Below are 72,089 nucleotides of genomic sequence, written 5' to 3' on the forward strand. Positions count from 1 at the left end.
CTTCCTGATGGAATGGTACCATGAATAGCAAGCATGTGTGCTTTATGTGTGAATGTATAAAATACCGTATGAAAATCCTCTTGGACTACATGTCACTCTGAGCTCATCACTGGCTGTCCCTTTCATTCACTAGATCAAATGAATTTCTGGATGATTTTTGGTCACTTTCCTGACAAAACTGAGCATCTTGTATTTGGATATTAAGCATATAACATTTTCCTGATGTTCAGAGACAAGCAGAAAACTCTTAGCTTCAGGGAGTGAAAAGTTATGTATTCAAAGAAACAGAAAAGTATTTACAATGAATCGGAAAGATGCAAAAACCAAGTTAAAACACTTAACAGAGACTTGACATTTATTGTGCAATTTTATCCCCAACAGAACACGTGGCATTCTAGAGGTATATGAGGTAATAAAATCAACACTCCAATTAGAACACCTGAAATAATTGGCTCTAGTAACAAATGTCTCTTATAATTAAAAATATTGAATGTTTAAAAAACTTTTATAACATTTTAAGTTCCTAAAAGAAATGAGCCTAACACTTAAAAAACAACTTACTCTTCTATATAAATTGTTCACAAAAAAATCTTGCTATTCTATATTACACTATGCATTTGTAGTTTTATTAACATATCCCTAGTGGGTATTAACTCTACACAGTACAATCAAATAAAAATTATTCATAGAGAATCAACAAGACTCCAACAATAAAAATATCAGGATCAATGGATTTGTCACAGTTTCTCCACAAGTATTCATCATAGAAAATAGAGTAAAGGCAACTTGGCCCCGGTGTTAGGCTGCTACATGAAGTTCCAGAAAGGAGAGACATAAAGGCAATGCTTAAATTGGGCAGGGTTGGGCTGGACCAGTGACCTTGAAAGCTTCATGACCCACCTCTAGCATGCCCTGTTCCCAAGAAGCACAAGCCAGGACCCTCATGGCCTTGGCATGCTCTTGAACTTAAACACAGCCAAAGGGATGTGAAAGCCAAAACTACAGGAAAGAATCAACAGATTACTGTATTTTCTTACAAAATTTTCACAGCAGTTCTCACAGTGACATCATAAATTAAAACTCTCTCTTCCAAACCAATCAGACTCATCAGCTCTAAAGCTACAAAGACACAAACGTGAAAAGTGAATTGAACGTTGGCTACCTGATGCCCCGGTGCTATTTCTAACATCTAGGAGTTCCCAAAGACTCTCACTTCACTGAGTTCAAATGTTTGCTTTTATCTCCCTGCATTTTTGCACTAGGAACCTATGAGATAAATGTGAACAAACTCGTGATTTTAATTTTAATTTACCTACTTTTTAAAAAAGTTTTCTGGTCTTCATCATAGGATCTTATGTAGGTCAAGCCTTATACAGAAACCTGGGCAGATCCCAGAGGATATATGGTTTGTATGTTCCTACTTAAGTATCGACATACTTTAGAAGTAGTTTTTAGCAATACACAAATATCAACTCTCCCTTGATGGCATAAATAAAACAACAAATCCGTTCCAAAGTGTTGATGGGCTTTGAGAACTGTGCTCCAACTACTGAGGAAGACTGAACTCTTCATTCTGCTTCCTATGCCCAAAGTGATCCTCTTCTTAGCTGAGTACCTTGGGCAGTTTCCTTATCAATACAATGGGGGATAAGAACACTAACAGCCTCATAGGGTAGCTGTGAGGATTAAAATGAGAATGCATTAAAGTACTTATCCAAGTAACTGTCACACAATAACTCAATAGATAGATATTAACTATAGTTACTACTGTTGTTGCAATTAAGTGGTTCTGAATGGGCCCAAATAGTTTTCCAATGTGGCCAGGATACATCTGGCCACTTGTACTGGCCCAATTATTCCAAGAATAAACAGGTTTTCAAATGAGTCTTACTAGCAGACATGCTTTCACTGTAATTTGCGGATCTGTGATTCAATAAAAACACAGCCCTTATATCAGACACCTATAGACAGTTATGAGGAAAATTAATCTGGTCACCATTACTGCAAAGACTTGGTAATTTAGTGCCTTCAGAAGTCAAATTAACCAAGCTGGTCATTAGATGAGGGAAGTCTCAACCTCTCAGTGTTAACCTGCAACTGAACATATTGTGGAGTGTGAAAGTGGTCTCTAATGTATACACAGATCAGTTCAACTTTTACATTTTACATTTAGAAGGCAAATATTGATGGGTTATTATTTTTGCACTCCATGTTGTCTGATGTCAATTCTTCACTCTCCTCTTAAAAAAAAAAAAAAAAAAAAAAAAAACCCAACATAAATAAAAGAACCAGTGCCACTGGCTGACAATGTAACTTTGCAGAGGACTATCCATCCGCTGGGTGACATTTTCCTACATTACTCCAACTGAAGTGGTTATTTTTATCCAGTACTTACATGACTGAAAGAAGCCATCACTATGTTTACAAAAATACATCATAATGATACATACTGCTGTTTAGACACATTTACATTAGAGTTCTGACTCAAGCACTCCATTTGACATGTTTTGCCAAACAGTTTTGGCACGTGTTGCCACATTAAACATACACCAGCAAGACTTGCACCATATGTGCAAAATCATTTTCTATTACATTTCTACAAATCTGTATATATGAGCTGTCAAAAATTAACGCAGATCTGTACTGTGAAATGACATAGCACTGAATGAGGAAAGTTAAACATTTAAATCTTTTCTAAAATTGAAGCTATTATCCATGGATGAGATTTTTAAAAATAATTGAAACCTAAGAAACTCAGGAGGTAGTCAATGGGTATTAGGTTTAGGTTCTAGAGCATAAATTGAAGGATGGAATCTAAATGGGGACCATGGATGTTTGCTTTTCTGAACATATAGTGCACGTTTCATCTTTACCTGATCTGCATCTGTTTTCTGAGAGCAACAGAAGGGAGGCAACAAGCCAGTGAGAGCGGCAGGGGAATGCAGGAATCACAAACTTGTAGATTCCAAGTCTGGGTTATTGCCTAATTGGGGTAAACATCTGATACTGCAAGAATAGTTACTGGACTTAAAAAGAATCCTATCAACATCAGTTACTACTAGTTGATGGGACATGGAGTAGTTGGATCAAATAAAAAATGGTTAATAATTTATCTCTCTTTATAATCCCGAAGGAATCTCTTATGTCAATGTGTCTGTCACTGACAAACGGGATAAGGAACAATGCAGAATACACAATCACCCACTAACTCTACAGCTGTGAAGTAGCTACATATATGTCTCGAATCCCCTCCAAAAGGAGATAACAATTTTCTGCAAATGCTCTAACATTATCCCTACATTCCTAGTGAAGCTTAATGAAACATAAATGGTAACGGTCACCTAAATGCTGTGGTGGAATGAGGAAAACCAAAAAAGTGATGCCTGGGTTCAAGGGCTAGAGGAAATATTTTCAAGTAAATAAGGAAAGTACTTGTAAAATGTTCAAGTGAAACGAGAAAGTAATTGTAAAAGTGAAACGGTTACAGTTTTTCTTGAAAGCGTTTAACAGTAACGTTAAGCCGTGAGATTTTGAACAATACACCGTCAAGAGTCCGTGAGAAATGTGACTTTAGTAACTGCTTGCAAAATACTGGTCCCCTCCACAGGCTCCTGGCCTACACTATCCAATACACATCATTGAGGGTCATCCTGAGCCTAGCTGGAACTGAGCTTGGGGCTTCAGCTCACTGTGAAAAGCCAGCATGATCTTTGTAACAAGATTTTAATTTGGAAAACACAGGACACTTGTCACTTTTTGTACGTATGGCTCTTCTGCTTATGGACCACACCCAGTCACTGACAAAAAAGCCACATTTAGTCTTTGTTGTCAAGCCAGCCCCGTGACCTCCTCCTCTCACCAATTAAGTGGGGGCATAGCTGCATCCTGAGCTGTTTTAACTCAATCTATTTTACACCACCAATGCTAACATGACTCAAGAAGGACTCTAAAAGCTGACATGACTAAGTTTCTTGTGAGAGCAATCTGTCCATTTGCCAGATAAAGACGCAGAAAATCAAATCAAAATAATAAGCAACACCTTCAAGTCTCCAAGGATTTCAACTGAAAGGCTCACAGAGCAATGACAGCATCTGATCTTAGTGAGTGAGCTTTTAATCTGGCTACATAGAGGCCCAATGGGCCTTGCCAAAAAACAAATGAACATCCTTTGTAGGTCCTGATTTAAAGAAGAGGAGACCATGCAAACAACCACTGTGAACTTACGTACATACTAGCTAGCCTTAAAGGTGAAGCTCAAGTAGCAGTGTGGATATGTCCCAAGGAGAGGAGCCAGCAGTGTCCACAATGATGCTGTATCATAGCCTCAGTGGCTGCTAGTGCCTGCGTCAGACGCTAGGCTTGGCTAAAGGAACCCAGCAGTTACACAAACAGTAGAAGTACAGTGGAATATCTCACTCAGGGGCAAAAGTCGCAGGAACATCTCATTCAGGTAGAAGTCGTAGGTCCTAGACCCAGGAGAGGAGTTAGAACTGGCTGTGTGATGCTGAGTATGGAGTCTGTCAGCCTTGTGCAAAAGAGATGCCCAACAATTAGTCTCAACATTCAGAATTTGTTGATGGAGAAACAGCTGATAGAGAAATGATTAACCTGGAATGGGTGCGAGGGAGGAAGAGACCATGTGTAACTTTGGAACAAAGGTGGTGTGCAAACCTGGGACAGCAGCCTTCTCAGGAGATAACAGTGACAGCCAAAACACAGGCTGCTGTCCCCTGCCCTTGCAGCAGTGGTGCAGGTGCGTTGTCATGTACGGCCATGGAGCACGGGTGCAGAAAGTGCTCTCATCAGCCTCAGCGAAGACCAGCACGATAGGGCTCCAAGATGATATCTGGATATGAAGAAATATTCAGGACCCCCAAACTTCCAGAAAAACAAGAAGGGCTAGTCTGTTTTTCTTAAAAGCAGTGATCAAATATTGTTGCTTTAGAAAAACAGAACAATGTATTCAGCAGTAAGGACAACTTAAGGCCAATGAAAAATTAAGTTAAGATGGAGAAACAGATGAGGCTATGGTGGTGTTTTTCTTCTAGCAAAGATGTCATGTTTCAAAGAATCTTATAAGACAGACACTGACTTCTCGGACCTCTAAAAATGCTTTAAGAGGTATCTTTCTTCCTTGGATAGCTGAAGATACTGGTCTCATGGTTGCCGTAAGAACATGGCATTTGCCCATATCATTTCTTTTACTTCCAAATTTTAGCTAATTTGCCCCAAATAGGATTGAATATTAGTTATCCCTATACCATTGAATAGATCTGACAAATTTTAGTTAATTTTCTCAAAACAGGATTGAAATATTAGTTCCCACTACATCACTGAGCAGATCTGACAGATGACCATCTCCATAAACATTAAACTTTTCAATGGATGAATTCTAGTAATACAAAAAAGCTAATAAACAAAAGCTACAGAAAGACCTGTTTCTAGGACTATGTATATAGTGAATGCAAACTAAATATTAAATCTAAAGGACAATTTATGAGTTTATGTTGACAAAAATAGCCCAAAAACCCTTTATCAATGGATGCTCATTAACCTGAATCTCCAACCAATTTTCAAAACCCTTGGTCATGTCTGTAGATGACATTAGTAGCCTTCAATAAACGCTGTCCATTTAGCCCTTTACTCTATACAAAGAATGTAGTAATCTGGACTAGTTTGGTAAAGAAAGCCTCTACTGAGTCCAAACAGGAAGCCCTCAGAAATAATGACTCTAGCACCTCTATAGCATTTGCCAATATGGAAAGGTTCCAAAGATACCACTAATTTCACATATGGAACTCAACAAATTAACCAGGGGATAGTGGGTGGGAGCGGCACAGTGCTGACTTAGCCATAGCTAAGGGGAACATTGGGGAAAAGGAGGCACGGAGGGGATGAAACGTTTTCATCAAGGACAATGGGAAACAAGTTTCACACAAATTCTAAAGATCAGCTCAGCAGAGAAAGACCCTCAAATTTCAGAGCAATTACTGACAAGCCCATTGCATAGTTGTCAGAATGGCCTTGAAGCTGTGTGTATACAATGCCAGAACATCTAGTCAATTGAGCGAATACCATCAGTCACACCACTTGTTTGGTCTTCAGTGCACCAAACAACTAATTGCTTTAAATTTTCATTGTTCTACCCATCACTTTGGCATTGTGTCAACAAAGCCTGATTTAAGGCTATGGAAACTACGGATTTATTAACCTACAAAACTGAGCATTTGAAAATGGTTTTGGATCTTTGGATGTTTCTTGACTAACAATGAAAAACGACTACTGTTTGTAAACTCCAGAGATCAAATAGTGCCTTCTTGATCAACACAGTGGTTTTTAAACAACAGAAAAACAGCTGACCTGTAATTAATCACTGTCTGTAGAAGTTGCCTCTGTTCTCTGGTTTCCTTTTAGTAACAGACATTATTAATGTCAAAATGGTATATGATGTCATCTATCCTATGTCTTTGCCGAGAAATATGAAGTCAAGTCTTTGGAAAACATAAAGACAAACTTATTTGAATTAAGAGAATGTTTGCTTCTTGTCCCTTAACACAACTCTATGTCTCCACCTTCTCCCATGGGCAGAAACACTACCCCAGCCTACCTTGAGGACTATCTCTGCCCAGGTAGCAGAGTTTGAAGATTTCAGAAAGGTAACTAGGAGCTCACCTATTTTTTCACCCTCACCACCTAGCTAGTAATCATTTAAAAATCAGATGTAGTTTTTTCTTTTTATAATATAATATTCCAAAAGTCTGTTGTAGGTGCCATAGACTTCCCAAACAACCCTAAAATGGATTTCTATTTGGGTACTGTGGCAGCTGAGAATGTGTAGAGTATGGCAGAATGACAGGCTTTGGACTCTCAGGTGACAGGAACAGGACATTCACAATTGGAACTCTTGAGAGGACCAGCTGCTACAACAGGAAGATTCTGTCCACTAATCCCCAGATCCATCCTGGGAACTTTTATTGAAGACTTCATCCTGAGAAGCCTGGTGATCGATCCCTTCATAAAATGAGCCACCGTTGTGCAGGAAAGTCCCCACCGCCCGCCCCTGTCGGGCGTGACCGACAGCGTCGCTGAACACTTTGTTTATCTGCTCCTCCGAGGGCATCCACCAATCGGGGTTGGAGGTACAATGCATCCTAATGAATTCTGCAGGAATATACACAACATCAAAAAGAGAGAGAGAGAAAAAAACAGCTGGTTTTTGCAGAAGATGATAGGTCAGGCTGCTCAAACTTTAACAGAAGCTCTATAAGAAAAGCTTTATGGGAAATCCAATGCAATGCCATGATGATGTCACTCATTAGACCCAATTTATTCCATACAAATTTTCTTCTCATGTGCAAAAGTAAAAAAAAAAAATTGCATAAGTAAGAGGGTAATCCCTCTAAGGAACATTTGCTGTTGAAATAAAAGGTAAATTTGATTTGTAAGGCATGGGATGCACCATGTCTGGTGTAAGTCAAGGAGATAGATTTCAAAACCCAAGTTGTTACCTGCTCACATTTTGAGAATGTTACTATCTCCAGAAGCACAGCAAATACCATTAGCATGGTATTCTTTAACCAGCTACTAATCTGAAGATGGAGTACAATAAAATTACAGTCTTAATGACTGAGGAGGTGCCTAAGTGTTAGTTCGGAAAAGGTACCCATGTTCTGAGAATGTTGTGCGATTAGCTATACTTATTTCTGAAAATGTCATTTCTATACATGGGCTGACAAATATTTTTTACATGCTATCTCCTCTAAATATTTAATTTTACCAAAAAGCAATTAACATGCCCGGAAGAGTGAACTGTCGCAGCTGCCTCCAACACAATCACCATATCTTGACTACGTATTTCCCAACCAAAAGCTGGATGGAGGTCCACGCATTGTGGCCCTAAGTGAAAAATGAGCTGGAGACAGCAGTCTCTGGTTAGGCAGCCCGGACTGCATCAGGCGTCAGTGTGACAGTGGCTCCTGCAGTGTTTCCAGAGCAGCAGCACTAGTTCTCTGGGATGTATTTTAATCCATCAGTTCTAATGACTTGCTATAGAAATGTAAAATGTTGAGTAAGAATTTCTGGAAAATGATACAGCAATGAGACCCCTTATTTGGCTCCTTTATAAGCCCAAAGGCAACTCCCTTGAGTACACACAGACAGGACATCGGTCAAGCCCCCAAGCTCAACACTGCCTCTTGGTGAGTAACTCCATCATCTCTGATGATGTCAGGGAATACAGAAAACTATGGCTAGTTTGGCAGGACAGACCCTGGAAATTTCTACCACCTAGTCACTCTGATTAAGTGGAATATTCAGACCAACTACTAGGAGGTGTGCTGGAGCACTTGTGCCTAGTAAATACAGGCATTTTCATCTCAGATGGCTTCCTGAATCGTGGGCCATGTGTGAATAAGCACCTAAGGTTGTCTTGATCTAGGAACCACACATGCCTGCCCCATCCCTTCTGAATCAGAATGTCTGGCGGTAGGTCTAGGCAATCTCAGCTGCTAACAAAAACTACATATGCATCCTAGGCACATAATGTCCAGAATCACCGTGGGAATCTCAGGAGGGAGTGCAGAAGTAGAGTATTCTTTCCAATAACCAGGGCCTTAGCAGTGATAATCCGGCTTTTTTTTTTTACTGTGATTTCCTCACCAGGAATAATTTTTATCCCTATTTGAGTAAATCAATATTAAGTCTTTCCAGCCAATAAAACTGCCACTGAACTGTAGGTTAATATTGAGCTTTTTGATATGGATTTTTCAGGTATGAACAATGTTTTGTTGGCACTATAACACTTCTATTTGTCTAGGTCTGTATTTGCACTTGCTGAATCAACTGGATACCTCCTGATTCCTCCTTCCCACCCCTCTGCCTGGCCTACAATAGTGCAGATCAACTGCAAAGTAATCAGCTATTAATACTGCTGAAGTCGTATTATCTCCGCAGTACATTTAATAGAAGCTTTTTTAACCAAAAGAAAAATGTTTTACTGGGCAAGGTGTATTTTAGCATTAAGGAGAATTAATCCTAAACAAATTGAAGGAGTTGGGCCAAGTATTCTTGAGAAGGTATTAGAAGGGGACACAAACTAGAACTGGAAAGGAGGTCACATTTTACCCATTAAAAAAAATTTCCATGCCTTCCCTTCTTCTGTGTGTTCCCCTATGCTCCAGTTTTGCTGGAGGTGGCCTTCTCTGGCAGCAAAGAAAATCTGAATTTGAAGCGTGAAACATGAGGTGCTATGCGATGCTTATGTACCACTAAGTGAGAACAACAACGCTAAGGCAAACGGAGGTTTTTAAAAGAGCTTCTCAAGACTGAGTAGATGGGCCACATGAAGCCTAGACGTTCTCAGCAGAAAGAAATCAAAATACAGAAGGCTGAACACTTGTACGGGGAGAGCCACAGCCAATGCGGTGAAATGAGATCACAGATGGTGACACTGAGCGGAAGGATGCAGTACCTCGGAGGCATGTTACTTTAACTGGATCCAGAGGGCGTCTTTCGGGACCTGTCTCTCCTGACTGCACTGACCTTTTCCTTTTCCCAAGGCCGCATGAGTACTTAAGCTCATCGGTTGTGAAAACAAATCTGATGAGGTATCGAAGGAGCCGTCTCCCATCTTTCTTTGAAGAATTTACAGCCTCATCCCACTGTTTGCTCGTTATGTAGACAGGATAGTTGTTCAACAGCTGCTTGCTTCCCTGGAAAAGCGAAATATTTTCTCATTACCCACCAAGCCAGCCAGCCAGAAGCAGAAGTGATCTCCATTTCAAAGGCAAACATGCTTTTTAACCAAGTGGCTATGCTGACAATGAACCAGGTATTGAAGTGCGCAAGTAATTGCTCAGACTCAGAAGGGGCACTTTTCAAGTTACATTTGCATTTTCTATAACAAGAGCCAATGAGGTATAATGAACACCTTTGAAAGGGGAGCTATTTATAACTTACATTTTAACAGGTAGGTTAAAATGTGTCAAGATCCAATGACAGGGAACACTATTTAAATCTAACCTGTAACTTTCCTTTTCAGTCTGTTAAAATATGCAAAACTTTGAAGAGTGTGATCAAACAGGTCTCTTCATTCTTTGGTTACTCTGAAGTACTTTTAGAAATGATGCTGGTGATCTATTTTAATAAGGTTTTACTTGTGTTTAATGCACCCAATACTCGGTAGTCACTGCATTACAACAGAAACATTAAAAAGCAAATTTTAAGAAGGGAGAATTGTGGAAACTGAAAAAAAAAAATCACTAATAGTCATGCAAAACAGGTTTCCTCAAATTATAGCTTCTGCAAATGCCACTATGTCAACTCAAAATTTTTCTTACTTTTCACCTTCATAATTTATGTCTGCTATAAAATTCCCGGACTAAATAGCTGCAGTGGGACTAATTACGGGAATTTCCGTAACATTCATAAGCCATGTTTAATCAACTGCACCTACACAACCATTACTTTAGTTCTGGTTGTCCATAAAATTCTACAGTCCAGGACAAATTAATTAACCCATGATCTTAGTTTTAATGTACTCCTTCCCCAGTAATTAAGGTGTACAAAACAAAGAAGGGAAAACTCATTCATTTTACAACTCAGCAAATTTACTACAGGTTATAAATTTGGCACCATTTGGATCTGATAGAGTTTTATTTCAAAAAGTGCTCTGTTGAGTTGAACACTGAGAAGGGGAAACGGCACAGGAACCAACAAGAGGGAGGCAGCCCGATGCGGCTAGGAAACTGGCACTGAGTTCTGCGCGTGGAGACTCATCACGGCAGCATTCACACTCTCCTCAATGAGCAACAGCAAGATGTGGTTTCCTTTCCTAAGGAAGGCAACTGAGGCACCTAGTTTGTGCTCTGAATTTAGTCAGGCTGGGTTTGAATTGAATCTTGGTTCTGTGTCTTATTAGACTAACTTGAGCAAGTTACTTCAAGTTGTTGGACCAAAGTTTCCCTATCTGTACAACTGAAAGGAACTGAATTATCATGAGTACAAGATGTGACCATTTGGGAGCATGAGCCAAGCCTTGGCTGGGTACAGTGGTGGACCCTGTGTATAAGAGACAATCAAAAGATGGGCAGGGGCCCAGAGCTCCCAAAAAGTCCTTCAGCCCCGGTTGCTGTTTCATTGCAGGAGGTGAGAGACGGAGGTCTGAATCAAGTCTGTGCAGGGCAGAGAGAGGTGGGAGTGAAAGCTGTCAAATCGAGGGGGCCAGGCAACCAATTCCATGGGCCAGGGTATGTACAGGAGACTGAGGAAGCAAGATAATCCCCAGGTCAACCAGTGGTGTCTTTCACAAAAATGAGGAACAGAGACTACAGCTGGGAGGAAAGCAGCAGCAGGGAAAATAAATCCATTGCTTCCCAAGCACTGAGAGGAATGGGCTCCTAAGGGCTCTGAAGGGTTGACCCCCGGCCCTCAGGGAGGCTGGGTGGGCCGGAAGGGGGGTGAAATTCGGGGGCTGCCTGACTCAAAACCACTCACTGTGTCACCAGTACTTTTGTGGAGGAAGCTTAAAGCTTAGTAACTGTCACAGTTTATTGAGCAACTGATGACCAGCCCGAAGCACCTGCCCCAAGCACTTTGCACACTTCCCTCCTTTCTCCTCACAGGTGGAGGTACTAGGTCTATTCCACAGCTGGGCTCTGGGTTCAGCCTTGGGCAGGTGACTTTTCTAAACTTTGCTCCTTTCTGTTAAAATACAGATGATAATCCCAGCTTGGTGGTTGTGGTGAGGAGACCAGCTGTCTCCCACTAGAAGAAAAGCTTATGAGGGCTGGGACTGTTACCTGTTTGTTCAATGCCAGACTCTCAGGGTGGCATTGCAGGTGCAATAAACATTTGCTGAATGGCTTGATGCAGTAGAGCACCGGCCTCTGTGGCTGGCACACAGCAGGCACCCTGTAATGGTGGCTACAATGAAGAATTCTTACTTTTTTTTAACCACTGAATATAAATTCGCAAAGTTAAAGAACTTTAAGGAGAGCAACATAGATGAGGAGCCACTAAAAAGGAGACTTCTACCATCCTTAATTTAAAAAATGAGACTTCCACCATCCTCTTAGTTATGGTCCCTGTAAATATTCGTCAGCCTTAGAAAAGACTGTCTAGCTGCTTTTTAAGCTGTTTATTTGACACCATATAAGCTGTTTATTTGACACCATATAATTTTTAAAAGCTGTTTTGCTCAAGAGAGTGAGCTTACCTGGTAAGTCAGGATTACAGCTCTATCTTACCAAGGAGGTCAAATCCATTTCCAAGGCCTCACAACTCAAAGGGATGGGGCTGGGGATGCCATCCTCAAGTTCAGAGTTCACCCTGTAAGTGATGCTTTACTGTGACCCTGAAAATGGTCTATTTCAAGATGGGATGGACTAGTGATCTGGCAGCTGACAATCCAGGAAAGGAGCTTTCTCAAAACCTTTGAAAAAATCCACTGAATGCAGCAGCTCTACATAAAATGTTGGTCTCATAAAATGTAGGAATACCATTTGGAGGTAATTTTCATCAAGAAAAAGGGAAAGAAAGAGAAAGTAATTTATAGCCCAAAGCACAATTCAGAATGCTCTCCGGGTTATGGATGAGATTTATAAACCTGTTTTAGCATAGTTAACAGAAGTAAAATATGATAAATAATAAAAACGAGAAAATGCTCGTGTGCCTGAAATGACAATATAAAGAGTCATAATGATGATGAGTCATAAAGTTTAAGTAGTCCTATGTAGATATTTCCCCTATCTTTTCATTTTTGTAGAATTCTGGTTGTATATTTTCTTCAGTTAGCTACCCAAAGGTTATTAAACATTGACCTATTGTTGAGTCACTGAAAAAAAAAACAAAACAAATCACCCTTAATTAATGGGTTACTTAAGAGTCATCGTCAAATGGAAGATATAGGTGTACATTTACTGTTAAGCAAGGTAACTAGTTCTGAATTAGACTTATGAACAGTGTGCCACACAGGCACAAAGCAGGGGTGTGGCAGTAAGGGAGAGCTTCCTGGAGGAAGTGGGCTTTTCAGCTATGCTTTTTGTATGACAGTAATGTCAAGTTAGGAAATATGGACTTAGTTCTAGGGAGCAAAGGATTTTAAGCATACATTTACTTTGGATCTGTAATTCGGAAAAAACAAACCAACAAACAAACAAAAAAACAACTTTCCAGTGTGGAGAATAGAGAAGAAAGAAGCTGCTGCAATAGTCAGGTGAGAGTCAACCTAGGAAAAGAGAGACAGTTCAACATGGCTGTAGAATTCTTAGACGTAGAAAATGAGGGGGTCAGTGATGTGTCAGAAACTTCTACCTGGGGTTGGTGGGGACTTTACTGAAAACAGGAGGAATTGCAGATAGGTATTCAGAACAGGTGTGGTGAGATCAAGCAGTGTATGGGCAAACCACTGTGGGCCAGGCAGTTGGCACAGTGGTCTACAATGAAGCCACAGGGACTGGTGCTCTAGGTATGCATGTGGGACTTGTTAACACACATGTAGTGAATGTTATAAGAAAGATAACTGGGCACAGGCTCATGCCTGTAATCCCAACACTTTGGGAGGCTGAGGCAGGAGAATCACTTGAGCTCAGGAGTTCGAGACCAGCCTGGGCAACATAGTGACACCCTATCTCTATAAAAACTAAAAGTTAGCTGGGCGTGGTGGTGCACACCAGTAGTCTGCGCTATTTGCAAGGCTGAGGTGGGAGGATCACCTGAGCCTGGGAGGTCGAAGATGCAGTGAGCCATGATCACGCCACTATACTCAAGCCTGGGCAAGAAAGCGAGATCCTGTCTCAAAAATAAATAAACAAATAAATAGGAAACTTAACTGATGAGAAAACGCAATAGAAAGAGAGAAAAAGACGAAGCGTGAACTCTGGAGAACAGTGGATGGAAAAACTCATGAAGGCGTCATAGGAAGACGGGTAAGGAACCAGAAGAAAGTACTGACACTAAGGCTAAGGACAAGAGAGAGCACGGAGGAGGAGAGGTGAGGGTCTGGGGTGACCAGAGTGGAAAAAGGGTCACTGGACCAGACAACTGGAGAGTCACCAGGGGCCTCTTGCAGAAAACTCTGGTAGCGGTGGAAGTGAAGCCAGATTACAGCGTGGAAGAGCAAATGGAAATTAAAAGAGAGAAGATAATGAATACAGACCAGCTTTTCAAATGTTTAATCATTAAAAAAATGAGATCCCCATTCAGCAATCATGAATTGAGTGTCTTCTATGACACTAGAGATGAGACCTGGGCCCAACTTTCTAGAAGCAAGATGTGCTGTAGTGTAGAATGAAGGTGCTGACCCAGGATACTTTGGGAGCCTGGAAGGAGATGGAAGTAGAAAGGAAGGCAATGATGGCAGAAGAGAAGGAGAATCCAAGGAAGGCTTATTTTTAGGCTGGGGGAAACCTGAGAGCTTCCCCAGGGGATTCTCATGGGGACTGTCCATGGTTCTCACGTCTTGTATCAAAGTCATATATTCAAAACTGAGCCTTGAACATCTTGTAAGTATGTACCATCTTTATTACTATTAAAACACATCATTTCTTCTACAGATTGGGAGAGACTGTGGTTTCTTCCATTTAAGTCCAGGTGAAAAAAATAACCCATGTCCAAGGGCCCGGACACCTGGAAAATGCCTATCTACACACCGGAGAACCGTGCCCAGTGTGTGAGGTGCCCAGAGTGAGGGGCATGTGGAACACAGACTTTGTCTGAGGGAATGACAAGTTGGCATCTCTCATTTCAGGCAACTCTGTGCAAACAGAATGGTGGAAAAATTACCCATGCTATTTAAATTGTCATTATCTGTCTTTCCCCACTCAGTACACGAAGCTGAATCTCTGTAGTTAAATATATGCGTGATCTTTCTCCACAAATTACGTACTTACAGGTAACAGACCCACAAACCTCAGTGAAAAACTATTTTGCTAGCCAGTCTGTTCTGGTATACACCGATAAGTTAATCAAGAGACTTCATCTTAAGAGAATTCCAAATGGAACATTCACCTTTTTACTAGAGACCTACCTCTGTCGGCTGGTCAGCTGGCTGTGGTATCAGGAGTTGGTTGTGGTGCTGCAGAACCGTCTTCAAGTAATCTAAAACGGTCTGGCAGGGCACTGGGTGGAAGAAATGGCAACAATTACACATTGGCTATCCCGTAACATATTTATTTAGCATGTTTATTAAACATTTATTTTATTATGTTTATTAAACATAAAATAAATAACATATTTATTAAACATATTTATTTAAAAAATAAATTTTTTAAAGTTTTTTCTTCTTCTTTTTTTTTAACAGAGGTCTTACTGGCACCCATACTGGAATGCAGTACGGTGATCTCGGCTCACTGCAACCTTGAACTCCTGGGCTCAAGTGATTCTCCCACTTCAGCTTCCCCAGTAGCTGGGACTATAGGTGCGCACCACTGCACGCAGCTAATTATGTTCATTTTTTTGCAGAGACAGGGTCTTGCTATGTTGTCCAGGATGGTCTTGAGCTCCTGGCCTCAAGTGATCCTTCTGCTTTGGCCTCCCAAAGTGCTGGGTTCACAGGCGCGAGCCACCGCACCCGGCCTCTAAAAAGATTTTTGATGCAAACTTCCAAAAAAAAAAACATTTTCTAAAGGAAATAGAATCTTCTTTCATTTGACATCCGTAGTTATTTCAGTTTGTAAATACAGAACAGATGCTATAGTTTGGAAAGAATTTTTAGGCTCAGCACAATTCACTGAGAACTTTCAAGTCAAACTTACTCCAAGATGAATTTGGGTCAACAATCATGATCACAAAGAACTCACAGAAGAGACGTGTCTTGACTTATTTGACTCAGGTTGCAGCAGTAGCACCCAATGATGCTTTTAAAAATTAAGGTACTGAAAACTAAGGTTTTGCTAATTATTAATCAATAATGTAAGTGTTTCTAAAGATGGATTCATTCCTAGTTCTTCAGTAAGCAGAATTCCATACCATTAGACTTGCTTCTCAATGCATACACACTTGGCCACACAGTTCTTCCCTAAGTGTCCCAAAAAGAAGCTCAATTGATTTGATCCCTTTGGTTATACATTTCACTATTACACTATTTTTTGAGGCTTTGTCTTATAGACTCATTGAATAATCATAATAAAAGTGAATAGATATTAACCCAACATAGAGCATGAGATTTTTTTGTACCACTACATAAATAATGCCTACATCTTAAGATTTACATTACAGTCCTTTCAGGAGTAGTAACTAACTGCCTTTAAAGGTCTTGGTAAACTTAGTTAATAACCTAATTTATATGAATTGTTGCCACTGTATTTCTTAGCTGTGTGTTTTCTTAAGATGTTCTTGTCACGTTCAAGAAAATAATAAATATTTAACCTAAGCCCTAATTTTAAAGTATCACCACCAAGTTGTCTAAATTTCATTTTTCTCACCCATTTTTTTAAGATAGCAAACAGGAATTATCATTTTATGCAGTGCTAATATAACAGCTTTGGATTTTTTAGGCGATTATCACAATGTAACATAATAAATCAAAAACTACTTCAACATCCTTTTGAAGACTTTGAATAACAGGAAGTAGGAGTAGGTTAGAAAATTTTTCCTCTTCCCAGAAAAGTATTTTCTTAAATAGTCATCATCCTTACAGACCTGGGCTGTGGCCATTTGTGAACAGTTATATGGATATATTCTCCAAATTGAAGAAGCACTTGCTGAACAATGAGGTCAACCAAAATAAGTCACATGTGTATCAGAAGTAGGCCTGTTATTAAACCAAAGTTCAATAAAACCTGTCAAATGGCCCTAATTTCACCAGCTTCTTAAAAGTCCAACCCTTTTTACTGATGCCACAGTGAAGAAGAATGTGTCTCCTGACACTAAGTATTAATTGCTGGAAAAAAACCCTAAGTCTCGAGAAACAAATGGAGACAGGAAACAGGTATGCATTTTAGTTCCGGGTTTTTCACTGACTGTGTGACCTTGGGGACTTCATTTACTTTCTATGTATGAATCCCTTCTACACAGGGCTGAGTATGAAGCTCCAAAGCAGCATTCTGTTCTTCACAGTTTATGGTTAAAATAAAATGCAAGGGTACATATGTCACTGCTTTGTCAAGTGGCATGTGCAAGATACTACCTTGGATTTTGCTTGGAAGTTTTAGAGAAATTGTAAAGACTCACTGACCAGGATTTGGATAAACTTTTTTTTTGATCCCTCACCCGTATTTTAGAGTCATTAAGATGTTGCCAGGCACGGTGGCTCATGCCTGTAATCCCAAAATTTGAGAGGCAAAGGTTGGAGGATCGCTTGAGCCCAGGAGATTGAGACTAGCCTCGGAAACATAGCAAGAACATATCTTTACAAAAAAATCAAACCATTAGCTGGGTGTGGTGACCTGTGCCTGTAATCCCAGCTACCCAGAGTAAGCTGGGAGGATCACTTGAGTCCAGCATTTCAGGGCTGCAACAAGCCATGACTGTGCCACTGCACTCCAGCCTGGGCAACAAAGCAACACTCACTCTCTAAAACAAACAAAAAGATGTATATGGAAAAATTTTTATAACAAAGAGTAATTCACGACAAATCCACAGCCAATATCATACTGAATGTGCAAAAGCTGGAAGCGTTCCCCTTGAAAACTGGCACAAAACAAGGATGTCCTCTCTCACCACTCCTATTCAACACAGTATTGAAAGTTCTGGGCCAGGCGCAGTGGCTCATGCCTGTAATCCCAGCACTCTGGGAGGTCAACGCAGGCCGATCACGAGGTCAGGAGATCAAGACCATCCTGGCTAACACGGTGAAACCCCGTCTCTACTAAAAAACACAAAAAATTAGCCGGGCGTGGTGGCGGGCGCCTGTAGTCCCAGCTACTCAGGAGGCTGAGGCAGGAGAATGGCGTGAACCCGGGAGGCGGAGCTGGCAGTGAGCCAAGATCGCGCCACTGCACTCCAGCCTGGGCGACAGAGCAAGACTCCGTCTCAAAAAAAAAAAAAAAAAAAAGAAAAGAAAGAAAGTTCTGGCCAGGGCCATCAAGCAAGAGAAAGAAATAAGGGGTATTCAAGGCCGGGTGCGGTGGCTTATGCCTGTAATGCCAGCACTTTGGGATGAAACCCCGTCTCTACTAAAAATACAAAAAAAAAAAAATCAGCCGGGCGTGGTGGTGGGCGCCTGTAGTCCCAGCTACTCGGGAGGCTGAGACAGCAGAATGGCGTGAACCCGGGAGGCAGAGCTTGCAGTGAGCCGAGATTGTGCCACTGCATTCCAGCTTGGGCGACAGAGTGAGACTCCATCTCCCAAAAAAAAGAAAAAAAAAAAAACTTATTCAAATAGGAAGAGAGGAAGCCAAACTGTCTCTGTTTGCAGATAACATGATCCTGTATATAGAAAATCCCATTGTCTCAGCCCAAAAGCTTCTTAAGCTGATAAGAAACTTCAGCAAAGTCTCAGGACACAAAATCAATGTACAAAAATCAAACAAGCATTCCTATGCACCAATAATAGACAAATAGAGAGCCAAATCATGAGTGAACTCCCATTCACAACTGCCACAAAGAGAATAAAATACCGAGGAAAACAACTAACAAGGGAAGTGAAGAACCTCTTCAAGGAGAACTACAAACCATTCCTTAAGAAAATCAGAGAGAACACAAACAAATGGAAAAACTATTCCATGCTCATGGATAGGAAGAATCAATATCATGAAAATGGCCATACTGCCCAAAGTAATTTATAGATTCAATACTATTCTCATTAACCTACCATTGACATTCTTCGCAGAATTAGAAAAAACTACTTTCAAATTCTTATGGAACAAAAAAAAAAGCGCCCATATAGCCAAGACAATCTAAGCAAAAAGAACACAACTGGAGGCTACCGTAGGCAAAACAGCATGCTACTGGTACAAAAACAGACACACAGACCAATGGAACAGAACAGAGAACTCAAATAAGACTGCACATCTACAACCATCTGATCTTCAACAAACCTGACAAGAACAAGCAATGGGGAAAGGATAGAGAATCCTGGGAGAACTGGCTAGCCATATGCAGAAAATTGAAACTATACCCCTTCCTTATACCTTATACAAAAATTAACTCAAGGTGGATTAAAGACTTAAATTAACTCAGGATGGATGAAAGACTTAAATGTAAAACCCAAAACTATAAAAATCCTAGAAGAAAATCTAGGCAATACCATTCAGGACATAGGCACGAGCAAAGATTTCATGATGAAAATGTCAAAAGCAATTGCAACAAAAGCAAAAATTGACAAATAGGATCCAAGTAAAAGCTTCTGCACAGCAAAAGAAACTATCATCAGAGTCAACAATCTACAGAATGGGGGAAAATTTCTGCAATCTATCCATCTGACAAAGGTCTAATATCCAGAATCTACAAGGAACTTAAACAAATTCATAAGAGAAAAACAAACAACCCCATTAAAAAGTGGGCAAAGGACATGAACAGACACTTCTCAAAAGAAGACATTTATGTGGCCAACAAACATATGAAAAAAGTTCAACAACACTGATCATTAGAGAAATGCAAATCAAAACCACAATGAGGCCAGGCGCAGTGGTTCACTCCTGTAATCTCAGCACTTTGGGAGGCCAAGGTGGGCAGATCACGAGGTCAGGAGATCGAAACCATCCCGGCTAACACGGTGAAACCCCATCTCTACTAAAAATACAAAAAATTAGCCAGGCGTGGTGGCGGATGCCTATGGTCCCAGCTACTCGGGAGGCTGAGGCAAGAGAATGGCGTGAACCCGGGAGGCGGAGCTTGCAGTGAGCCAAGATTGTGCCACTGCACTCCAGTCTGGGCGACAGAGCAAGACTCCGTCTCAGAAAAAAAAAACCACAATGAGATACCATCTCATGACAGTCAGAATGGCAATTATTAAAAAGTCAAGAAACAACAGATGCTGGAGAGGCTGTGGAGAAACAGAAACGTTTTTACACTGTTGATGGGAATGTAAATTAGTTCAACCATTATGGAAGACAATCTGGCAATTCTTCAAAGACCTAGAACGAGAAATACTGTTTGACCCAGCAATCCCATTACTGGGTATATATCCAAAGGAATATAAATCATTCTATTACAAAGATACATGTACACGTATGTTCACTGCAGCACTATTCACAATAGCAAAGACATGGGATCAACCCAAATGCCCATCAATGATAGGATAAAGAAAATGTGGTACACAAACACCATAGAATACTATGCAGCCATAAAAAGGAAATGAGATCATGGCCTCTGCAGGGACGTGGATGGAGCTGGAAGCCATTATCCTCAGCAAACTAATGCAGGAACAGAAAACCAAACACTGCATGTTCTCCCTCGTAAGTGTAAGCTAAACAATGAGAATACGTGGACACACGGAGGAAAACAATACACACTGGGGCCTATTGGGGAGGGGAGGGCAGTGGGGGAGAGCATCAGGGAAAACAGCTAATGCAGGCTGGGCTTATTGCTTAGGTGATGGGTTGACAGGCGCAGCAAACCACAATGGCACACGTTTACCTATGTAACAAACCTGCACATCCTGCACATGTATCCCGGAACTGAAAATACATAAAATAAAATAAAATAAATTTACATGAAGTCCCAAAATGTTTACCAGGCAGCATATAAAACTGTTCACCATGACCTCAACCATGTTAAATATAATTATGTGCATAGAAAAGAGATAGGAAAGAATATAAGCCAAAGTGTTAATGATAATAGTTAACAATGATTACATTTTAGTTGTGGGATTAGGGTAGTTAAGACCTTTTAAAAACCCAATTGTAAAAAGTGTTTACAGTGGGTATAATAGTTTTATACCAATTTAAAAGTTGTTTGAAAAATGTCTACATCACCATTGTCTCCCCTTCCTTGCTATTACTTCAGTGTGGAGGGGACAGTCCTGGAAGGGCTTACAGGCTGGCTCTCTTTCTTTCCACGCACAACATTTAGGCAGCAGTGTTAAGCTATGACCCAAGCCGGTGGATGCACACAGGTTGGAAGGAAATGCAGTGTTATGCGTCTTTACCGGCCACAGGTGGCTCTATTTAAGGCAAATGGGTCCTGTACATTGATACCTGGGCACAGGCTAAGGAACAGGAAGACTGAAGACAAGGCTCATATTTGGTCAATTGTTTAAAAAAAAAAAAATAGCCAGAACTGCCCCAGGTGTTCTGAGTGCCTCCCTTCACCAAATGTCCTCCCATCCTCCCAATCCTGGTCCTACAAGGCAGGGACCTTGAAGCACCCCCAGCCAAGGCCTGCTGCAAAGGATTTGGAACATCACTCTTGACTGGGGGCTCTCTGGATAGATGCCTAGATTTACATAGGGAAGCTGTGGAATCAAGTGAAATATTTTCTGTGGGAAAAAAAAAAAGTCAAACTGGAAAATGGAGATAGGTGCGTCTAAAAAAGTGGGAGTGAAATTTATGATCCTGACCCACAGCTACACCACACTGCCCGCCTGGAGGTGCATGGGCACTGAAAAGGAAATTGTGGAAAACCTCCTGTCCTCGTGTCCCTCTGTTCTGTTAACCTAAGGTTCTGTGGGGGACTGTGGAGTTTCTGAGTGAGGACTGGCCTTCACAGGTGGAGTGAGTGGCCAGTGCTGCAGGTGTAGCTGTGTGTAGTCCAGGCCACCACACCACTCCCTTGGCCCCCAAGGGAAGGGAGAGTGAGTCTTGGCTTTCAGCAGCAAGAGGTCAGGGGATCGTCGAGGAGCTGCTGATGCCCCCAGAGGCCTTCACAGCCAACTGCCTCCTCGTGCAAATTAGAATTTTTTTTATTTTATTATTTATTGATTGATTGATTGAGATGGAGTTTCAGTGCTGCTGCCAAAGCTGGAGTGCAATGGTGTGACCTCGGCTCACTGCAACCTCCGCCTCCCGGGTTCAAGAGATTCTCTTGCCTCAGCCTCCCAAGTAGCTGGGATTACAGGCGTCTGCCACCATGCCCCGCTAATTTTTTGTATTTTTAGTAGAGAGGGAGTTTTACCATGCTGACCAGCGGGGTCTGGAACTCCTTACCTCAGGTGATCCACCCGCCTCAGCCTCCCAAAGTGCTGGGATTACAGATGTGAGCCACCGCGCCCAGCCTAAATTAGGAATTTTAAACAAGTCACTCTCACGGTGAAACTACTACTTCAGACCCATTGGGCGTGTTTTACTCATTCATTTGTCCATTCTGCAGAACAAAGTCTGACGAATCTAGTAGGTGTAATGAGAAAATAAACGAGGAACCAAAAATGAAACTTCTATTACAAGGAAGAATGGCTATAAAGGCAGCTAAAACGTACCTACTACCTATCATGATATTGATATTTATAATTTTTTTCTCCTCTATGTAACAGAATTTCAAAATGCATCTTGGATAATCCTGGAAACAGTAAAATACTTAAGAGGAAGAAAGGAAATAAGGAAGGTCTTTTGTGTAAATAATACATGTAAAGCCAAAGGCACCCAATAAATACTGCCTAGTGTAAACTATTGTCATTTTAAGATTGGTTGTCTATGAATCATCCACAGAGGCCACTAACATGATTCTGTTGACTGTGCTGTCTTCGCAGCTGTACTGTCTAAGCAGCAACAGACAATATTGTCTAAGCAAAGTAAACATGGAGAGGGATGGGTTACAAATGTTCCACTGGGTATGTAGGATATCTAGATGGATGTCCTGCTCAAGAAAAGGAAAGCCCCCAGGAATGTTATTTAAAGCCACACACATAGGGTCTTCAAGACATTCTACGGTAACACTAGTAGACACCAATTAACTGACAAAAAGCCTTGGATATTAGTCCTAAAGTAACTCTTGGATACTATTACTTTTCAGTGTACTGACTCTGACACTTATTAACCACGTGATCCTGGGCAGGTTACTTAACCTCTCCCAGCCTCTATGATCTCACCTGTAAAACTGGGAAAATGGGCTGGGTGCGGTGGCTCATGCCCGTAATCCCAGCACTTTGGGAGGCCGAGGCAGGTGGATCATGAGGTCAGGAGATCGAGACCATCCTGGCTAACATGGTGAAACCCCATCTCTACTAAACATACAAAAAATTAGCCAGGCGTGGTGGCGGGCGCCTGTAGTACCAGCTACTTGGGAGGCTGAGGCAGGAGAATGGCATGACCCGGGAGGCGGAGCTTACAGTGAGCCAAGATTGCGCCACTGCACTCCAGCCTGGGCGACAGAGCGAGCCTCTGTCTCAAAAACAAACAAACAAACCTAGAAAATGACCTACTGTATACAGTTATTGTGAGGATTACTTAAAACAATACATGTAAAGCAAAAGGCATCCAATAAATATTGCCTATTGTAAGCTACTGTCATTTTAAGATTGGGAGTCTAGTGAATTCGTCATTGAGGCCACTTAATTGACTCTGTTGACTGTGCTGTCTTGTATGAGAAGCTGGTAAGTAAGACTACTGAAATGGTCTTCCTAAATAGTTTTCCTTGGGGAAAACTGCTCGGATTCTGGTTTTGCCCATCTTAAGGGTGCTTGGTCTCTAGTTCCTAATTTTCATTGCATTAAAATCTTGATCAGAGTTTCTCTCTTCACCCTTCAAGCACTACTTAATCTATCTTGCTATATAGTTGTTTTCAAGGACTTAAAACATCTCAAAATACTCCACATACACTTTCACAGGGCAACTGAATTATTTACTGTCCTCTGACAACCATGGCCATCTGTGTCTTTAATCATCTTTACGTGCCCTATTCACATCATCTCTGCAAAGTATAAGCTCCTGAATTGTAAATATCTAGAAATAAACAATGAGCTTTATTAGTCAGCCTACAGATGCATAGTTATATTTTTGTTCATGTCAATATCCTCATTTCATTAATTCAATTCAATTGACATGCAGATGTTACAACATGCCTAACAGTGGGCTAGGAAAGAAGGGACACAAAGATGACTTTGAGCCTCTGTCCTCAAGGACCTCCATGGCCTGTCTCTCTTCATATCAGGACATCAGGAGACACAGACGCATATAGAGTAACAATTTCCCATGGTAACGATAACAGAATCTGCATGATGTGCTATGAAAAGTGTTTGCTTGCAAACTGTGGGAAGCATTTGTTACAGTGTCACCTGAGCTGGGTACTAAAGGATGAATAGGAGTTTCTCAAGTGTAGAGAAAAGAAGTATGTTCTCAGGTTGAAAGGAATAGCAGGAGTAAAGGAAGGCCAGAAGTATGGAAGTGTTTGGCTGTTCAGGGATTCACAAACTGTCCAATGGGGTTGGAACACTTGGTGTCTGGTGGGCACTGAGGGCTCAGTCTCCAAAGACAGACAAGAAAAGATCCAGGAATTGAAGAACCTTTTGTGTCACACTGAGAATGCTAGAATTTACTCCATAGACTATCTGAAGCCCTTAGAGGCTCTTTGGCAGTGGGTGACCTGGGGCTGTTTGGGGGAGACACCAGAGTCTGGTATGGGAGGGACTGGAGTCTGGGAGGGGAGCTTAGTGACTCTTGCAACAGCTCCAGTTATGAGATCAGCCTGGTTGACACCAGTGGAGAGAAAGCAGAGGTCCCATTGATGGGTGTGTAAGAGGTGGCACCCAGAAGAACGGAGGCTGATTGGGAGTCGGAAGGAGAGATGAGCTCTGGATGGATCTGAGGTTCCCCACCTGGCCAACTAATTGAATGGTGACACTTTTGTAAGGTAAGAATACCAATTATCATAAGGAAAACAACTTACGATTTCTGGAGCACTAGGCACAGAATAATTTCCTCTTTTTCTTAAAGTTTCCATTTATTGAGTGCTTACTGGAAGACTAGTAGGTACCCAACCATGGCTTATTGCATTTGGTACTTTCAACATTCCTACAGTATTATGGCTGGGCGCGGTGGCTCACACCTGTAATCCCAGCACTGGGAGGCCGAGGCAGGCAGATCACTAGGTCAGGAGATCGAGACCTTCCTGGCTAACATGGTGAAACCCCGTCTCTACTAAAAAAAATACAAAAAATTAGCCGGGCATGGTGGGGGCACCTGTAGCCCCAGCTACTCAAGAGGCCGAGGCAGGAGAATGGTGTGAACCCGGGAGGCAGAGCTTGCAGTGAGCTGAGATTGTGCCACTGCACTCCAGCCTGGGCGACAGAGCAAGACTCCGTCTAAAAACAAACAAACAAACAAACAAAAAAAACATTCCTAGAGTATTATTAACCTCACTTTAGAGAAAGGGAAACTGAGATTTGGCATGATTAAAGCGATTTGCCATTAACAATCACAGATACCAAGTAGCAGGAGAGGAGATTCAAACATGGCTTTGACTCCGAATCCATTCTCTTTACCTTCTGTTGCTCTGCCTCCCTCAATGTCACTGATAGCTGTAACCAAGAGCCATGATGATGTTCATCAAATTCTCAGTGAAAGAACTCAATTGTTTATTCCTCTGTCCCTATCATTCACTGTAATACTCCGAATGTATTAAGTTCTTTTCATCCACCTCAGAGCCCCCACTTTACATATGATCCGTGAGTTTCTCAGGATCAGAAACCGACCTAAGCATTTTCCCTCCCACAGGCCCTTGTGGGTATTTTCAAGTTTGAAAGGTGGTGAGGGCACTGGAGCATACTAGCACATGTCTACACTGCATCTACTCTAAGGGCGTTTTGTTCTTGCAAAATTCCTGTTATCCAAAAACTGACATGATTGATCATTTTAAAACCTTCTTGATTAGAAAATGTCAACAGTGGACTAACATGATCAGAACTGCAGAATCCAAGGTTAGTTCTCCAGTTTGTAGCTTCCAGAGTTGGTACAGTGGATCCTCATCATTCACGGATTCGGTATTTGCAAATTTGCTTTACTTACCAAAATGTATTTGTAACCCCCAAATCAGAACTTGTGGTGCTTTTGTAGTGATTCACAGACATATGCAGAGCACTGAAAACCTGACATGCACACATTCCCAGCTGAAGCTTAACAATGCAATGCTTTTCATTCTTGTTTCAGCTCTCATAACTGTAAACAAGTGTCCTCACCATGGTCTATTATTTGGTGCTAGTTTTTGTATTTTTGTGACTTTTGTTGGTGATCTCACTGTTTCAAATGGCCCCAGTTGTAGCACTGAAGTGCTGTCTACTGTTCCTAAGCACAAGACGACTGTGATGTGCCTTACAGAGAAAACAAGCATGTTAGATACGCCTCATTCGGGCATGAGTTACAGTGCTGTTACTCAACCAGCATAATTATTAAATAAGGTCTCTTTAAATAAATATGCACATAAAACAAAGTTATATACTGATCAGCTGACAAAACTGTTGTGAGCAGAGGCTCTTAGGAACCTAGCTCTGTATTTCCCCTAGGAGGAATGCTTTAATATTCTCAATGTGGTGCTCACAGTGACGTTACAGAACACAACCATGGTGAATAATGATAATCAGCTGTTTTGAGGGTGGCGAGGGTTAACAAACTAGATCTGGAGTCAGAGGCTTGGATTATAATCCTAAGTTTCCAACTGACCTCACTGTCCAGGTCTCAACCTCCTTGTTTATAAAATAGGAATGGTATTAATATTTGCTGTGGCCCCATGGAGTTATGAGGATAAAATGAGAAAATTTAAAAATGCACTTTTTAGAAAGTAGAGGGTTCTACAAAAATATTAACAAAACTCTTCAACTAAGGGTGTGGGAAAACTGGATTTCTACATGCAAAAGAATGAAATTAGACCCTTGCCTTACAGCATACACAAAAATAAACTCAAAATGGATAAAAGACCCAAATACAAGACCAGACACTATAGAAGTCCTGGAAGACAGAGAACACAGGGGAATGCTCCTGGACACTGGCCTTGGAAATAATATTTTATGTATCATAAAAGCTCAGGCCACAGAAGCAAAAACAAATAACCCAATGTAACAAATTTGTACTGTTCTTTAGATTAAGGATATTGAGTAGATTTTAGCAGCTCATACTACAAGAACAACAACAAAATTTTCAGGCCACAAAAGCAAAAATTTTAAACATGGAATTGCATCACACTAAAAAGTTTCTGCATAGCAATCAACAAAATGAAACAGCAATCTATGGTCTGAAAAAAATTTTGCAAACCATGGGGTTAGTATCTAAAATATATAAAGAACTCATACTCCTCACAGTGGAAAAACAAACAACCCAATTACAAAATGGGCAAAAGACCTGAATAGATACTTCTCCAAAGAATACCAACACATATATAAAAATGTACTCAACACCATTAATCATCAGGTAAATGCATATCAAAACCACTATAAGACACCACTTGACACCAGTTAGGATGGCTGTTAGCAAAAGATCAAAAGATAACCAGTGTTGGTGAGTGTATGGGAAAAAGGAAACCCTTGTACACCATTGGTGGGAATATAGAATGGTACAGACATTATGGAAAACAGTATTGGAATTTTCCTAGAAAATTAAAAATATGACCCAGCAAACCTTCTCCTGGACATATACCCAAAGGAAATGAAATCAACATCTTGTAAAGATGTCTGCACTCCCACGTTCATTGCAGCGTTATTCCCAATAGCCAAGACATGGAAACAACCTAAGTGTCTGTCAACAGACAAGTGGATAAAGAAACTGTGGTATATTATTGGATAGACTATTATTCTGATCTAAAAAAGAACAAGATTTTGCCACTGCCACAACATGGGTGAGTCTGGAGGGGCATTATGTTAAGCCAGACACAGAAAGAAAAATATTGTAAGATCTCACCTACATGTGGAACCTAAAATAAAGAAAAATTCAAATATACAGAGCTAGAACAAAATAGTAGCTACAAGGGGTGGGGAGTTGGAGTGGAAATGGGGGGATATAGCTCAGAGGTTACGAAGTAGCACTATGTAGGATGAATAGGTCTAGAGATCCAACACAACATGAGGAATACACGTGACAAATTTGTACCGTACTTGAGATTAAGGCTATCGAGTAGATTTTAGCAGCAAGAACAACAATAAAAAAATGGGTAACTATGTGAGATGATAGACACAGCTTCAGTACAGTAACCCTTTAACTATACATCTTCTAATTTCATTTTGTATGCTCAAACTTTACAAAACAAAGTTTATTTAAAATATCAACAATAAACAGATCCTCCCTGTATTTGACACTTAGAAAATTTCAAGGTATTTTTAATGTGTTATAATTATTTTACTTTGGACTTTTCTTAGCAAAAATTGCTATATTTTATGATTGTTAAGACCCAGAGTTTTTCACATTTAGTATCTATGGACTTTGTGTTCAAAGATAATTATAATGTACAATTATGATTTCTTCTTTCTTAGTGGAGCATAAAGATTGGTGTAGCTTACATCCACTGGCGTCTTAGATTAGCTGAAATATGGTATTTTATATTTGCCCTCTTTTACGAGTTCTCCTTAATGTTGACTAAGCTTCCTAAGTACATGTGACTACTCTAAGCTGAAACTCTCCAATGAGAACTTCTATGCATAATTTTCCTTCTTTTAAAAACCTCTCATCCCTTCATATTCCTGATCCAAAAGTCTTCTGGCTTTTGTGGTTTTTTCTTATAAAATTTCACTTTCTTTTCAAAAAATTTAACTTCTAAACAGACTTTCTAATTTTCTAGTGTGGTGATCTAATACAAAAGAAAATGTGCTAATGCTATTTCATTGGGATAAAATTTGAATTCTCTACACCTGCAACTGACTCTGAAAAGTTAGAGAGAATTTTCCAGAAGCCCCTGCCTTGCATGTAGCTGGTCATCAAAAGACTGTGTTGGATATTTTACAAATAATACCATAACACTGCCCCTCTCAGATCAGTGCCAGAAATAGTGCCTGCCCACAACTTCTTTTTTTTTTTTTGGTATGGTCTCTCACCTTTTCCCTTGAGAGGTGTCCAGGTGAAATCATTTTTTCTTGTAGACTGATAGGCTTGTTTATTTTTAACTCTCATTTCAAGAACTGCTCCCAGGTATAAAGGCTTTATTTCAGAAAAAAAAAAAAATCCTCAACAGCACTCCTCCGGAAAGGCAGAGAAATGACCGAGGAATGCTGCCTGGGCTCTGACCTGCAGCAGCTGACCCATCTCCTTTTCAACCTTATTTTCTGTGCTAACTGCTGAGCGTTGCCTTCTCCTTTGTATTCATCCATCCTGCTTGGCTGTAAAAGGCTATAAAAAAGTGATTCCCACAACACAGGTAGATTCTACTAGAAGAAAGCCCCAGGTCCTTCCACAGAAATGTACTGGCCTCTAGAAAGATGGGGTCCTGTTGAGACCACTGCTTAGGGAAAATCCATCCCAAATTATGTAGGAGGGTTACTGTATGACAAAATATTTTTATTCTATGCAAAACCAGTGTACCATGTACTGCACTTTTCTTCAAATGGTAACAGATACCCCTCCACCCAAAATGCACAGCTAATCAAGTAAAAAGTGGATTCTTGGGTGTCACTCACAGGCTGGTTTATTGTTTAGGTAAAAATGGGCATTGAGAGGTAAGGGCAAGAGGGCAGTGACTTCTCCCTTTGATCAAGTTTTCATCTCCAAGTGACACTTTAACCTGTTTTCCAATATTAAAGTGTCCCTAGGTCATTAACACATGATAAGTACTCACAAACAAGCTAACATTTTCTTCATTGTATACTACTTTTACCATGCATAATTAATAAACTGGCTTTTCACCCATATTGTTGGATGTATTTCTTAACGTAATCAGTTATCCATGTGAAATGGTTGCTGGTTCAAGTTCGGGGAGGGGACTGTCAACAGGGTTGAATGTTTACAGTAATAGGACTGATCATTAGCCTAATTTCAACCAGTGTCAATTCAATGTTTGATCACCAAGAAGGCTCAAGAAATGGCAGCATCTGCACCTTTCTGGGAAGTACAAAAGACAATGATTAGCGGCAGGCCAACACTGAGTTAACCCCCCTACCACAGGCACCTGACCTGCTATGGGTAAGTGACGGGGGACTGAACCCCAAGTTTGCTTAGGACACACCAAGGACATACAGCTTGCCAAATATTTAGGATCAGGAATTAGACAATAATACTTGGGACATTTGTGTCACCTGTCCTTGCACTCTGAAACTCTTTCCCAAGATGAGATCAAGGAGTGCCACTAAGCACTTCAGCAGCTAGGAAGGCTCCTTTGGTTATGGTTCTGAGTGGAAGTCTCTGTAGCTGGATGACCTCTAGGACACTATTTTCTGCCCCAGTTAAAGAGGGGCAGTGGGGGTGACAACAGAAATACCCCTAAGAGATAAACCCACAGTGAACTAAGCACGGGTTACATAGCTGTGAGACTTGTAAAATCCCACAGTGTGCTAGCTGCAACCACGTTTCGGACTTAGGGAAACCAGGAATGATCTGGTTCCATTAGATTCTTCTGGGTTCTACCCAGTGTCTGTCTTGTAGTAGGTGCCTGCCTGGCGTGGAAAAACACTACTCGTCTGCATCTAACCCCAGGGCTCCAATGCAAAAGGAGAAAACGGATTTGCTGCACCTCTTACTTCCTCCCCTCCACAGGACAATTGCACTTAATCTAATTCCAAAATGTTCTGAACCAAACCTCAGCTCTATTTGGAGAATTATTTTAAATGATAAACCTTCTTTTTGATTCCTTTGTCTACTAATAAACAAGCGGGTAGCTTTCTTTAACATTTCCTTCTTTCTAGATCAGCTGCCAAATTGAGTGATACAAACATACTATATTAGGCAAAGAATATAGCTTATATTGGCCTGGTGCAGTGGCTCACGCCTGTAGTCCCAGCACTTTGGGGGGCCGAGGCGGGCAGATCACCTCAAGTCAGGAGTTCGAGACCAGCCTGGCCTATGTGGCAAAACCCTGTCTCTACTAAAAATACAAAAAAAAAAAAAAAAAAAATTAGCCAGGCATGGTGGTGCGTGCCTGAAGTCCTAGCTACTCAGGAGGCTGAGGCAGGAGAATTGCTTGAACTCAGGCAGCGGAAGCTGCAGTGAGCCAAGATCACGCCATTGCACTCCAGTCTGGGCAGCAGAGCGAGACTGTCTCGATTAAAAGAAAAAAAAAGGATATAACTTATATTTATACATATGTATGAGCAATAAAATTTTAAAATTTCCTATGTATGATTTATTTTGAACCCCAATATATTAGAATAGTAGTACATGTATGCAATTAACCAATAAATGTGTAGATTTGTGGGCACAAGCTTAAACACTTTTTTTTTTGAGACCGAGTCACCCAGGCTGGAGTGCAGAGGCACAATCTCAGCTCACTGAACCTCCACCTCCTGGGTGTTCATGCCATTCTCCTGCCTCAGCCTCCCAAGTAGCTGGGGCTACAGGCACCTGCCACCACGCCCGGCTAATTTTGTGTATTTTTTTAGTAGAGACAGGGTTTCATCGTGTTAGCCAGGATGGTCTCGATCTCCCAACCTTGTGATCTGCCCCACTCGGCCTCCCAAAGTGCTGGAATTACAGGCATAAGCCACTGCACCCGGCCTCAAGCTTAAACACTTTTTAGTAATGACTGCACAATTAAAAAGGTTTGAAGAGATTGTTCTTGTTAATGATCTTAATGTCTTCTGTAAGCCACAGACGTACAGGAATGAATTCAAAGATAAAAGTAAAATCAGGGCTGGCGCAGTGGCTCATGCCTGTAATCCCAGCACTTTGGGAGGCCGAGGTGGGTGGATTACCTGAGGTCAGGAGTTCGAGACCAGTCTGGCCAACATGGTGAAACCCCATCTCTACTAAAAAAAAAAATAAAATAATATATATATATATATATATATAAACTAGCCAGGCGTGGTGGTGGGCGCCTGTAATCCCAGCTACTAGGGAGGCTGAAGCACAAGAATTGCTTGAACCCAGGAGACGGAGGTTGCAGCGAGCCGACACAGTGCCACTGCACTCCAGACTCAGCGACAGAGTGAGACTCCGTCTCAAAAAAAAAAAAAAAAAATTAAAATCAGTACTTTACCAAACAGTTTAAAAAAAAGAACAACTTTTCAACTCAGAGAATGTCTTGCCAGAAAGATGATTTTACTACTCTGAAAATCTAGTGTCTCTAAGAGGGAGGAAATGCCTTATGTTTAGTCAGAGCCAAGAAATGGTTTGGAGCTGGCTAATTACTGGTCTATCTTTGACCTATTAGGACAGTGTATATGCTAAAGAGGTTATGCTTGCTGAAACTTAAAAGGCAGGGAAAATTAATGAAATAGAAGAGACCATTTCATTTGTTCAGTACTACTTGAGTCCTGCCTCTCAAAGTATTTCACTTTAATTTCTATCATTGACTAATAAAATGCATAGGATCAAAGTTTTTAAAAATTCAAAACCCATTTTAAAGGAAGAGGACCACTTTTTAAGAAAACAGGCTTATAGCACTTGACCTATTTCAACGTCAAAGCAGCACATCTAGAAATTATTTTTATATTGATAGAGACACCCTCTAATAGGACTATGGTGTTCAGGTCTATACACAAGAACACGGGAGCTGGAAGTAAATAGGCTAGTGGCTCCTCCTAAAATTTATGTTTGGCACCAGACGGGCTAAGAAGCCCTTGAGCATGTCTGTTTTTTTCCAACTTCTCTACACCGCTGGCCAAAACACAAAAATGCCCACACATACATATACACATACACATACATGAGTACAGAAATACAGAGAGATGAGACAAGTGAAAGAAAGAAGGGTTGCAGTTGTCTTGCAAGGAATATGGCAGGATACCTGGGATGCTCTCTAATTTCCTTCTGAGCTCTTCATTTTCCTGTTGCAGTGAAATAACCTCCTGCTCCAGCTCTTGGCATCGAGGACAATAGCCTTCCTCTTCCTCCTCCTCCTCTTCTTCTGGCAGTGTAGATGAAGATGGGTGGCCATGGGATTCGGACGTTGCTGGGGAAGTCCAGCCACCTAATGTATGCACAGGAGAGGTTGACAGAGGATCCACGTCGGCCAGGTGGCCATATTCACTGGCTGACGAGGGGTTTGGAGTCGGAAAGCTCCCCGAGAGCAGGTAATTTTGTAGAGAGTCAGTGAAAACCCTCAAAAAGGCAGAAGTTTGTTGTTTCCTTTGCATATATTGCATCTCTATGTCTACATTGTCTGAGGTCTGACTGTGGACCCCTTTCCCAATGTGACAGTGCTCCTGTCTTTCGTTGTAACTTGAGCCTTCCTGCTTTACGCAAGAAATCATGGACTGAGAATGGTTGGAGTCCAGGAGTTTTCCTCCACAATTTAAGAGGCTAAGAACTCGACTGCACTGCTGGGCAAAGGCATCCAAGATCATTCGACTCTCTGAAACAAATGAAAGGACACATCAGTGACCAACAGCCAACGGCAAAAGGTAAAGTCCTCAATTTTCAGCTTAACATTCAAACACGTTAAAAATATGTATTTTTACTCTCGGTCATAAACCAAGATGACACAGTAAATCCACTGTGAATAGAATGCATAGCTTCCTGTCGTTCTGCGACTGCGGGATGCTTGATGAGTCACACCCAGTCTCTTGCTCTAGGAAATGGCTGGACTGTGACTTTGGGCACCATATAGAGATTTCCCTCTCTGCGGCATTAACCGGCTGCACGGGTCTGAACTCACACCTTTGGTTTCATTAATATCCTTACTCTAACGAATCGAGCCAGCCACTGCAGACTCAATTCCTCATTGATAGGAGGGCTTAAAGCAATCATTACTTCTATTTCTGGAGTGCCCTCATGCCCTTGCTATTAATCAGCTGATACAATCCCTGCCGAGAGTACATAGCTCCCAGATGCAAACTGGAGAAGAAAGATAAGTCTTTTTGAAGAGCTCACTAGAAATTTAAGGTAAAACAAAGAGTAGACCTATGGTCACAGGATGAGCACAAAACTGTATGTGTCTTCTAACATCGGTGTTCACTATTCCTTCTTTTCATTTATTTGCTAACTTGGATTTCTCGTCAAGGCCAATGTTTAGGCTGATCTGTATCATTTGAAAATCAGTAGTATCACTTCTTAGAACCTCTTCCAGTAGATTGCCAAATATCCTAAATGGCACGAGGCATGGGTGCCTCTTAGCCCATGTACATGAATTCTAAAGCATATTGTCAACCACTGAAAGCAAAAAGCAAACAAAAGCAATCAACTCACTGCAAAAAGAAAATGTAATTTAATGATATTGAAGGATCTTGAAAATTTACCCTAAATATAAATGTCACAAGGTAGATTTGCTTCTTTCCTGATTGCCACCTAGAATGGGCTATTATAAATACAGAGAGGGGCACTTTTCAGAGCTGACACAGAAGCATGAGGATGTCTCTTATTTCCTCTCCCCTTTCCCAGAATAATGGCAACAAACAAAATATTCGAGATTTTAGATGCCTATAACTATTGTTTAAGCTAAAAATGCAACTAGCACTAGCTCTCTCTGAAAATGTTGACTAGCTGCATTTTTTTCTGGAGGAAAAAAACCTTTCAGAAAAAAGATGGTGAGATGTTCAAGGGCTGCTATGGGAATAATAAGCTAGAACAGCTTCAATAAGAAATCCCCTAGAACACACCCAGGATGTAAGACCAAGGAAACCACACTTCAGGAGAACCCATGCAGTGCTCAACATTCCACTGTGTTCTTTTTTCTTATTATTCTTTCATGAAATAACTAAGATAGTCAGAGAAGAGGGGTCCAAGTGCTCTTTTCCAACTTTTTAATAAGAATATATATATAAAGCAGCCGGGTGCAGTGGCTCACACCTGTAATCTCAGCACTTTGGGAGGCCAAGGTGGGCAGATCACGAGGTGGGAGATCGAGACCATCCTGGCCAACACGGTGAAACCCCGTCTCTACTAAAAACACAAAAATTAGCTGGACATGGTGGCGCACACCTGTAGTCCCAGCCACTCGGGCAGCTGAGGCAGGAGAATCGCTTGAACCCAGAAGGCGGAGGTTGCAGTGAGCCAAGATGGTGCCGCTGCACTCCAACCTGGCGACAGCGAGACTCCATCTCAAAAAAAAAAAAAAAGAATATATATGTAAAGCCCGTATAGCACAGTGTTTGGCACACAGGAAGCATCCCTTACATCTCCCAAATGCTGAATCCCGCTGAAAAACTGCAAGTCAGAACAGAGGCCAGATCTCTTCTACTCAGTAGAGGATCATAAACTGCACTGGAGAGTGAGAGGCCAGCACAACACCTTGAGAAATAGTTACTGAACACACAGCAGGTACTCCTGTACATACATAGAGCATCTTAGTTTATAGCATTTTCAGATTTACTTGACTGAGGTAGGGGTAGCTAGCCCACCCTAGGCTAGTTGAGAGTCCATAGGACTATTTTCTTCTTAGAATAGTACTTTCTTACTCTTAGGAGCAGTATTACCCTCAGACCTTGGCAGCAGGACTGCCACCTGACCTTCCTTCTCCAGCCAATCCTGTCCACATGGCCAAGTACCCCAAGATCCAGGAATTCCCCACTCAAACTGCTTTAAGGATCTATGCTGCCATCTTCTCTGAGCCATCAATCCAAAGACAGAGACCATGGTGTCAGATACTGGAAGTGTGGACTGGGACCTCCACATATGTGTATGTGAGGTCCCTGCTAGTGGAAGATAAAGCTGGGAGTAGAGAGAGAAAGACATGGGTTGGCTGTAAATTCCAAACCTGGTTACTGTGAAGGTGTATTTGTCAAGGTAGGTGGACTGAACATATTTTGTTAAACAATTTGTTAGCTTGATTTATACTTTGTAATTATCTGATATATGCTCTGTGAGGCACCACTTATACTCTTATCCGGAGTCTCACAAAAATATTTGGATGCCATTTATTTACAATGGCCAAAACCAAATAATAAGAAAGCCAACAGCTGAACTATACAAGTAAGAGGTTTAAGATGTTACACTCATTTTTTTTACTTCCTGGTTTCTATTCTTTTATTAGTAAAATCAAAGGATGATATTGATTGGGAATTTTCAATTCTAGCACAACAGCAGTTTTCATTCATTTTAATCCTATAATCCCATTCTAGACCTGAAGTTGTATTTACTGTTTGCATTTTAATCAGCATAGTCCCAATTGATTTACAGCCTATACACTTTTAACACAACCTTGATGAAAGGGACAAAATATGAAAGTCTAAAACAGAATTGGCTAGTAAGAACTGCTTGAATGTATTTGTTCAGTGTCCTACAACACACTCAGTAGTTTTAATCATATTGATAAATCACATTAGAGCATAGATTTTAAGGGAAAAAAAACCTGACTTAGGGACAAGCATGATTTGTTTTCTTAACTGAAGGATAAACTTGTAACATGCTGAGAAAAAATCATTATGTAATATACTACATTATGAAGATAATCTATTAAAGTGCACTCAGAATATGAGAGAATAGTTACAATCATAAAGTAGTTCTTGCCTGCAGTTTTTTAAATGCTTCATTCTGAATTTGCTTTCAGACATGATATGTACAAAAATGGCTATTGTCACCCTTAAAGTAGAATTTTTTCTCTTTTCATTACCTCGAATTATTTGAATATTATTTTAACACTGATACATGGAAGAGTGTGATGAAAAATATTACCGTTACATTTGGTGGAAAACAGCAAATCTTTCCACTAAACACACATTGCATGCAGCAACAGTTTAGCCTTCTAGACAGAATATAATTACAAATCCAAGTACTGTGTGATGCCCATTATCACTAAGAAATGAAGAAAAGTTCTGTGTTCATACGAACACAATTGAATGGCTACTGATCTATGATTCTTAATTCAGCAAACTGTGAACATGTATTATGATTTTTTTAACTTTTTTTTTTTTTTTTTTGTTAAGTCATAGAATGCTCCACTCAAGTGACGGCAGGGAAAGAGAAAGTCAACAGTTTACATAAGGGCTACTACTTTATCCCTAACTTCCCTAAAATTAAACACCATAAAATGTTAATAAATCACAATCACAAAGCCCTCTAAAATGCCCACTTCTCTCTTATTTTGCTTTATTGTGCAGCCTACTGGGAGATAATATCATGCTGCAAATTGTGCCTTGTCCGATTCCAAAATCTAAACCCATGATTATTTTTTTAATTAAAAAATTCATTTTGGGAAATACATCTGAATTTAAGAGGTTTAATCCATCCTATATCTGATAAGTGAATAAGAAGAGGGATGGGAAGTAGGCAATCAAATAGTCTCCCCACTTTACCGCCCTTCTTTGTAAGTAAAGCCTTGAATGGAATTTGCCCATCACAGCAGATCCCCAAGAGAATTCTGTTTCTATGAAGGAGATCACAGTAGTCAAGATTAGTGGTAACCTTTTGATTTTAGCCCAGCAAAGGGTGAAATATATTAATATTAAAAATGCAGAAGCAGAAATTTTTTTTAGTGACCTACTATCATGTATTCATATATTCTAGCTACCCAAGGATTTCTAACTAGTTCAAAATAGATGATTTCCTTAAAACATTAACTTATTTTTAAGAGAGGACTTCATGGCATAGGAAATAGAACTTAGAAAATGAAAGCATCTTTGGAAGCACCACCCTTGTCTTAAATCAATGAACTATGTCTTTTTTAAAAAATGCCATCCAATTTTTTTCATAATGGCAAACATCAACACAGCAAAACAGGATGCAATTTTTCTAAATAAATAAATCAATGATGTGTCAAAAATTAACAGATGAGTTAATATACTCGGTGCTATCAAAACCAGATGGTGCTTCCTAATATTCATCCTGCTCAGTCAATCCCTGAATATTTTCTGGACCATCGGTATATAAAATAGGATGCTGCTATTTGTGATGGCAAACAAAAGCAATCATGCCTGCCAAGCACATACTATAACAGGCAGCATTTCAGCTCTGCTAGACAGAAAGTAATTAGAATGCTTTTAATGTCCAAAAGAATGATGCTGATAGGCTGCCACAGATGTGTAGATTTATGAATATTTATATGGTGGTTTATAGCTGACACTTTTATCAGTTGAAGAAGATAAAATATCTGCCTGACTCAAAAGCTTGACAGTCAGGTTAATAAAATCTCATTAAAGAGAATGACCTATGCAATTATATAGGATTTATTGTAATTCATTTTTGATTGTACTCTGCTTAAAGATGCAATTTCCCATTTACTGATGCCGAATTCAGGCTGCATATCCAGATCTACGTGGGTTTTAACTCTAAGCCTCCCACAGAGGAAAAAGATGCTTTTAAAACCATGGTGTATTACCCCTTTTAAGGAAAATTATACTCTTCATGAGATTTTATAAGAATGTTGAAAAAATCTATTTTTAATCACATATTTCTCTTCTTAGTTATGGCCCTTAATGGCAAATAAGATTCACTTCAACCCTTTCATCTTTTCACTGCATTTACTCTGGACACTCAGTTATGTCTCTTTTTCTGTCCTTGACTCATTTCATAACATGAATATTTTGACTATTTTCAGTTTACTAGGTAGCCTGAGACACTGCAATTACACTTTTGCGAGGGTGCAACAGGCAAAGCGCCACTCCCACCTCCCACCCCACCTAGCATGCTTAAATGGCCATGGGTCTGTGCACACATGCTCATTGGTTCAAAGTGGAACGACTAGTTTCTCAAAGAACCAATCAGCTCTTCAGGTGGCTGTTCCTCTGATGGCCACTCACATCACTGTGCCTGTTAAGAGATGGCTTTGTCCATCAGTGATTAATATTATGACCACAATTCATGATGTCTAGTTCTATGGCTTTTTTCCCCCCAGACTATTTTCCTCACTGCATGGAAGAAGCCTACCATCCAATTCCCATCTTTCCAACAAGCACGAGGGATCCAGCCCTTGGTGCTATCAAGCTTACCCCTCTCTATGACCTCCCTTTAAAACAACAAAAGCAGCCGTGAGAATAAAAGGAAATATAGAAAAATTCGAAGGGCATCAAAAAAGCCCCTCTTCACTCCTTTAGATTTAGTGATGTTATAATTTCCATCTGGGAACAGAGACAAAATAAACAGGACATTAGAAGGAACACTGAAAGAGAACATTTAGAACAAGGTGAGAAAAGGAATGAAAAAAAAAAAAACTCCACATGAATGAAGGACAGCAAGGAAACTGCCAGGGTAGAAGTAACCAAGGAAAGAACAGCAAGTGACTGGTGCAGAAAAAAAGAAGCAATACAGGAAATATATAGCCGGCTAAAACTATGGATGAAAATGGAAATGAGACGGGGGTAAATTATAGTGTATAACAAGAAGTAAAATATGGAAAGACAGTCAACAAAGGCTGGAAGGAGAAGCAAGAGGAGATCAAAGACTGACCCGGGCAGATAAAGAGGGGAAAACCTCAATGAAAATGATGGAACTGAGGCTACGCAAAAGAGTAAAAGCAAAACACAGAAAATGGGAAAAGGACCCAAATTGCTGGCAAACAACATAAAAATACAGGATGATAAAGCTGAGCCTAGAAATAAATATATGCCTGAACAAGTAGTAGTTTAGGAGAAAATAAGATCCCAAGCCAGAAAGAAAAAAAATGAACCTCCTTAAGAAGGGGGGAAAAAGAAAAAAGTAAGGAGGAAAATCAAGTGAGCCAACTGCCTAACAAAGAATATAAAAACACAATGGAATATTGAGGCAAGAGCAACTGAAAAAAAACACCCCACAAACAATAAGGAAGTCCACCTAAGAACCCCACTGAAAGCAATCAAACATCTTCAAATCAGTGAGAGATAAGGCAGATCAAGTCTTCACTATAACCTGTAATTAGGTTTTCTTTTCCAAAACCAATCCTTCATGTGTCAAAATATTGACAAACAACAGAATTATTAGTGGAGGCATCTATAACTCATTTAGACACAACACTCTTCTATTTTCCACAGGGGAAAAAATAAGTCTCAGATTCACTGACATGCAGGATTTGGGGGGCTTCAAAGTGCTATAAAAGGCCTTGGCAAGAACTTTTAGTTCTAATGAGTGGATAAACGTGGCTGCACCCACTGGGAGCTGGTAGAGAGGTCCGTTGGGCGCAGGCCTCAGGCTGTGGCCTCGCAACCAGCCCATCTCGCTCCCTGCAGGCAGGCAGTGGGCTGCTTTGCCCCGGCAGCGCCCGCAGACTCGAGATAAAGGAGAGGAGTCGCGGACCCCAGAGTGGGCGCTTCCCACGAGGCGTTTCTGTAAGGCTCGGGCCGAGATGCTCTGGAGGGGCAGGACCCCGAGACGCGGCAGCGTCCCACGGACGGGGACGAGGGGATGGTGGGGACGACGACGTGGGCAGTGAGAGCCGAGTGCCTGCGGCTCCCGGAGCAGGAAGGAGGGGCGGCATGGTTCCCCGCGCCCGAAATCCACGGCGTGGCGGACGCGGAGGAGCCCCGAGTCTCACAACCAAGGGGTAGGAGGGATAAGGGACAGAGCGAGACAGAGCGCCCCCGAGAAACACAGGCGCACAGAAAAAGACAGAAGGAAAAACGGAGCTGAGAGCCAGCCAGCATGGACTACGACAGCACGAGAGTGCATCAAAGAGGTGGCGAAGAAAGCACCAGAAAGCAAAGATGTGGACAGAAGAAGAAACAAATGGAGGAAGAAGGCGAAAGAGAAAAACCAGACGGAAAAAGTGAAGCAGTACGAGGGCGTCCCAGCGGGGCGGCCCGAGAAACTCCAGCTTCTTCCCGAGCGGCCGCCGCTATCCCCCGCGGGGCGTCTGGCCCCACTCCGGCCCACGCCCGAGCGATCCCGGCCGCCGACCACCACAGCCGTCCTTCCCGGCGCGGGATCCAAGCCGCGGAGCCACCTGTTAGGCGCGCGCCGTCGGAAGCCCAGGCGCGGCGGCGCTGGAGAATCCTCCCGAAGTTTCAGGGCGCGCGGGGAGGCCCCAGATTGCGCCCCGACGTTCCGACTCGGCCCAGCACGGGAGAGTGTCGGCGGCCCCCCGCTTCTCCTTCCCAGGTCCCCTCCCGCTGCCCCCGGCCGTGGCGGGAAGGAAAGTTGTGCGGAGAGTTGGTACCTGCGCTGAGCTCCAGGCTGGCGCTGTCGCTACCCGTGCCGCCGGTGCCGGCGGCCGCCGCCGCGCCTGGGCCATACCTGACGACAGCGGCGAACGAAGACGACGAGGAGGCGGCGGGGGACGCGGGCGGCGGCTGCGCCGGAGTCCTCAAGTGGCCCTGGGATGTGGCGGGCGTGCAGGACGGCGACGACGACGAAGCGGTGGCGGCGGCCCGGCCGGGCCCGGGGGGGTAGGAGCTCTGCGCCTGGAACTGCTGCGGCGGCGGCTCGCTGCTGCTGATGGAGACGGCGGCGTGCGGCGCGAAGGGCGGCGGGGGCGGCGGGGGCGGCGGGGGCGCCCGCACGTGCGGCAGCTCCACCAGGGTGGGTCGCTCGTAGCGCTTGGCCAGCGCCGGTCTCTTGCTGGGGAACGTCTTGAGGACGCTGTAGGGGCTGCGCTGCTTGTAGATTTTGGGGACGCTGGGCCCCTCCTCTGCCGGCTGCATCTCTTCCTCCATCCGGCGCCTCGGGGCCGGTCCCCCGGAGCACGTCCCCTCCCCGCCGGGCGCCGGGCTCCGAGGGTGCCTCCGCCGCCTGCCCGCCGGCTCTGCCCTGGTGCGCGCGTGTGGGAGGGTGTGTGTCTGTACCGTGGCCGCCGCCGCCACCGCCGCCTGTCGCTGAGGCTGGCATCGCCGAGCCCCCGCGCGGGGGGCTGCCGCCCGAGCTCGTGATTGACAGGCCGCCTCGCCAATGCCTGGAGGGAGAAAGGAGGTAAAGAGCAAGTGTTTAGGGTAATATCTGCTAATGATAATGGGGGCGGGGCGGGGCCTGGCGCCGCAGCCGCCCGCGGGGTCTGCCTGTCGGCTCCGCGCCTCCGACGGGGAGGGGGGGGGGGAAGGGGGAAAGCGAGGACCTGGAGGGCGCCCGGGAACTGGTGAAGAAGGTGGGGATCCGGGATCTGGGTACGGCGAGACTTTAGAGACCCAGATGTGGACTCGAGGCTTCTGCGGCTGCGGTCGGGGTCCGGCTTCCGAAACGAGCTCCTGGCGCCCCCTTCATGACCCCAAACTCTCAGGGTTGCACAGAGGAGGGGCTAGTCGTTGGGGCGGGGTCGTCAGAGTACGTATGTATATTACCGCAAGTTCTTCTACCAATCGGGAATTGCTCTCCAATCCTTCTGAAAAGAACATCTTGAAGATCTTGGTCCCGGTGGTCGCGCGGTGTTTACGGGGCTTTGGGGTCCTGCTTTTCCCGAGCCTCGCGGCCTCTGAGCTCATGCGGAACATAAAAGCGCGCAGGGCGTAGAACTTTTTCACGTTTTCATTTGTTTCCCCTAGGGGCACCGAGAACGTGCATGACATCATCATTTCCCACCATTATAAAGATGAGAAAACCGAGGCTCTGAGAGGTTGAAGGGAATTGCCCAAAGTCAGACACTCGGGAGTGTGTGGCTGTGTTGCACTGATGCATCCGGGTTATTTGAAGTCAACTCCTCACTTCCCATAGCCAGTAGACTGTGCAATTGAGTGGGGAAATAACCTGTTACCTCCCTTTGAGGTGATGATTACTTTCAACAGTGTCATTTTTAATATATGTATATGTACTTGCAAGACCAGGGTAACCCGAGAACTCACTCCTTGCATTGTCTTACTCACTGCAACTGGCGCCATCCGGCGAGAGTCTGGGAGGGTGCCCAATTTCAGTAGCCGTTTGAATGAGAGATCTCAGTGGTTGGGAGGAAGATCCTCCATGGGGTGCAGATGTCCTGGTCTCTCCCAGCCACTTTTTGGGGCAGAGGGTACATTGCTCCGTATCTCAAACCACCCCTCCTCTAGGCCAACCAGCATACCCTGCCCCAGGTTTGCTTTTCAGCCTTCCTTTTTCATTCTCCAGGTCAGAGTTCTGGATGCTCCTTGATGTAGGACCCTCATCTCTGCACTCTGAAGTTTGTTTCCTTTTCAGAGCCTTTCTTTTATTCTTAGGAAGGTGACCCATTTTCTTCTGGGGGTTCACATCTTTTGGCCTCTCTTTCTTTCCCTGGTCTCCTTCCCTTTGGAAGCTTTTTCTATCTGCCTTGCTGGTTCAGCTTCTGTATTATTCCCCCCTAGATTGTCTCCCTCTCTCCTCCAGCTTGCTCAGATGGTGCTGTGCCCCCCCCATCCATTTATTAGAGATGAAATAAATAATGCCATAAATATAAGTATTTGGGAGTCCAGGAACTGTCAGGGCTGATTAGGGCATAGAGGACATTTTCTTTCTCATTATGCAAAAGCATTTCATGGGGAAATAAAAGAGGTTTCATTGTAACTCATGCATGTCATATTTCAAGGAATTCAAGATATTAATCATATTTAACATTATTTGCAATGTTTCTCCCTGGCTTCTGAAAACTGCTAAATGAGGACATGTGGATCACTAGGAAAAGGAGACAAGCATGAGAGGGACAGTTAAGAAATAATGAAATGCTGGTGAAAGACAGAGAAAGAGAATGAGATGCCAGGGAGATGTTTCTTAGGCACATAAGTGAGAAATGGGGGAGCTACTTCTGAGACGTGAGACAGCTGAAATTGAATGATATACTGGGGGAAATAAATGATAACAAAGCTCCCCACACTTTCCTTTCTATAAAGCAGTTCTGAATTTTGCATTGAAATGTTTTCCTCCCACTTTACTCCCAGATAATTTGCCAATAAGTCCTGGCTTTTGAAAAGAAATTGGGGTTGTGGCAGTGTGGGGAGTTTAGAGGAGAGAAATCTTTTAGTTCTTCTGAAGAAGTAATTTCCTGTACCTGGGGGCTTTCTCTTCTATGTAGTTTTAAATGTATATCCTTCTCACCACTTAAACACCTTAAGAGACTGGGAACAATACTTCTATTGTATATTTTCTATTGAAAAGGATATGCTGTCCTTTACATCAAAAAGTGATCAGTTCTATAAAACTGAAATAATCAAATTAGTCATTTAGCTTTTAAAAGTGGGGGGAGGGGGGAGGGGAAGGTGGCCAGAGGAAAAATATTTGAAAGTTTTAAATGATCAGCTTTCAGATTTTCATGTGGGCAGTCACCTATGTCTGCGTCCTGGGTTCATAGAAAAATGAAGTACTTAAGGATCACTCTTTAAAAAATAAAATGAGCATTTACTCTTAAGTGTGGAGTTGAAGGCAATTTTAAAATTATAACTGACCACTAATCCCTGCCTGAGATTGTATTTAACTGAGTATTGAACATAGATGTAATGTATTTAAGTGTTCATAAAATTACTGGTAGCACTCTGTGAGCATCTTGCTCTAAATTGTGGCCTAAATTATCAGATAGTGACTTTGCTGATATCTTCTCTTGGGGGTCTCATAGGAGCTGTTAGAATAGTAATTACACCCATGCTTTAAATCTTTTTAGATATTTACTCTTATCTCACAAAAAAAAAAAAAAAAAGAGAGAGAGAGTGAGAGTGAACTTTTAAAAGCCAAGTGGCTATTTATGGACAGGGTAATTTTTTGATTGGCAGCATGTCAATTCCTTGAGCCATCCAGAATATAGCTTTTAAATAATAGCTCAGCCATGGGAAATGCTTTTTATTGCACCAATTTCAATGATATTTAATGAGCTTCTGATTGACTGTTTGATCTCCCAATGTTTTGTGCTACTTTTAATTCATTTCGTATAATAGAAAAAAAAAGTAATTGGAATAAAATTTTGTGACAAGATAATGACCTTCCACTTTGAAATTAAATGTCTGATTAGCTTCAACATTTTAATGCCAAGATGATATTGCAGCAGGAACAGGAGTATGCATACTATCATTTCGTACAAAATGACTGAGGAATACTCCTTTGCTTTTCCCATTGCAAAGCAAAAAAGGTGTGGTGGCCATATAATCGTAGGTACATAGGACTAGAAGGGACCTATGCAGTCTTTTATTCTTGTGACTGAGCCTCTGCCCATAGTTTTCGATGGCCTTGGCAAGTGGTTGTGCAAACCATGTTTAAATGCCTCCACTGATGGGGATCTTGCTACCTTCAGGGATCTTATTCCCCCAGGTATTTATTACACAAATATTTATTGAGTGTCTACCATGTGCTAGGTACCTTTCTAAGCACTGGGGGATATAATGCTAACACAGATCACAAGGTCCTACTATTATGGATTTGCGGGGAGCAGGTAAACAAATAAACTAGTAACTAACTGAAAAATATTATTTCAAATAGAAGTAACTATGATGAGGAACAGGCGCAGTGGTTCTTGCTGGTAATCTCAGCACTTTGGGAGGCTGAATGGGGAGGATCACTTGAGCCCAAGAGTTTGAGACCAGCCTGAACAACATAGTGAGATCCCGTCTCTACAAAAAAATAATAATAACTGAGCATGGTGTTGTGCATCTGTGGTTCTAGCTGCTTGGGAGGCTAAGGCAGGAGGATCACTTGAGCCCAGGAGTCCAAGGCTGTAGTGAACTGTGATTGTGCCATTGTACTCCAACCTGGAGGACAGAGCCAGGCCCGTCTCTAAACCAACTATGATGAAAAACCAGGGTGGGAGACTGGGCGCAGTGGCTCATGCCTGTAATCCCAGCACTTTGGAAGGCCGAGGAGGGAGAATTGCTTGCATCCAGGAGTTTGAGACCAGCCTGGGCAGCATAGTCACACCCTATCTCTACAGAAAATAAAAAATTAGCCAGGTATGGGGCTAATAGCACCTGTAGTCTCAGCTCCTCAGGAGGCTGAGGCCGGAAGATCACTTGAGCCTAAGAGGTTGAGGCTGCAGTGAGCCAAGATTGTGCCACGGCACTCAGCCTGGGCAACAGAGTGAGACCCTTTCTCAAAAAAAAAAAAAAAAAAAATAGGGTGAGGCTGTTACTTTTGATAGAGTGTGACTGAGAGGATCTCTCTGAGGTGGAACAATAGAGCTGAGAGTTCACTCATGAGAAAAAGCCACCAATGAGAAGAGCAGTCCAGGCTAAGGGACAATAGGTGCAAGAGCCATAAGATGGGAATAAGCTTTATGTTCTGAGGGAGCTGAAAGAGGGGAAGCCATGGGAATTGCCCTGGCAAGGGGCAGAGCAAGGAGGAGAGGAGAGAGGCGGGCTGGGCCCAGGCTGTGCAGGTCCTTGTACATCATGGGACACTTGGGGGATTTATTCTAAAAGCAGTGGGAAGTCTTGGAGGTAGTTACACAGAGGTAATGACATGACCAGATTTATGTTCTTAAAAAATGATGTTTTCAGAAAAGGTAAAATCATGACTCTCATACAGACATAAAAATAAGCACGTGTTAAAGATTGTATTAAACATAATTATTTAGGGCCCTTACAGTGTTCAAAGGGAAGCACAGATCGGTATGGAGTAAAGGAATGTTGAATTGAATGTGTAAATGGTTTTTCCATGGAGGTGTGCAGGTGGAGGAAAGGGAACCTGTACCACATGGGACAGTTTGCATGTCTGTCAGTTACCTAAACTTGCAGAGTTTAGAACTTGTAAAAATAGTTCAAAAACAATGGAAGAGTAGAATCAGATAACTGAGAAAGGTGTGTTGCTTGTAGGCAGTTCATAGTTTTCCATTGAAACACAATTTATTTTCTACAGTGCTTTCTTTAAAACAACTTTCTATTTTGAAGTAAGTACAGATTCACAGGAAGTTGCAGAGAGGTCCCAGGTACCCTTCTTCCATATCCTCCGATGGGTGCATCTTATGTCACTAGAGTTATGTGAATGGAATCATGCAATATGTGATCCTTTGAAACTTTTCACTTAATTGAATGCCCTTGAGATCCACCTGTGTTGTTGTGTGCATCGGTAGTTTGTTCCTTTTGATTGCTGAGTAGATTCCATGGTATGGATGTACCACAGGCTCTTTAACCATTCATCTATTGGAAGACATTTTGGTTGCTTTCAGTGTTGAACTGTTAACAACTATTGCTGCTCTGAACAAACACAGGTTTTATGTGGACATGAGTTTTATTTTGGGGGGGATAAATGTCTGGGAGTGGATTGCTGGGTCATTTCATAGTATTTTAAAAGATTCATTCTGCTTTGTGGACAATGAACTTTAGAGGATCAGATTGGCAGCAGGGAGACAATTTATTTTCAAAACAGCGTCTGAGTGATCCTTTTAAAATATAATCATGTGGGCAGGGCATGGTGGCTCACGCCTGTAATCCCAGCACTTTGGGAGGCTGAGGCGGGCAGGTCATGAGGTCAGGAGTTCAAGACCAGCCTGACCAATATGGTGAAACCCCATCTCTACTAAAAATACAAAAATTAGCCGGGTGTGGTGGCATGCACCTGTGGTCCCAGCTGCTCGGCAGGCTGAGGCAGAAGAATCGCTGGAACCCGGGAGGCGGAGCTTGCAGTGAGCCGAGATCACGCCATTGCACTCCAGCCTGGGCGACTGAGCAAGATTCCGTCTCAAAAATAAAAAATTAAAAAAAAAATTATATATATATATATATATATATATATATATATATATATATAAAATGTGGTCTCCACTCTGCCTTCTCTTGTCTTCCTCCTTAAAGTAAAATGCAGAGTCCTTAAAATTGACAGCTTAAGGCCTCTCATGATCTGTCGCTACCCTTTGCCTCTGGGACCTCATTTCTTGTACTCCTGTTATGGTGGTGGGGGTGGGTGGGTCCTTGCTCCCAGAGCTCCCAAGATGGTGGCGGGCCGCTTCCAAGATGGCGGCGGGCCATTTCCAAGATGGTGGCAAGCCTTGTGTTCTCTGACCTGGGGTTCTTGGCCTCATGGATTCCAAGGAATGGAATCTTGGGCCATGTGGTGAGTGTTACAGCTCTATTAGAAGCTGTGGGTCACAGAAGAGAACTGTGGAACCCAGTGATTAGTGTTCAGCTCGATTAGGACGAACCTGGGCACTTAACCATGCAGGAACAATGGCAAGCCTTTAGCCTGATCGGGAGTGGCAATGGGCGCCTCGCTGGATCAGGAGCACAGCAGACACCCTGCCAGATCCAGAGGGATGGAAGTCAGCGGCAGGTCTGCGACGGCGGCAAACAGCAGTGGTGGACAGCGAGCGAAAGCTCAGCTCGAGCTGTAACAAACATGGACCAGAAGAGAGTGCAGTTGCAAGATTTAATAGAGTGAAAACAGAGCTCCCATACAAAGGGAGGGGACCCAAAGAGGGTAGCCGTTGCCAGCTCGAATGCCTGGGTTTATATCCTGATAGTTGTCCCTCCAGCTGTGCTCTCAGGCAATAGATGATTGGCTATTTCTTTACCTCCTATTTTTGCCTAATTAGCATCTTAGTGAGCTCTCTTTACTATCTGATTGGTCGGGTGTCAGCTAAGTTGCAAGCCCTGTGTTTAAAGGTGGAAGTGGTCACCTTCCCAGCTAGGCTTAGGGATTCTTAGTCGGCCTAGGAAATCCAGCTAGTCCTGTCTCTCACTCCTTCCCTCCCTCACTCCTCTCCAGCCCTACTGGTCTTGAACAGGCTAAAAATGTCCTGTGTCATGCAGGTTTCTTGCTGTCACTACTCCTTCTGCTTGAAATACTATTTCCCCAGATACCTGTATAGCTCTCGCCCTCATCTCCTTTGAATCTTTGCTCTTGTATCCCTTTCTCAGTGAGGCCTGCACTGATCACCTATTTACAGCTGACTTACCTGCCCCTCCCTGCCCCCCCCCATATCCTTTTCCTGTCTGGCACCTATCACCATCTGTCATGCTGTATATTTACTTATTTATTATTTGCTTCCATTGACTAGAATGCAAACTCCCTCAGGGCAGAGATTTTATCTGTTTTGTTCTCTACAGAGTCCACAGCATCTAAAATAATGCTTAGCACATAAAAGAGGCTCAATAAATATTTGCTGACTGAGTGACATGATGAAGCCCTGGCAGCAGTCTAAATGAGAGCCAAGACTGCTTGGACCAGTGTAGCGGCAGTGACGATGGAAGGAAGTGGGCAGATCCGGAATGCATTTAAGAAGCAACCTGTTCTGCTTTATATAGCTCTCAACAGTGGAAATTTTTTCCTTGTGTTGAACACAAATTTACTTCTTTGCTTCTCAGAACTGTTGGCCCTTGTGGCTATTCAGAGGAAGCTTAATCCCCTCCATCCTCTCTTTGGAATGAAATCTACAACAGTTTTATCTTTCCTTCTGGGTTGGGAAAAACTCTAACTGCATTTTTCCTCTGCTCTCACACCACAACACTCATCAACATAGAAGACTTCTGTGACCAAACATGGGGTTTTCTCCACCACCAAGCACCGGACACCAGCTGGTGCCACTTCAGTTCTGACACCATCTACCTGGAGATAGCATCAGATCACACAGGATGAAGGCTCAGTCCCCAAGACTGCCCCCTCCACAGACACCAGTCGCAAGTCCGGGCCTCCGGAACTTCAGACCTACTGGCTTCACATTGGGGTTCCTATGACCCCCTCTTTGGGTTCAATTAATTTGCTGGAGCAGCTCACAGAACTCAGGGGAACAGTTACTTACCTTTGCCAGTTTACTATAAAGGATATTCCAAAAGGTATAGATGAAGAAACGTGTAGGGTGAGATATGAGGGAAGAGGCTCAGGGCTTCCATGCCCTGCCTGGGCATGCCACCCTCCAGGAACCTCCACGTGCTCAGCTATCCAGAAGACTTTGGAACCCAGTTCCTTTGGGTTTTTATAGAAGCTTCATGATGTCAGCATTCCTTCTCCCAGTGTATAGAGTGGGGCCCTCTCTGGCAAGGGTATTAAGACTCACAGTCCTGCTTCTCAGAATAGGAGATTTGAAAAAACAAAAAAAGACCCACAGTCAGAAAGGTGGGGGGAAGATTAAAGTTCAGCCTTGGGGCAGGTGAGAAGAGGGGCAGGGCAGAGTTTGCGTTTCCTGAGGCCTGCCCCTGAGCCCTAACATACTCAACATTGTAACAAAAGATTGTAACAAGGGCTATGAGAGTTATGAGCCAGGAACAGTGGATGAAAACCAATATATATCATAACACTACACCTTTCTATGATGGTTTCTAAGACGTTTTTGGAATTCTTTTAAAAAGTAGAAGAGGACAGTCATCTTTGATCTAATTACTATTTTTTTTCCACTAATAGAATCCTAGAATCATTAGGACTCTTTTAGTAGCAAGTGACAGAAGTCCACTCAAATGGACTTAAGCAAACATGTTTATAGCTTGAATAATGCAGAGATATATCTGCAGGCATGGGTCCTCACATGGTGTTAGTAATCTACCCCTGTCCATTCTTGCCTCCAGTTTTCTTTGTGTTGATTCATTCTCTGGCAGGTCTTTCCTTTACAGTGTCTATCTGGCCACCAGCAGTTGTCAACTGTGTGCAAGAGATTATCTCTTTCCCATCAGCTCCAGAATTGACTATTGGCTAATTGGATCTTGGTAATGGATTAGTTTATTTGTCCGTTGACCCTTCCAATATTATGACGTTGTGGCTATTTCTCTTCAGAGAACTGAAGAAATTTCCCCAAATCACCAAGCAAATTATTGAAGAAGTTAGCCCAATATTCTTCTCTTTATCAGTGTAGCAAATGTACCTTGTCAAATTTCGTAAATTTAACCTTTTATTCTCTATTCTTCACTTTCTTCCAACTCCTAAAGAAACATTCCTCCCAAAGAGCTGAAAGCACCGTGGACATAAGTATGAGCTTAAGATATTTAATTTTATTTTTTTATTTCATTATTATTATCATTATTATTGGAGACAGGGTTTCGCTCTGTCACCCAGGCTGGAGTGCAGTGGTGCAAACCTGGCTCACTGAAGCCTTGACCTCCTGGGCTCAGGCAGTCCTCCTGCTTCAGCCTTACGTATAGCTGGGATCACAGGTTTGAGCCACCATGCTCAGCTTTTTTTTTTTTTTTTTTTGAGAGATAGGGTCTCACTTCATTGCCCAGCGTGGTCTTGAACTCCTGGGCTCAAGTGATCTTCCTGCTGTGGCCTCCCAAAGTGCTGGGATTACAGGCATGAGCCACTGCACCCAGCCACTTGAGATATTTAAGAGAATAAAATTGGATACTAAAGCCAGGAAGAAAAAAGGAGAAAAGAGTTAGGAAGAGAAAGTTGAGAAGATACGATAACAGCAAGTCAAACTGTTGGGGATTTAATTCCTAAGAAGAGTTTGCAGTCTTTTCCAGCAAGATCCATTTCCATCCTGGCCACTCTTAACTTTCTCTGGGTACTGTGCTACAATAGGAAATGATTGGTTCATAATGGTAATTGGTGTTTAAGTCAAGGTTTTATTCCATACCATCACAGGAGGGCCATTTCCATAGAGAAGCTTCTGAAATGAGCCACTGAAATATAATCTTAAATATTGGCAACTTGAGGTTTTGTAACATCACACATTATACACTTTGTTAGAGTTTTTATAAATTAATGCATGCCATTTGCCCCCACCCAAGAAAGCAACTGGATTTGTCTGGTGTTCTGGTTGCCTGGAGTATTTCATGGTTTACTAACAAAGCTTCTGTAAGCACTAGTTTTTGGAAACCAATAGAAATATGATTTCACTTCTAAAATTGTGATAAGTGTCTAACTGACTTATATAAGAAATGTCCAGGCAGCGCTGGACTTTTTGGATGTTTTCTAGGCTAGGAAAGAACAAAGACTTTTATTTTTTTTAACCTCTTCTTTGGTCTCCCAAGAGTAGCTGGTAACAGACTTTATATATTGCATGAAGACCAACAGTGATCCTTTAACTTACTGATTTCAGGTAATTCAAACTTGTGGGTCTTTCTCCCCACCACTCAGCATCAAAAGTGAATGACTACAAAGTCACAGATTTTTCTTTTCCATAAGGGAAAAGAAAAGGCTGCGATATCACAAACGGAATGGCTTACCCAGAAATTTATTGTCTCAGAGTTCTAGAGGCTACAAATCCAAGATCCAACCAAGATTCAATCAAATGGTGTCAGCAGGATTGGTTCCTTCCGAGGGCCATGAGAAAGAATCCATTCCATGACTCTTTCTTACCCTCTGGTGTTGGTTGGCTAGCAATCTCTGATGTTCCTCAGTTTGTAGAAATACCACCTCAATCTCCATCTTCATCTTCCATGACATTCTCCCTATGTGCCTGTCTCTGTCCAAATTTCTGTTGTTTCAGCCACCCAGTTTGTGGTATTTCTTTTTTTTTTTTTTTTTAGATGGAGTTTCACTCTTGCTGCCGAGGCTGGAGTGCAGTGGCGTGATCTCAGCTCACTGCAACCTCCACCTCCTGGGTTCAAGTGATTCTTCTGCCTCAGCCTCCCGAGTAGCTGGGATTACAAGTGCCCGCCACCACGCCTGGCTAATTTTTGTATTTTTAGTAGAGATGGGGTTTCACCATGTTGGCCAGGCTGGCCTCGAACTCCTGACCTCAGGTGATCCACCTGCCTCGGCCTCCCAAAGTGCTGGTATTGTAGCACTTTTGGCATGAGCCACCATGCCCGGTGTGGTACTTATTGCAGCATTAGCAAACTAATACATATACATGGTACTTATTGCAGCATTAGCAAACTAATACATATACATGGTACTTATTGCAGCATTAGCAAGCTAATACATATACCATATACGTAGGTGTATGGTATATATACATATATGATAATCATGTACCGTATATAGGTTATATGATAATCTCTGTTTATCAGAATGAGTTAAGCCAAAAAGGTCAAGTATTTGATTTTTTTGCAAGTCTATCAGAACTTGTATGATTTCATACATATTGACAGAAGTCTTAAATATACACAACAGATATGTACACTTGGGCATGAACAGTGGATTCTTAGGAGACCGCAGAACAAAGGGCCAATGTGTGGCTATTAAGAACAGGGTCTGCGCTTTGGGAGGCTGAGGTGGGCCGATTGCTTGAGCTCAGGAGCTCAGCTAGCCTGGGCAACATGGCGAAACACTGCCTCTACAAAAAATAAAAAAAAGTTAGCTGGGCATGGTGACATGCACCTGTGGTCCTGGCTACTCGCAGGCTGAGGTGGGAGGATCACTTGAGCCCAGGAGTTTGAGGCTACAGTGACGCGTGATCGCGCCACTGCACACCAGCCTGGGAAACAGTGAGACCCTGTCTCAGAAAAAAAAAAAAAACAGGGTCCCTTGCTCATTTCCATCACATCTCTGGAAATGTCCAATATGCTTTAATGAATTCAAGCACATCCCAGGAAATGGTGAATAACAGTTCCATAGGGCTAATGCCTCCAAGCTTTTTCTGACACTGCCACCAAAAGCATGGACAGAGAACAAGTTACTCTAGTTGAATCACTCATAAAAATTATTAAAGACACATATAAACATATTTTTAGTCAGCCAATCTTAACCTCGGCTGACTGAACCTTGGCCAGAAGAATTTTGAAAAATACTGATACTTGGGCCCCTCTCTTGAGCAATTAACACAGAATTTCTGAGGTGAGACCTTGATATTGGTGATTCAAACATATCTTCAGGTGATTTTAATATACAACTATCTTGAAAACTATTGCTTGAAGCACTGGCAATGTCACTAGAATAAACACATCATGGTATGAAGGTTACCACGTGGAAAACAAGTACACATTGGGATGCCTGAGCATTTTGCTATTTATGAGCAAACTGAGTATCTTCCTGTCTCCCCAAAGACAAAGTAAGTTAATGCAGTTAGAAAGCAATCACATCTGCTTGAAGTCTGGGCTAAGTGGGAAGTGAAAACGAAAGAAATGGATTTAATGTGAAGAGGACTGAGGCTAGCAAGATGACAGGTTTACTGGATATAAAAGAAACTCAGTCCTTTTTAAGAGAGGGAAATACGTTTAACTTATGCAGACACCTTCTGTGAGAGGTTAAGGAAGAGATTTAAACTTGTAGTCTTTTACATTCTGACTCTTGGTTGCAAGTGACAGAAATCCAACTCAAACCAGATTAAGTACAAAGGGAAATTTATAGGCTCGTTCAACTTGGAAGAATGCCAGGGTTTCTCACAGGAAAGGAGGACTGAAGGAATTAGAGTTTTTGGGATGAAAAATGGGCTCACTGATTCCAGAATTTTCTCTCTCTCCATCCATTTCTCACCTCTCCGTGTTGCAGAAAAGATGGCCTCCAGCAGCCATAAAGTGTCATCTTCCCAGCTTAAAACTCACAACAGAAAGATGACTGTCACATGCTATCCTTGGACCAGGTATCATTGCCTGGGAGAGCATGTCCTGTTATGAGCTACACTTGGGCCATAAGACACCTCCAGAACTGCATATAGGAGGAAATGGTTCTCTAAGGAAGGGATGCTGAGTAGACAAGAGCAACTACTCTCTTTTGCATCTTTAAGAGTGAGTTAACTAATAGCTCCTCTTTCAGCCTTTTAATAAAAGCCATTTTTGTGGGATAAAAATATTCCTAAATCAACTATAAAACCTTCTGTGAAATTGGAAGGGAAAAATGAAAGGACAAAGTCAGACACACAATCTTGAATGTCAAAAGTGATAGATGACTTTATGCTTTGCTATCTCTCTTTTCTAGTTGACAAAATTTAGAAGGATTGCTCTGGACAGACATACCTGCAACAAACAGTGACTTGAGACACACCGTGCTCTATGAATCAAGTCATGTATTTTCTATAATATGCATGACAGTAGCTTTACTTAGGTTACTTTCCCTTTAATGAAAGATCTAGTTTTTATTTTTTTCCCAAGTGGACTCCAGGCTTTCCAAGGATAGTCATCCATGAATTCAGGAGATAAGGACAGACCCATGGGTATGACTCTTTCCATAGGGAGCCCACCCCTTGAACCTGTGAGGGCTTGCATTTTCAGCCTGTTGAAATAATCACAACCATTCTCGATGTCTAAGAATACAGATCTGGTTTCAAATATAGATTTTTTTCAATTGAGTAAAGTTGAGAGAGATCCTTTTTTTTTTTTTTTTTTTCAAGAAACTTGTAAGCTGCTTATGTCCCAAGTGTCTCGTTGTTGCCAATAGGAGGGTAACATGAATGTTTTTCTGAATGAAAGTCCAGGTCGTGCAATCTAGAATTACAAAGTTGTGGACTGTGTTAACTACTCATTATAGATGTGCCTGAGAAACAGGAACACTTAGAGGTTAAGGGCATGGGCTCTGGAGCCAGTTGCTTGGATTTTTGATGGTTCTTTTTTTAAGGCAGGTTCTCATTCTGTCACCCAGGCTGGAGTGCAGCGGTGCGATCATAGCTCACGGCAGCCTTGACCTCCTGGTCTCAAGCAGTCCTCCTGCCCCAGCCTCCTGAGTAGCTAGGACCACAGGCACATGCCACTGTGTCCAGCTTATTTTTTTATTTTTATAGAGATGGTGCTTCTCCCATGTTGCCCAGGCTGATCTCAAACTCCTAGGCTCAAGTGATTTTCCCACCTTGGTTCTAACCAAAGCGCTGTAATTACAGCCTAGTTGTTGGGTTTTATGTTGACTCTTTCACCTACCATTTGTGTATCCCTGTGTCCCTAAGTAGGCTTCCCCATCTAAAGAATGGGGATAATAATAGTGCCCATTTAGCAGCATTGCTCCGAGAAATAAAAGGATTAATGTGTGTATACAAACCATGCCTGGCACACAAGAAACACTTGATAAAGATTGGCTTTTACCATCATCATTAGATAGAATCAGATTAAGTCCTCTGTATATATCTTTTTTTTCTTTTCCAGAGAGAGTCTTGCTGTGTCACCCAGGCTGGAGTCCAGTGGTGCAATCTTGGCTCACTGCAACCTCCACCTCCCTGGTTCAAGCAATTCTCATGTGTCAGCCTCCCAAGTAGCTGGGATTACAGACGCACACCATCATGCCAACTGATTTTTGTATTTTTAGTAGAGACAGGGTTTTGCCACATTGGCCAGGCTGATCTGGAACTCCTGACCTCAAGTGATTCACCCAGCTCAGCCTCCCAAAATGCTGGGATTATAGGTGTGAGCCACCGCACCTGGCCCCTCTGTATGTATCTTAATCCAAAATGAGCAACTGCCCACCAGAGGGATCTTCAAAGCTTAGTGTTCTCTGTTGGCCTCTCCCCAAGCCACATGAAGAGCACAGACCTTGGAACCCTGGATCCAAATTTTTTTTTTTTTTTTGAGACAGAGTCTCGCTCTGTCACCCAGTCTGAAATGCAGTGGTGCAATCTTGGCTCACTACAAGCCCCGCCTCCCGGGTTCATGCCATTCTCCTGCCTCAGCCTCTCCGGCAGCTGGGACTACAGGCGCCCGCCACCACGCCCGGCTAATTTTTTGTATTTTTAGTAGAGACAGGGTTTCACCGTGTTAGCCAGGATGGTCTCGATCTCCTGACCTTGTGATCTGCCCACCTTGGTCTCCCAAAGTGCTGGGATTACAGGCATGAGCCACTGTACCCAGCTCCCTGGATCCAAATTTTTGTTCCACTGTTATGTGTGGGACCCTAGGCAAGTTGTGACCTCTGAGTCCCATTTTCTCCAGCTGTAAAAACAGGATAATCACGACTAACTCACTCCTCTGCCAGGTGGGCAGATCAAGCAGGCCAGGTTTGCCAGCTGCCCCAGGCCCGAGCTTGGCGTTGATGGGGAAGCACAGGGAAGGTGAACTAGCCGGGGAGTGGCTCGGGTGCACCCCAGTCTCTCTTTCCCCCCGCTGACAATGATTCAGTAAATTCACTGTAACTTATTCTTAACTCTCCTGTTTTTTTCCCTGTCTCATTCTCAGGTTGTTGCTATTCTGGATTTCAGAAATAGTTTGGTTGCCAAAACTGGTTGAATGAGCTACTTTTAAAATTAATCAACTGATACTAAGTACTGCTTTGCACAGTGGTTCTAGCAATTCCCCTCCTCAGAACCATCCTGTAATTGAATGTTTTGACAAAATGGGAGGATTTCTAAAATTCACATTATGAGAACGACTTTTACCATCCATATCCAGGAAAATCCCAATGTTGTATACATCTTTCTTCCTAAACCAGAGCAGCAAGATAAATGAAGACGTGGATCATCACCGAAGAATCTTACATGGAGGTATCCAAAAATAGACATTTAAAATTCATTATTACGCACACCAACGCAAGGTCCTCCTTGGGCTACTGGTTTAGTCCTAGCTGGATGGCCTCAGGCTTTAACTTTAGCTGTTTAATTTGAAGTTGGCCCAGTAGCTCATGTTTATGGATAAATGAGCAAAACATTAAAGATCAAAAGCAAACAATAAAATTACTGTGGAATTCAATATTTCAGAAGCCGGAGCCAGGTAAATGTTACTGAAGTGTGGCAGTCAAAACGAAAGGCCCCCACTTATGATAATGCACCTAACAAGGAAATGAGATTGACACAGCAATTCTCTGTTTTGTTGTCCCCTGAGGTTAGAGATTATACAGTGCATGTTTCTGTTTTTAGTTTCTTTGGTAATTCCTGTGGTGAGAGACTACACTCTGCATATTTGTCATGGTTGCACTTCTCTCAGGTGCTGGGGTCTTTGAGGTAGCGCAGGAAATGCCGTTCTCATCTGAGCCTTGAATTCCCTTTCTCCCCACCTCAGTCGCCCCAGGACATCCCCTTCCTATGGCTGATTTCTTTATTTATGTTAAGTTGCCAGGGAATTCCACAGGGGAAACATGAGTCTATCTTAACAACAGTTGTTGCTTTGAGAAATGTTGTTCAAGTGGGGGGCCCAATGACAAAATGTTTACATTCTTTATTTGACGCCCCATTGTAATCCTGAGGCCTTTCAACACCAATCAAAGGTAAATTAAGAACAGGCAGCCAACCGGGCATGGTGGCTCACTCCTGTAATCCCAGCACTTTGGGAGGCTGAGGTGGGTGGATCACAAGGTCAGGAGATGGAGACCATCCTGGCTAACATGGTGAAACCTTGTCTCTACTAAAAAATACAAAAAAATTAGCTGGGCGTGGTGGCGGGCGCCTGTAGTCCCAGCTACTCAGGAGGTTGAGGCAAGAGAATGGCGTGAACCTGGGAGGCTGAGCTTGCAGTGAGCCTGGGAGCGCCACTGCACTCCAGTCTGGGTGACAGAGCAAGACTCCGTCTCAAAAAAAAAAAGAACAGGCAACCATGGAAGATCAGCATGGAGTTGAATGAAAAATAAACTTGTTAGGCCTCTTTTATGACAAAGAAACATAGTTGGGATCCACTGACTCTTTGGTTATGTTTATTACAGCTGAATCCTTGGGTACAAGTGTCATCAGTAAACCCAACTGCATTAGTCAGGGCTTTCTAGAGAGATAGAACATAATAGTTAGACAGATACATCTATTATAAGCAATTGGCTCACATGATAATGAAATTGAGTAGTTTCGTGATCTGCTGTCTGTAAGCTGAAGACTCAGGAAAGCTGGTGATGTAGTTCCAATATAATTCCATAGGCTTGAGAACCAGGAAAACCAATGGTGTAAGTTCCAGTTCAAGAGCAAAAGAAGACGAGTGTCAGAGCCCAAAAACAGGCAGAGAGCGAATTCTTCCTTACTCCCCATTTTTATTCTGTTGAGACCTCCAATGGATTGGATGGGGCCCACCCATATTAGGGAGAACAACCTACTTTACTCAGTCTCTTGACTCAAATGCTAATCTCAGCCAGAAACATCCTCACAGACACACCCAGAATAATGTTTAACCAAATATCTGGGCACCCTGTGGCCTAGTCAAGTCGACATGTAAAACTAACCATTACGCCAACTCAGACCAGCTTAAGGAGAAGAGGAATGTATTGACTGACATAACTGGGATAAATGCGTGGCTAACAATCACTGTAGCAGTAGACTTGGTGCTGGCATCCACTCTTCCTCCCTGCTTGCCTCAGTTTATCTTTGAGAATCCATCTCAGCCTCTCCTACTGCAGATTGACCCTGTCCACACGTCAGAGCCCACAGCTTCAACTTAGTAGCCTAGCACAAGAGAGTTCTTTCATCACAAGCTTGTATATAAATCCTAGGGGAGGACACTGATTTGCTTTACTTTGGGACATATGACTACCCTGGGACCAATCAATCTCTGCTGCCAAAGTATGGATATTATGATTGATTGATGTGAGTCCAGCGTTTACCACTACAGCCAGGGCAGAGGGTGTATTTCCGAAGGAGGGGATGTGATAGTTGTCGTTAGAGACCAGGACAGTCCATCCCTTGGCTGCCTGACACACATACGCATACAATCAGAAGAATGGATTCATTTCTTATAACTGCCCCATGTTCAGCCAAAACGCACTCACCCATTTCCTATGAGAGTAACAACTTAATGTCACATCCAGTTATTGCATCTAGCTCCAAGGATAGGATTTCTGGGCAATGCCTTTTCCTCTTGGTCAAGTTCAAATGTGGCTCTTTATAGTCCACCAACCTATGCCTAATTATCTCCAAAATATCCAGCATATAATAATGGAGGTAAAGGAGGATAAATGCAATTAAAACCCCCAGTTAGGCCTCAGTGCAGTGGCTCATTCCTGTAATCCCAGCACTTTGGGAGGCCGAGGAGGGAGGATCATTTGGGCCCGGGAGTTTGAGACCACTCTATGCAACATAGTGAGACCTCATCTCTACAAAAAATAGCCGAATGTGATAGCGCTTGCCTGTAGTCCTAGCTACTTGGGAGCCTGAAGCGGAAGGATCCGTTGAGCCTAGGAGGTTGAGGCTACAGTGGGCAATGATTGCGCCACACCGCACTCCAGCCTGGGCAACAGAGTGAGACTGTCTCAAAAAAAATTTTTTTTTAAATGCCTGGGGAACATAGCGAGACCTCGTCTCTACTAAAAATCAAAATATTTAACTAGGTGTGGTGGCATGTGCCTGTGATCCCAGCTACTCAGGAGGCTGAGGTGGGAGGATTGCTTGAGCCCAGGAGGTCAAGACGGCAGTGAGTCGTGATTGCACCACTGCATTTCAGCCTGCATGAGAGAACAAGGCCCTGTCTCGGAAAAAAAAAAAAAAGAGTTAGAAAAAGGGGCAGATGGAAAGCAAAATGTAACAATCAACTTTTCTGTATCTTGCTAGACAGGGGTAGGAAAGAGCCCTTTCTCTAGCAGTGAAACCCCTCCAAAAATCTAGTCACTTGATTTGAAGTGGTTTTACTGGCAAGCTTATAATGAAACAACAGGGCGGACATAGCACATTTTCTTAAAAAGATGTGGAAGACATTCTCCCATCCCTGATGCCCATGCCATGCTCAAACCAGTCTGTTTAGGGTTGGGTGCCGTGCAGGTCATATATTCCAAAACCGAAACCAGACTTCAAGTCTGACTAGAGATTCAAGAACTGCTTCCACGCATGTCATTTAGGTGACAAAACATTAGCTTTTCAGGAACAACTTTCTCATTTGGACCATTCATATTGGTCCAAATATCCTTTTTACCATATAACACATACTTCCTTACCTTGAAAGATACGAGCAATCCACATTCGTTGTTTGAAAAGGAAAAAAATACAGGTGAACAACAATAAAAATATCCAGAGATAGTGACTGTCAACACTTTGACTTACATTCTTCTTAATGTTCTTTTTTAGTATATGATGTGTGTTTGTGTGTATGCATGTGTGTGTGTTTTAGTATATGCATGTGTGTTTTTGTATGTTTGTGTTTTAGTATATGCATGTGTGTTTGTGTGTATGCATGTGTATGTATGTTTTTTAGCATATGCATGAGTGTTTGTATGTGTTTGAAACATGGAATTATATCATGCAACTTGTCTAAAGCCTGCTTTTCTCCTCCTGCCTTCCTGAAAGTTGATAATGGATGGCTCAGGAGTGAGGCCAGGGAGTTGGCTCTTTTTGAATGCCTGGGCCCTGGGGAGCATTATGTGCACGAATTATCTTTTAAAATCAGGATTACCAACCCAGAAACATAGAAATAGTGGTCCCAGCCCAGAATTTGATGCCCTTGCACTACCCAAACCTTCCCTTGTCCCCCTCCTCATCATCCTGAGGGTTGATTCCTCTTGATAGAAACCCTCTTCTTCCAGCCTCCCTTCTCTTTCTTCTCTCTGTGACAGAGACTCCTGTTTTCAGCTTTATGGGAAGTTCTTCATGAACATTTTGACGGTTTGTGGGACCAATGGGACGTAATATATGAAATCACAACTGTCCTGGAATCTCCAGAGCCAGAGGTCACCATCAGACATCAGAGTAAGTGTTTAGATCCTGACCGATCCTCTCTGGACCAGGACCTAAACACTTACTCTGATGTCTGATGGCGACCCCACACTTGCGTCTGTGGGCAATAACTCCGGGTTCTTTCATGAAGACTGAATTTTAGGATTGGAGTCAGGACAGTTTTTTTGTTTCTTCCTTTCTTCTCCCCTCACGTTCCTCTGGCCACGGCACCCCCAAACCTCCAATAGGACGAAAACTGAGTTTGGAGCATGGCCCAGCAGCTGCAGACTTGCCCAATATGCATAACCTGACCTGTCTTGGGGAGACAGTACTTTATCCCATCCCGCACTTCCTCGTGCATCTCTGCTGTGCATCTCTGTTGTATGTTTAAAGTGACAGAAATGCTGTTTTATGCATTTTCACAAAATGATCTCTCAGCCCAGTTTTGAAAATCTCAGTGGCAATATTGAAGGTGAGTCAGTAGATGGATAAGAACTCTGTGGAAGTTTAGGTCTTAATCTTTTTTTGTGTGTGTGGCTTCAGGTCAAATAATATCCAGCACTGGTAGTGCTACCACCAGAGTGATCCTTTTTAAAAGTGAGTCAGCTCTTGTCGGTTCTCTGCTCAAATCCATCAGTGGATTCCCCTCTCACTCAGGCTAAAGCTCACACACACCGCAGAAACCCTTATGATCGCCTCTTTTTTCGCCACCTGTGGGACCTCACCCTCTTGTGCTTACCCCACTCCATCCACACCAGTCTGGCTGTTTCTGGAGCCCTCAAGGAGCAGCCTCGTTTCAGGATCTCTGAGCTTGCTGTTCCCTCTGCCTGGAACTCTCTTCCCCTCAGATCCACGGGGTTGCTCCTTCAGCTCCTTTATGTCTCTGATCAAATTCTCAGTGTGAGCAAGTATGCCCTGAGGGAGAGATCAAATGTTGCTTTCTCAGTGAGACCCTCCTGCCCTGTCCTGCCCTTAACACTCACTAACACCCTCCGCTTTCTCTCTGCAGCATTCATCACTTTGCAGTATCCCTTCTGCTTGTTTCCTTTGTTCATTGTCTACCTCTCACTAGAATGTAGACTCTGTGGAGGCAGAGACTTTTGCTCACTGCAGTATCTCCATTGCAGACAAGAGTGCCAGGCTCGATAAATATTTGTCAAATAAATAAATTGAAGGCAATTTCCTCAGAGGCTAAATAATCATCATCTAGAACTCCTTCTCTTTTTAAGTACAGATGCCCACTCATTAATGCAATAGATATCTCATAAGTTGGCCATAACATAAAATCTATTTGTCTCTTGATTTTCATTATGGAATTAAAGATGCATTTCTATGAAAGAAAAAAAAAAACTCCCAGGAGATTAAACAAGGATTAGGAAAACTTCCAAGCCTGTAACATTCCGGGCGTCATTGTCATGCTGTATACTTGCTGCCTTGGCATTCACCTATCAGTTCCTGCTCCTTTGTAACATTGCAGCCCCTATCTTGGTTTCCAAGGAGGCTTTTTTTTTAATGCCAGGATCCCCTTACTCCATACTCACAATGTTCTGAACCTCTTTCTCTTTTCTTTCTCCTTGTGCCTAACGTGTAATGCTCTTATCCAAAGGTTACAAAGCACACCACCTTACAAATACAAATGAAGTCAGAACATTAGAAATGCAGATATCCTCTTTTATCCTCAGACCCTGCAGCATCTCTTGCCCTGAAAATACCTCACCTAACAAAGATTTCTTGGAGTCCTCAAAGGGCCCCACAACTTGAATGTCACCTATGGACACCATTTGGGGTCCGCCATGCTCTTTTTCTCCTGCTTAGTTGGTACCCAGTGCCAAAAACACCACCTGAAGGCTCTCATCATTATCAGTGGTGGTGGCTGTCTACTGGGAGCATGCCATGGCGTATAGGCTAAGGGTGCCATCTCCTGTTGCTCCCAAGGCTGCCAGTTCTCCACACATCGCTCTAAGAGAAGGACAAAAGTCCCAGTGCCAAGTGCATTGCTGCATTTGGTCCTCTGGGCATTGAGGAGCAGCACTGCTTGTTTTCTTTTTGGTGGTTTATCATCTGTCTGAAGCTTTGGAATGACAGTTGACTTCTCCCATTTCTACCAAGGTTTCAAAAATCTCAAGGTCAAGTTTTGATTAGTACTCTAGCCCAGGATTCCATGGGTTACTGCTGCAAGGATCTGAATTATCCCCGGCAGGAGGTTTGGGAATGGGAATCTTGAGAAAATGATCCACATCTTGCTGCAAGGATCCCTGTTTTTTTCTGTTTCCGTTTTTTTTTTTCTTTTCTTTTTTTTTTTTTTTTTTGTTTGTGAGTTGGAATCTCGCTCTGTCGCCCAGGCTGGAGTGCAGTGGTGCGATCTTGGCTCTCTGCATGCTCTGCCTCCCAGGTTCACGCCATTCTTCTGAGTAGCTGGGACTACAGGCGCCCACCACCACGCCTAGCTAATTTTTTGTATTTTTAGTAGAGACGGAGTTTCATCGTGTTAACCAGGATGGTCTCGATCTCCTGACCTCGTGATCCGCCCGCCTCGGCCTCCCAAAGTGCTGGGATTACAGGCGTGAGCCACTGCTCCCGGCCCTGTTTCTTTTTTTTTTTTCCCCCTCTAACAAAGCTGGTCTCTACAAGTATTCATGATGGTGCACTCCAGCCTGGGTGACACACCAAGACTCCGTCCCCAAAAAACCCCAAAACCTTGATTTATCAATTGCAAAATGGTAAACTCCAGCATGTTAACTTCAATTTAAACATGAGTTGTAGTCATGTCCAAAATAACCCATCTTATTCCCAGTGACTCTGGCCACATTTCTTTGGACCTGATTCCTGCTCTGGTAAGACCTGTATTAAGTGAATGTTAATATGCCCACCAGGACTCCTTTGCTGAGCCATTTTTGTGTATCTAATTTTGTTTATTTAAATCATTTCCAGAAGCAGTTTTTTGCTTAAGCCATGGCATTTTCTGGTCTCTCTCTGTGTTTTCAAAGTAGTCCTCAGCTTCATGCATTGGTGGGCTGGATCAGTCAATGGATAGCCCCTAAATGTGTATATAAGCTTGATCCGTGGATCCTGAGACACAGGGGAAAGAAAAAAGATATTGCATAAGAATGATGCGGCAAGAATTTCAGGATGGAGACTCTCTATGTCAGGCCTGGGGGATGCAGATTGATGGTGACCATAATTAATGTTCTATACATGCTATAAACTGTTTCTGGGAGCTAACATGTAGTTTATTTGGGCTGCTATAACAAAATGCCATAAACTAGGTGGCTTATAAACAATCAACATTTATTTCTCATAGCTCTAGAGGCTAGGAAGTCCAAGATCAAGGCACTGGCAAATTCGGTGTCTGATGAGGGCCCACTTTCTGGTTCATAGATGGTGCCTTTTCACCGTGTCCTCATATAGTGGAAGGGGCTAGCTAGCTCTCTGGGGTCTCCTTCTATAATGACACTAATCTCATTCATAAGAGCTTTGTCCTTATAATCCAATCACCTCCCCAAGACCCCACCTCCTAATGCCATCACCTTGGGGTTTAGGATTTCAACATATAAATTTTGGGAGGTTACAAACATGTAGACCATAGCATCACATGACCTATCTGGCAGGGAATGGGGTAGAAGCAAGAAGCTAGGGACCCTCTTTGTGTGGGGATCTTTGGACCTGGTGGATTTTTCATACCTCATGGACCACAGACTTGGAGGATACCAGGAAGACACACCTAGCAGTAGCCTACGAATCTGTCATTCTTATGTCCTTTTTGAGGCCCTGTGAAGCTTGTGATTACAAATAATCTGCATTTATGAGACCAATTTCATAATCCATTCACAAACTCACCTGTGCTTCTCCTGAATCTAGGCCTAAGACACAAAATTTGTGTGTTCAAACAACTTGTACTTTTGGGTATTATCTGAAACCTTCAGTCACCCTTTTTTATGTCGGTTTTGACACCGTTCCCATAATTGTCTATGGAATGGTACAGGCATACCTCATATTGTGGGTTCAGTTCCAGACCACTGCAATGAAGCAAATGTTGCAATAAAGTGAATCACGTGAATTTTTTGGTTTCCTAGTGCATGTAAAAGTTATGTTAACACTATAGTCTATTAAGTGTACAACAGCCTTATGTCTAAAAAAAGCAATGTACATTCTTAATTTAAAAAATATGGGCCAGACACAGTGGCTCACACCTGTAATCCCAGTACTTTGGGAGACCTGGGTGAGTCTTTGGGTGGGTGGATTGCAAGAGCCTAAGAGTTTGAGACCAGCCTGGGCAACATGGTAAAATCCCATCTCTACAAAAATACAAAAATTAGCTGGGCATAGTGGCATGCACCTGTGTTTTCAGCTACTTGGGAGGCTGAGGCAGGAGAATCACTTGAACCTGGGAAGGTCAAGGCTGCAGTGAGCCCTGATTGTGCCACTGCACTCCAGCCTGGGTAACAGAGTGAGACTCTGTCTCAAAAAAAAAAAAAAAAAAAATACTGCCAGGTGCAGTGGCACGTGTCTGTAGTCCCAACTACTCAGGAAGCTGAACCAGGAGGATCCCTGGAGCCCAGGAGTTTGAGAACAGCCTGGACAACACAGTGAGACCCCATCTCAAAAAATTTTTACCTGATTGCTAAAAAATACTAACAATCATCTGAGTCTTTAGTAAGTCATAATCTTTTTGCTGGTGGAGGATCTTGCCTCAATGTTGATGGCTGCTGAATGATCAGGGTGGTGGTTGCTAAAGGTTGGGGTGGCTGTGGTAATATCTTATAGTAAGACAATGAAATTTGCTGCATCAATTGACTCTTCCTTTCCTGAAAGATTCTCTGTAGGATGAGATGCTCTTTGATAGCATTTTACCCACAGTAGAACTTCTTTCAAATTTGGAATCAATCCCCTTAAACCCTGCCACTGCTTTATCAACTAAGTTTATATAATATTCTAAATTCTGTGTTGTCATTTCAACAGTGTTCACAGTATCTTCACCAGGAGTAGATTCCATCTCAAGAAACCATTTTCAAGCTGAGTATGGTGGCACATACCTGTAGTCCCAGCTACTTGGCAGGCTGAGGTGGGAGAACTGCTTGAACCCAGGAGTTTGAGATTAGCCTGAGCGACATAGCGAGACCCTGTCTCTAAAAAAAAAAAAAAAAAACAAAAAAAACTTTCTTTGCTACTCCATAAGAAGCAAGTCTTCATGCTTTACAATTTTATCATGAGATTACGGCAGTTCTGTCCCATCTTCAGACTTGTCTTCCAAATCTAGTTATCTTGCTATTTACACATTTGCAGCTACTTCCTCCACTGAAGACTTGAACCCCTCAAAGTCATCCTTGAGGATTGGAATTAATTTCTTCCAAACTTCTCTTAATGTTGATATTTTTACCTCCTTTCATTAATCACAAATGTTCTTAATGGCATCTAGAATGGTGAATCCTTTCCAGAAGGTTTCCAATTTAGTTTGCCAAGATCCATCAGAGGAATCACTATCTATGGCAGCTACAGCCTTACAAAATGTGTTTCTTAAATAATAAGACTCAAAAGTCAAAATTACCTCTTGATCCGTGGCTTATATAATGGGTATTGTTTTAGCAGGCATGAAAACATTAATCTCCTTGTACATCTCCATCAGAACTCTTGGGGGACTAGGTGCATTGTCAATGAGCAGTAATATTTTGAAAGGAGTCTTTTTTTTCTGAGAAGTAGGTCTCAACAGTGGGCTTAAAATATTTAGTAAACCAAGCTATCAGTAGAGGTGCTGTCATCCAGGCTTTGTGGTTCCACTTATGGAGCACAGACACAGTAGATTTAACATAATTCTTAAGGGCCCTAAGATTTTTGCAATAGTAACTGAGCACTGTCTTCAACTTAAAGTCACCCCTAACAGAGAGTCAGCCTGTCCTTTGAAGCTTTGAAGTCATTGACTTCTCCTCTCTAGCTAGGAAAGTCCTAGATGGTGTCTTCTTCTGATAGAAGGCTGTTTCATCTACATTGAAAAACGCATTGTTTAGTGTAGCCACCTTCATCAATGACCTTCGCTACATCTTCTGGATAACTTGCTGTAACTTTTTCATCAGGACTTAATGCCTCACCTTATACTTTTATGTTATAGAGATGGTTTCTTTTCTTAAACCTCATAAACCAAACTCTGGTAGCTTCATACTTTTCTTCTGCAGCTTCCTCACCTCTCTCATCTTTCATGGAATTGAAGAGGGTTAGGGCCTTGCCCTGGATTAGGCTTTGGCTTTAGAGAACGTTGTGGCTTGTCTGAACTTCTATCTAGGCCACTCAAACTTTCTCCATAGCAGCAATAAGACTGTTTTGCTTTCCTATCATCATGTGTTCTCTAGAGTAGCACTTTTAATTTCCTTTAAGAACTTTTTCTTTGCATTCACAACTTGTCTAACTGGTGCAAGAGGCCTAGCTTTCAGCCTGTCTTGGCTTTTGGCATATTTTCCTCATTAAGCTAATCATTTCTAGCTTTTGTTTTAAAGTGAGAGATATGAGATTCTTCCTTTCACTTTAGCACTTAGAGGCCGTTGAATGGTTATTAATTGGCCTAATTTCAAATACTGTGTCTCAGGGAGTAGGGAGGTCCAAGGAGAGGGAGAGAGATGGGCCAGTCAGTGGAGCAGTCAGAACACAACATTTATCAATTAAGTTTGTCATCTTATATGGGCATGGTTTGTGGCACCTCAAAACAATGACAATATTAATATCAAAGATCCCTGATCACAGATCACTATAATAGATATAATAATAATGAAAACACTTAAAATACTGCAGGAATACCAAAATGTGACCCAGAGTCATGAAATGAGCACATACCGTTGGAAAAATGGGACTAATAGACTTGCCTAATGCAGGGTTGCCACAAATCTTCAATTCATAACAAATGCAATATCTTCAAAGTACAATAAAGCAAATCACAATGAGACGAGGTGTACCTGCATTCACTTACACACATACCACAGTTTTCACTGTAAAGATTTAGAACTGCCTCGAGAACCTTGCATAGCTATCTCCTTCATTTATTCAACCTGCACTATTTATTGAGCAATACTATGTGTCAGGTATTGTATTTGAGTAGGTAGTGAACAAACATTTTCTATCCTAGGGAGTTCACATGGAACTGGGAGAAATAGGCCATGAACAAGTATGTATGTGTAAATAGAGAAATGTTTCAATAACAGTGCCAAAAAGAAAAATTGGTAAGGGGTGGAGTAATGGGGATGGGAGTGTACTACTTTGTACAGTGCAGCCAGCCAGGATAACTTTTCTGAGGAAATAACATTTTCTTAGAGATGTAAAAGAAATAAGGGAAGGAACCATGGGTTTTGTGGTGGAAGAGCCTTTAGATAGAGTGAACAGCAAATGCAAAGGGACTGAGGAACAAGAATGTTTGTCTTGTTCAAGGAATGATTAGGGCAGTAGCAGCAGCGGTATTGTTACTTGTAGAGAGTCTTGGCTGCAAGTTGTTCAGGCTCTTGGCATTTCGAACAAAGAATTGAACAAAACGCATAGCAAAGCAAGAAAGGAATGGAGCAATGAAAGCAGAGATTTATTGAAAATTAAAGTACACTCCATAGTGTGGGAGCCGGCCGAGCAGCAGCTCAAGGGCCCTGATACAGAATCTTCTGGGGTCCAGATACCCCCCTAAAGGTTTCCCATTGGTCACTTGGTGTTCACCACCTGTAAATGAAGTGATGGCTTGCAATCAGTCTGATTGGTTGCTGCTCGCAATCAGAGGTTGAAGTGAAGTTACAAAGGTTACACCCCTATGCAAACATCTGATTGGTTGCTGAAAGCATCTAATCAGACGCTAAAGTGAAGTTACAAAGTTGCACTCGTATGCAAATGAAGACTTGGCCTGCAATCAGTCTGATTGGTGCTGTCCGCCACCAATCAGAGGCTGAAGTGAAGTTACAAAGTTACACTCCTATGCAACCAGTCAGAGGTACTTTCAATTTTCCTTGTGTCATGCAGAAAAGCTGGAGGTTTGCAAAGGGAGTGGTCTCTGGTCCTTTTGTTACTTAGGTGTGGAAAGTTGGTGGGGGTGGGGGATTCCTTTTGATTTAGTTCTAGAAAGTCAGGATGAAATGGCCTTAGGTTCCCTGACTCCAGACCCTATCTCCTGCCTCAGTGTGAGATGTCAGGGTGGTGGCAGGAATGGGATGGCAGTGGGTGGGAAGGAATATCTTTGGGACATCAAAGATTGCGAGGTAGTAGGAGTCCAGAACACGTTGGGCAAGGCATGGATTTTGGATTTTAATCTCTGTGTGATGGGAAACCATTGGAGCGTCTTGAGCCAGGTGTGACATGATTTGATCTGTTTTATTTCAGAGATCTCGGTGGTGGCAGAGACCTTAGCTGGTGGGCTGGGGTTGGTTGCTACTAGAAGGCTTCTAGGTTTCCCATCTCCTTTCAATCTGGGCAGCTTCACCTTGATCTATTTTGCATATTGGGCTTCTGGATAGATTGTTGTTCTTTTTTAGACGGAGTCTCGCTCTGTCACCCAGGCTGGAGTGCAGTGGCGCGATCTCGGCTCACTGCAACCTTCGCCTCCTGGGTTCAAGCGATTCTCCTGCCTCAGCCTCTCGAGTAGCTGGGACTACAGGAGCCCGCCACCATACCTGGCTAATTTTTTGTATTTTTAGTAGAGAGGGGGATTTCACCATGTTAGCTAGGATGGTCTTGATCTCCTGACCTTGTGATCCGCCCGCCTCAGCCTCCCAAAGTGCTGGGATTACAGGCTTGAGCTACCACGCTCGGCTGATTTTTTTTTTTTTTTTAAAGAAAGATTTCCACAACTTTAAAAACTTTGGAAAATGACTTTTATATTGCCTGTTATATTTATAAAAACCAGTGGGAAGTGGAAAAATTAAAGTGATAGGAAATAATTATTTCATAAATTTTACTCCATTGAGACAAAGATGGAAACCACAATAGGGCAAGAGGTGGTAAATCTTAATCTCAGCCGGACCATCTGTGTTTAAGCTAGTTGAATTCTTCTTTTGTGTTAACTAGAAAGGAAAAAGGGCAAGATTAAAGATGAAGATCATTTGGGAATTTATAGTACTTTTTAGTGGGATGGAAACAGAAGTCTGTTCAAAGTGGTGTATTATTCACACCCATCTTTAGGAACACGTTGTCATAGTCAAAGCAGCATTCATTGCCTGTACAATGCAAAACTGAGGTTGAAAAGCATACATTGTAAATTTATTTACCATTTTAAATGAAACTTATTTTTGCTTCTTTCCCTTTGCATTACATTGGTGAATGGGAAATATATATATATACATATGTGTGTATATATGTCTATGTATATGTATGTATATGTGTATATATATATAAAATGTTTGAATTTTTAAGAATTGATATTGTTAGAAGTTTTCATGAATCTTAAAATTCTTTACCCAACAGAGGCATTACCTTATTAAGTTGTTGCCTGACATTTATTCAATGACGACAATGTGCTAGGGCTTTTCTTTTCTTTTTTTTTTATTTTTATTTTTGAGACGGAGTCTCGCTCTGTCGCCCAGGCTGGAGTGCAGTGGCGCGATCTCGGCTCACTGCAGCCTCCGCCCCCCGGGTTCACGCCATTCTCCTGCCTCAGTCTCCTGAGTAGCTGGAACTACAGGCTCCCGCCACGACGCCCAGCTAATTTTTTGTATTTTTTAGTAGAGACGGGGTTTCACTGTGTTAGCCAGGATGGTCTCAATCTCCTGACCTTGTGATCCGCCCGCCTTGGCCTCCCAAAGTGCTGAGATTACAGGCGTGAGCCACCGCGCCCGGCAGGCTTTGATTTTAAATATGATTTATTTTAAAATTATCTTAAAATGATTTTTAAAAATAGGATTTATTTAAAAATCATTATTCCTTTAAAACTCAAAACCTCGTCCCATTCCAGCAGGTGTAGCTAAAACAACAACAACAACAACAACAAACCTCAAAACTTCAGTAAAAGTATGTGAAAGTATGTGAATGCTCTTATGTTGAGCATTTTGCATGCATTTACTCTTTTAATCCCCACAACAACTCCAAAACCTGGCATTATTTTACCGATTTCATAGATAAGGAAACTGAATCACAGATAGTGAAGCAGTTGACTCAGCGTCGTAAAGCAAAGTGGAAGAGCTGAGCTTAGCAGATGGATCTTTTGGTTTCAAAGCCTGCTCTTTGGCTGCTGTGGGGAAGGGAAACCATCATCCAGGGTGGGGAAGGTGGTTTATCTAGAATGATCTAGGCAGAGGTCTACATCTAGGTAACAAAGAGAAATTTCACATCCTTTACCCCTTCTGTGAAAACACATCTAATTTATACTTGAGCCCATCGTCTGGCCACCCCACAGAAACTGTTCCTAATGCTGTGAATTACAGAACTTTAATTTATTTGCATTTCTGTGTTCTTTTGGGAATGGATTTACTGCTTGAAATATATATTTTTTTAATTACATAATAAAACTTCAAAACTTTGAAATCCATAAAATAAGTGGTGCTTGTCAACAAAGTGTGTTTCTGGATGTGAATCCCTGATTATAAGATATTTATTAAAGTCTTTTTTCTTCTCAAGGAATGGAGAAGTCTAGGAATATTAATCCTTAGGATGATCACTAATAAAATTTATTTCATAGTTCTGAACACATAAAAGCTTTGTCTATATTCTTTGGATATTAAAGTGTAAAAAAATTGTAATTGATTAAAAGTTGGATGTTGACACTAAATGGGAAGAAACTGACATAATTTATGTGAATGTGCTTAGGTCACTTACAGTGCATTCCATAAATGATAATGGAATCTAAAGATCTTCAGCTGGAGAAAATGAGGCTAAGGAGGACCTTAAATGGCCAAGTTTGTCTTCAGTGTCTTCTCTTTGCCTTCTCGCTCTTTCTATCTCTGTGTGTTGCTCTCCCTTACTCTGAAAAAACTAAAGGCAATAGGGTAACAAACAACATTTCAGAAAAGTAGGATTAAAAGTGTAGTCTTAGCTCAGCAGATTTTAAAACATATTGTAAGGTTACAAATATTCAAACAGTGCTTGGCCAACAATTAGGCAGCAGATGATGAATCAGACTAGAAGGTCAAACAACAGACTTGCTTCTCATTAAAAAGGGGAAACATAATCAATTTAGGAGAGACTGGATGGATTATTCAAAAACTAATTTTTGTATAATTTTCTAATTACTTAGAAAAGAAGAATACCAAAGTATCCCCTCACTGCCTACGTCAAAATAAATTCTATGTAGA

General features: G+C 42.3%; 1 protein-coding gene and 1 long non-coding RNA gene across 3 annotated transcripts in view; both read right to left on the reverse strand.

The window, feature by feature from the left end:
- Positions 1 to 337: 337 nt before the first annotated feature.
- Positions 338 to 42,109, reverse strand: BEND4 (BEN domain containing 4). 2 transcript variants are annotated; one of them, XM_054485731.2, is made up of 6 exons: positions 41,770 to 42,109; positions 40,879 to 41,610; positions 32,665 to 33,231; positions 15,026 to 15,117; positions 9,470 to 9,710; positions 338 to 7,161 (listed from the first exon to the last, which is right to left on the reverse strand). In XM_054485731.2, exons 2-6 carry the CDS (start codon positions 41,372 to 41,374, stop codon positions 6,944 to 6,946), a joined length of 1,614 nt encoding a protein of 537 aa, XP_054341706.1. In that variant the 5' UTR covers positions 41,375 to 41,610; positions 41,770 to 42,109; the 3' UTR covers positions 338 to 6,943. The 2 variants fall into 2 exon arrangements, with proteins under 2 accessions (XP_054341706.1, XP_054341707.1); XM_054485732.2 differs by having other exon boundaries at positions 9,541 to 9,710; positions 41,770 to 42,107.
- Positions 42,110 to 63,743: 21,634 nt separating this feature from the next.
- The window catches only part of LOC129035407 (uncharacterized), a 12,580-nt gene continuing 4,234 nt past the window's right edge, over positions 63,744 to 72,089 (reverse strand). Inside the window, exons 2-3 of the long non-coding RNA XR_008502186.2 lie at positions 71,614 to 71,769; positions 63,744 to 63,921 (exon numbers count right to left, since the gene is read on the reverse strand). This is a non-coding gene — a long non-coding RNA (uncharacterized LOC129035407). The remainder of the gene's footprint in view (positions 63,922 to 71,613; positions 71,770 to 72,089) is intronic.

Source organism: Pongo pygmaeus, chromosome 3 (genome assembly GCF_028885625.2).
Source record: "Pongo pygmaeus isolate AG05252 chromosome 3, NHGRI_mPonPyg2-v2.0_pri, whole genome shotgun sequence".
Lineage (NCBI taxonomy): Eukaryota > Metazoa > Chordata > Mammalia > Primates > Hominidae > Pongo > Pongo pygmaeus.

Coding starts and splice junctions, on each gene's coding strand:
- BEND4 (XM_054485731.2), bottom strand. CDS start 41,374: ATGGAGGAAGAGATGCAGCCGGCAGAGGAGGGGCCCAGCGTCCCCAAA. Junction 33,232..40,878: donor CAGCCTGGAGCTCAGCGCAG/GTACCAACTCTC, acceptor CATTTGTTTCAG/AGAGTCGAATGATCTTGGAT. Junction 7,162..9,469: donor TAAAGTAACATGCCTCCGAG/GTACTGCATCCT, acceptor ATATTCCTGCAG/AATTCATTAGGATGCATTGT.